Source organism: Lactuca serriola, chromosome 4 (assembly GCF_051521515.1).
Source record: "Lactuca serriola cultivar US96UC23 chromosome 4, Lser_US96UC23_V15, whole genome shotgun sequence".
Taxonomy (NCBI): domain Eukaryota; kingdom Viridiplantae; phylum Streptophyta; class Magnoliopsida; order Asterales; family Asteraceae; genus Lactuca; species Lactuca serriola.
Window position 1 is genome coordinate 65,277,812 of NC_136411.1, and position 67,700 is coordinate 65,345,511.

Genomic DNA, 67,700 nt, shown 5'->3' on the forward strand with positions numbered 1-67,700 from the left:
AATCCCAGCACATCCGATAATTATCATAAACTCATCCGATAATCATAAACTCATCATCTTCGTAGAACACCATTTGTCTCGCTTCTTTTTTTCTAAGAAGGGATGATTTTCTAACTGATTGGTAACGTCATATGCCAGCCTCCTACGGCCTGCATGACCGCTAGCTCATAGTTGAGATGCCAATCTTCAGTATACACACCTAATTCTTCCACTCTCTTCTTCTCATCTAAATAACATGGCATATCTTCTTCTGACAATGGAATTGCGATTCCATTCCGACACAACACAGCACTAGATTGACGGAGACAAAACGAAATCCAGCCGACCATGCTTAAGAAGACTCTCAGTCATGGTTTTCCGATAAGCGTATGATTCTCCTTGTAGAATATCACGATTAATTCATGCTTGTCTTACAAAAACAGTATTTCATGTTTTCTTTGTTGTTCTCACAAGAGATTCTCAAGAGAACATCACTAATGATCTATGCTTTTCTAATTAAAGGAATATGTGTTTCCACTTTCTTATTGAGCAAAGAGTGAACGATACTCCTATCTCTTGGAAAGAGGTGCTAAAAGGCCCTTTCTATTTACTCTAAAGCTTTTGAAAGTTGTCTTCTAAGGGTTTAAAATCTCGAAATCCAGCATTAACGATTTACAATGGATGTACGAAAACTAAAACAATTAATGTGGTTGTCCCATAGTAATTGATGATGCTACTTTAGTTAGTGAGGGTTTGGTAAGCTAGCAGAAAGGCTTTGCAATGGGAAGGGTTTACATCCTTTAAAAATGATTAAATTATGTATAATGGTTGTGGGAGCTCAAAATATTGAAAGAATAATTTCAATGCGTGATTTTTTAAGTATGATCTTGTTACCGAGCCGCAATAACCGTCAAAAATGTCATAGAAGGAAAATGGAACTTACAGTGGTCATTTAGACATATGAAGGGATGATTTTCTAACCGATTGGTAACTCCATATGCCAGCCTCCTAGGGCCGGTATGACTGCCTGCGCTCACAGTTGAGACCACAATCTTCAGTATACACACCTAATTGTTCCATTCTCTTCTTTTCATCTAAATAACATGGCATATCTTCTTGCGACAATGGAATTGCGATTCAATCCCGACACAAGACTGCACTAGATTTATGGAGACAAAAACGAAAGCTAGTCGACCATGCTTAAGAAGTCTCTCAGTCATGATTTTCCGGTAAGCGTGTGATTCACGTCGTGGAATATCACGATTGATTATTGCTTGTTTTACAAAAATAGTATTTCATGATTTCTTTGTTGTTCTCACAGGAGATTCTCGGGAGAGCATCACTAATGATCGATGCTTTTTCTAGTTAACGCAATATGTGTTTAAACTTCCTTATTGAGCAAAGAATGAGTGATACTCCTATCTCTTGGAAAGAGGTGCTAAAGGGGCCTTTCTCTTTACTCTAAAGCTTGAGAAAGTTATATTCAAAGGGTTTAAAATCTCAAAACTGACATTAACGATTAAAGTTGATGTACAAGGATGAAAACAGTTAATATGATTGTCCTATAGTAATTGATAATGTTGCTTTAGTTAGTGAGGGTTTGGTCGGCTAGTAGAAAGGCTTTGCAATGGGAAGGTTTTACATCCTTTAAAAATGGTTAAATTATGCATAATGATTATAATCTTAAAAGAATAATTTCATGGCATGATTTTTCAAGTATGATGCTGTTACGGAGCCGCAATGGCCGTCAAAAAGGACATAGAAGGAAAATGGAACTTTGAGTGGTCATTTTGACATATGATGCGTTCATCTTCGTTCGCTTTTCATGAGGGTTCCCATGTCTTTGTGAGACTTCTTGATCTCTTGTTTGGGTTGAATCATTCTCCGTGGGGGGAGTATGGTTTTAAGACGGTGTATACAGCCTACAATGTATAAAAGAGTGAATATGTATGCATTCGTCTACGAGATACATGCAAATCACGCAAGACTGACTTTATATATCATGTCTAGTAGGCTAAACAAGATAGTAGGTATGCAACTGAAACAACCAAACTAACATGTGTAAACTCATTTCAAAGATATCAATTGTGTTTGTAAAAATAACTAACCAAGGGAGATCCCATTATTTCTAAGGTTTCACAGTGTTGAGGCTCAATTAAACAAAATTATCTAACATTCAACTGGAATGTATCAAATGCTCTCCACAACAAGCCTTCCATCATGAAACCATAAAGATTAAAATACATCTTTTAACAATTATACATATGATCTCTATAACCTAACTTAATTGTTCTATCGTCTAATTATATAAACATTCAATCCAATTTAAAATAGAAAACTTGTTTGCCTATTTTTAATGAATTACCCTTAAGTTCATTTTGTTTTATAGAAAATAACACAGAAGTGTTCTTCACCCTCAAACAGCAGCCTACAACTTAAATCCAGTAAAAACTACTACTAAAATACTCATACAAAGAGAGAAGAGCCACGACCATATTCAGTCAAATATAGTTTATTCTTATGAATTAATCAAAAATAAAAACGGAACTTGACGTATTGTAGGGTATTAACAAAATTCACACATGGATAGTTGGGAATTGATAATGAAATTTAAACATAATCAGTTTAACGAAATTTGAATAAATCGAGAATCACACCGGAACATAAACTCCTGAAAAGTATTCCTAAATTTCAGACAAGATAGTTGGAATATTAATTTTGAAATTTGAAAAAAAAAAACATGGCTTTCATGTCAGAATTTTATGATTCAATTTAGGGGTCTGTATCATATTAAACAAAATTTAAATAAGTTAGAATTTATTGTAGGAGTGTAGATCAGCGAAAGTATGTCTATATAAGTTAACGCTTTCGAGTGTACCATGCGTATATAGTTAATGGTCTCATTGTGTATTAAATAACCATGCCAAATAAACATGTATTCAAATTTTAGTAGATTATATTAATTGGTTTGGTCAAAATTTCTATTTTTGTAATCTATTCATATCTATTATGTTTTTTATCCTTTGCACCTGGACTATCTTTTTGATATTCTATTATACCACTATACGTTCCTACCCGACATTAAAATAGTATATTGTCCTTAACAGATTATTTTGTATTTTTCTAATTCTTATTATCTTTTATTTTATTATGAGATTCACTACCAACCCTACTCCCACTATGGCACCCACAACAATTCGTTGGCGACAATTTTGTTCTTCACCCCGACACAATTCTTCCATATATCCAATGTCGTTCTAAAACAAATTAAAATAATTTATTTGTGTCTCACTCATCACCAACTTATCTTTATTTTTCGAATATAATTATTTTATTTAGCAATTGTCATTTTAAAAGATTAACATAATTTGAATTAATAATGTGGTTGGTTGTATTTTTGTTATAAAATATTTTATTAAGCTTATATAACCAAAAATTGTAAATAGATATATTGAAAGCTAATAACTCATAGGATATTTTTGACAATCCATATAAATCTAAAAAAGGGAACTTACTATGGGATACATTTTTAGTTCAAAAAATGGTGTACCGTAAGGTGAAATAGTATTAGGATAATTATATACACTGTTTTTATGTATTAAGTTAGTGTCGGCCCGTGATATTTAAAGACACTCAGATCTATAAATTTGCTAGAACAAACGTAGATGATAGAGATAGAAAATATAATTACAAGATAACTAACAAGTTGGAATCAAATTTTCAAATATTGAAAACTGAATAGTAAACCGCACCATCTCAACGGCAAGTGTCAACCCGCATCAAAGTCTACGTGCGTGGAACATTAACTGTGGAATACTAGCCAAAGGACTCTTAATGTCAGTATTTCTATATTTGTACCAAATGTATATGTACAGCTTGATATATAGTACATTTTCTTTGATGCAAGAACCAAAGGCCAGGTTAAAACGTAATATGATAAGGTCATGGTTAATTATGTGGAATGATGAGTAATGTTACGTACTAATTAAGCAATATGGAGTATCATATATACTAACATGATTTTACCTGCATGTTTAATATAAAAGACAAATATGCGGCTAGATTGGTAAAATTTTGAAACTATTATTTTTACAGAATCAATGGAAAATATTTTCCCCAAATAAAATAATAGTCGCTGTAATTTTAGATATACTTTATAAATCAACAATGAGACAAAATTACACACAACATGCAGCTAGCATAATGGACAATATTGTAGTATGTCCGTGCACTAAAAATAACTTGGTTTTCTTAAATGGGAAAGTGAATATCCAAAGGATGTTTTATTGGCGTAGAACAACATTCAGTTGAAAAAAAAAATACAACAGAGTTGACTATTATCTTGGCTCTTTGTTAAGCAAAAGGCTATATTAGCACAACCCATTTGCCTTGCTACTCATCCAACAGCATTGTAAACAGTAACTAGCAACATCTAAAAGGCAATGAAGAATTTGGGTTTTTTTCTGTTCTTGGTTCTCCTGGCAACAACTTCATTGGAGATCAATGCTCAGACATGCAAACCAAGTGGTGGTATCCGGGGAAGAAAACCGCCTCCAGGAGAATGCAACCGTGAGAACAACTCGGATTGTTGTGTCCAAGGTAAGTTTTACACCACGTATACATGCTCGCCTCCAGTGACAGGCGATACTAAAGCAACACTGACAATAAACAGTTTCCAAAAGGGAGGTGATGGTGGTGGTCCGTCGGAGTGTGACAACCAATACCACTCTGATGACACACCAGTTGTGGCGCTGTCAACTGGATGGTACAAGGGAGGGGATAGGTGCCACAAGTATATTACCATCAATGGAAATGGGAGGAGTGTAAAGGCAATGGTTGTGGATGAGTGTGACTCTACTATGGGGTGCGATGATGATCATGACTATCAACCCCCTTGCCCTAATAATATTGTTGATGCTTCCAAAGCAGTGTGGAAGGCCTTAGGGGTATCCGAGGATAACTGGGGAGATTTGGATATTACCTGGACAGAGTGATGTTAATCTAGCTCTCCTTTTAAAACATCAAATACTATTTCTGTTTCTGTGTTTTGTGGATATTTTAATCTGTAAAATTATTGATGTAACTATATATACTAATGACTAGAGGTTCACACCAAACTTATCAACACCACTATCCATTCAAACCCATATACAGATATATTACGTTATACACATATTAACATACCTTTAGATGTATATGGATTCAAACAACAACTGATATGACACACAAAGACACACAAAACCCATTCAGTATGATAGAATCAATTCCACTACTAAATTTTAGACTACTTTTTCCTACTCATATGAAGCAGCCCTACAAATAGACTTCACCACAAACACAATAAAAAAAAAATTATGTATTTACACATTCTAATTCCCTTTATGCAATCAGACAATACCCTGCACCGTAATCACAGGCAAACCGAACCTTTAACAGACTCTACCTGATTATTATCAAAACAAAACCACAATAGCAGTAAAATTATCACCCATATGAATTCGCAACACCGACAGCTTCTTGATTTGATACCACATCCCAAATCCCAGCACATCTGATAATCATAAACTCATCATCGTCGCTCAACACCATTTTCCGGAAAGAGGTGCTAAACGCCATTTCTCTTTAATCAAAAGCTTGTGAAAGTTGTATTCTAAGGGTTTTAAATCTCGAAAACCGGCATTAACGATTTAAAATTTATGTACGAAAACAGTTAATGCGGTTGTCCCATAGTAATTGATGACGCTACTTTAGTTAGTGAGGGTTTGGTCAGCTAATAGAAAGGCTTTGTAATGGGAATGTTTTACATCCTTTAAAAATGATAACCTTTTGTACGATGATTGTGGGAGCTCATAATCTTGAAAGAATAATTTCATGGCGTGATTTTTCAAGTATGATGTTGTTACGGAACCGTAATGGCCATCAAAAATGGCATGGAAGAAAAATGGAACTGGGAGTGGTCATTTTGACATACGATGCGTTCATCTTAGTTTGCTTTGCGTGAGAATTCCGATGTCTATGTGAAACTTCTCTGTCTCATGTTTCGGTTGAATTTTGTCGTGCGCGCGGGGTGGGGGTTGGGGGTGGTAAGGTTTTCAGACTATCTAGACAAATTACAATGTACTAAAAGCTGAATATGTATGCATTACTTTATATATCACGAGATAGATTCAAATTAAGCAAGATTTACTTTATATATCACGTCTAGTAAGATAAACAAGATAGTAGGTCTGCAACTGAAACAACCAAACTAGCATGAGAAAACTCATTTCAAAGATATTAATCTGTAAAGGTATTGATGTAACTATATATACTAATGACTAGAGGTTCACACCAAACTTATCAGCACCAATCCATTAAAACCCATATATACATATGCTATGTTATACAGATATTAACATGCCAATAGATGTATATGTATTCAAACAACAATGGATAGGACACACAGAGAGACAAAAAAAACATTTAAGTGCTATAATCTTTCATGGTAGAATCGATTCCACTACAAAATTATATGCTACTTTTTCCAACTCATATTAAGCAGCCTTACAAATAGACTTTACCACGAACACAATAATAATAAAAATATATATATATGTAATTTCACATTCTAATTCCCTTTATGCAATCAGACAACACCCCGCACCATAATCACGGGCAACATAACCCGTAAAAGACTCGGCGTGATTATTAGCAGTAAAATTATCACCCATAGGTAATCGCAACACCGACAACTTCATGATTTGATGCCACATGCCAAATCCCAGCACATCCGATAATTATCATAAACTCATCCGATAATCATAAACTCATCATCTTCGTAGAACACCATTTGTCTCGCTTCTTTTTTTCTAAGAAGGGATGATTTTCTAACTGATTGGTAACTTCATATGCCAGCCTCCTACGGCCTGCATGACCGCTAGCTCATAGTTGAGATGCCCATCTTCAGTATACACACCTAATTCTTCCACTCTCTTCTTCTCATCTAAATAACATGGCATATCTTCTTCTGACAATGGAATTGCGATTCCATTCCGACACAACACAGCACTAGATTGACGGAGACAAAACGAAATCCAGCCGACCATGCTTAAGAAGACTCTCAGTCATGGTTTTCCGATAAGCGTATGATTCTCCTTGTAGAATATCACGATTAATTCATGCTTGTCTTACAAAAACAGTATTTCATGTTTTCTTTGTTGTTCTCACAAGAGATTCTCAAGAGAACATCACTAATGATCTATGCTTTTCTAATTAAAGGAATATGTGTTTCCACTTTCTTATTGAGCAAAGAGTGAACGATACTCCTATCTCTTGGAAAGAGGTGCTAAAAGGCCCTTTCTATTTACTCTAAAGCTTTTGAAAGTTGTCTTCTAAGGGTTTAAAATCTCGAAATCCAGCATTAACGATTTACAATGGATGTACGAAAATTAAAACAATTAATGTGGTTGTCCCATAGTAATTGATGATGCTACTTTAGTTAGTGAGGGTTTGGTAGGCTAGCAGAAAGGCTTTGCAATGGGAAGGGTTTACATCCTTTAAAAATGATTAAATTATGTATAATGGTTGTGGGAGCTCAAAATATTGAAAGAATAATTTCAATGCGTGATTTTTTAAGTATGATCTTGTTACCGAGCCGCAATGACCGTCAAAAATGGGATAGAAGGAAAATGGAACTTACAGTGGTCATTTTGACATATGAAGGGATGATTTTCTAACCGATTGGTAACTCCATATGCCAGCCTCCTAGGGCCGGTATGACTGCATGCGCTCACAGTTGAGACCACAATCTTCAGTATACACACCTAATTGTTCCACTCTCTTCTTTTCATCTTAATAACATGGCATATCTTCTTGTGACAATGGAATTGCGATTCAATCCCGACACAAGACTGCACTAGATTTATGTAGACAAAAACGAAAGCTAGTCGACCATGCTTAAGAAGTCTCTCAGTCATGATTTTCCGGTAAGAGTGTGATTCACGTCGTGGAATATCACGATTGATTATTGCTTGTGTTACAAAAATAGTATTTCATGATTTCTTTGTTGTTCTCACAGGAGATTCTCGGGAGAGCATCACTAATGATCGATGCTTTTTCTAGTTAACGCAATATGTGTTTAAACTTCCTTATTGAGCAAAGAATGAGTGATACTCCTATCTCTTGGAAAGAGGTGCTAAAGGGGCCTTTCTCTTTACTCTAAAGCTTGAGAAAGTTATATTCAAAGGGTTTAAAATCTCAAAACTGACATTAACGATTTACAGTTGATGTACAAGGATGAAAACAGTTAATATGATTGTCCTATAGTAATTGATAATGTTGCTTTAGTTAGTGAGGGTTTGGTCGGCTAGTAGAAAGGCTTTGCAATGGGAAGGTTTTACATCCTTTAAAAATGGTTAAATTATGCATAATGATTATAATCTTAAAAGAATAATTTCATGGCATGATTTTTCAAGTATGATGCTGTTACGGAGCCGCAATGGCCGTCAAAAAGGACATAGAAGGAAAATGGAACTTTGAGTGGTCATTTTGACATATGATGCGTTCATCTTCGTTCGCTTTTCATGAGGGTTCCCATGTCTTTGTGAGACTTCTTGATCTCTTGTTTGGGTTGAATCATTCTCCGTGGGGGGAGTATGGTTTTAAGACGGTGTATACAGCCTACAATGTATAAAAGAGTGAATATGTATGCATTCGTCTACGAGATACATGCAAATCACGCAAGACTGACTTTATATATCATGTCTAGTAGGCTAAACAAGATAGTAGGTATGCAACTGAAACAACCAAACTAACATGTGTAAACTCATTTCAAAGATATCAATTGTGTTTGTAAAAATAACTAACCAAGGGAGATCCCATTATTTCTAAGGTTTCACAGTGTTGAGGCTCAATTAAACAAAATTATCTAACATTCAACTGGAATGTATCAAATGCTCTCCACAACAAGCCTTCCATCATGAAACCATAAAGATTAAAATACATCTTTTAACAATTATACATATGATCTCTATAACCTAACTTAATTGTTCTATCGTCTAATTATATAAACATTCAATCCAATTTAAAATAGAAAACTTGTTTGCCTATTTTTAATGAATTACCCTTAAGTTCATTTTGTTTTATAGAAAATAACACAGAAGTGTTCTTCACCCTCAAACAGCAGCCTACAACTTAAATCCAGTAAAAACTACTACTAAAATACTCATACAAAGAGAGAAGAGCCACGACCATATTCAGTCAAATATAGTTTATTCTTATGAATTAATCAAAAATAAAAACGGAACTTGACGTATTGTAGGGTATTAACAAAATTCACACATGGATAGTTGGGAATTGATAATGAAATTTAAACATAATCAGTTTAACGAAATTTGAATAAATCGAGAATCACACCGGAACATAAACTCCTGAAAAGTATTCCTAAATTTCAGACAAGATAGTTGGAATATTAATTTTGAAATTTGAAAAAAAAAACATGGCTTTCATGTCAGAATTTTATGATTCAATTTAGGGGTCTGTATCATATTAAACAAAATTTAAATAAGTTAGAATTTATTGTAGGAGTGTAGATCAGCGAAAGTATGTCTATATAAGTTAACGCTTTCGAGTGTACCATGCGTATATAGTTAATGGTCTCATGTGTGTATTAAATAACCATGCCAAATAAACATGTATTCAAATTTTAGTAGATTATATTAATTGGTTTGGTCAAAATTTCTATTTTTGTAATCTATTCATATCTATTATGTTTTTTATCCTTTGCACCTGGACTATCTTTTTGATATTCTATTATACCACTATACGTTCCCACCCGACATTAAAATAGTATATTGTCCTTAACAGATTATTTTGTATTTTTCTAATTCTTATTATCTTTTATTTTATTATGAGATTCACTACCAACACTACTCCTACCATGGCACCCACAACAATTCGTTGGCGACAATTTTGTTCTTCACCCCGACACAATTCTTCCATATATCCAATGTCGTTCTAAAACAAATTAATATAATTTATTTGTGTCTCACTCATCACCAACTTATCTTTATTTTTCGAATATAATTATTTTATTTAGCAATTGTCATTTTAAAAGATTAACATAATTTGAATTAATAATGTGGTTGGTTATATTTTTGTTATAAAATATTTTATTAAGCTTATATAACCAAAAATTGTAAATAGATATATTGAAAGCTAATAACTCATAGGATATTTTTGACAATCCATATAAATCTAAAAAAGGGAACTTACTATGGGATACATTTTTAGTTCAAAAAATGGTGTACCGTAAGGTGAAATAGTATTAGGATAATTATATACACTGTTTTTATGTATTAAGTTAGTGTCGGCCCGTGATATTTAAAGACACTCAGATCTATAAATTTGCTAGAACAAACGTAGATGATAGAGATAGAAAATATAATTACAAGATAACTAACAAGTTGGAATCAAATTTTCAAATATTGAAAACTGAATAGTAAACCGCACCATCTCAACGGCAAGTGTCAACCCGCATCAAAGCCTACGTGCGTGGAACATTAACTGTGGAATACTAGCCAAAGGACTCTTAATGTCAGTATTTCTATATTTGTACCAAATGTATATGTACAGCTTGATATATAGTACATTTTCTTTGATGCAAGAACCAAAGGCCAGGTTAAAACGTAATATGATAAGGTCATGGTTAATTATGTGGAATGATGAGTAATGTTACGTACTAATTAAGCAATATGGAGTATCATATATACTAACATGATTTTACCTGCATGTTTAATATAAAAGACAAATATGCGGCTAGATTGGTAAAATTTTGAAACTATTATTTTTACAGAATCAATGGAAAATATTTTCCGCAAATAAAATAATAGTCGCTGTAATTTTAGATATACTTTATAAATCAACAATGAGACAAAATTACACACAACATGCAGCTAGCATAATGGACAATATTGTAGTATGTCCGTGCACTAAAAATAACTTGGTTTTCTTAAATGGGAAAGTGAATATCCAAAGGATGTTTTATTGGCGTAGAACAACATTCAGTTGAAAAAAAAAATACAACAGAGTTGACTATTATCTTGGCTCTTTGTTAAGCAAAAGGCTATATTAGCACAACCCATTTGCCTTGCTACTCATCCAACAGCATTGTAAACAGTAACTAGCAACATTTAAAAGGCAATGAAGAATTTGGGTTTTTTTCTGTTCTTGGTTCTCCTGGCAACAACTTCATTGGAGATCAATGCTCAGACATGCAAACCAAGTGGTGGTATCCGGGGAAGAAAACCGCCTCCAGGAGAATGCAACCGTGAGAACAACTCGGATTGTTGTGTCCAAGGTAAGTTTTACACCACGTATACATGCTCGCCTCCAGTGACAGGCGATACTAAAGCAACACTGACAATAAACAGTTTCCAAAAGGGAGGTGATGGTGGTGGTCCGTCGGAGTGTGACAACCAATACCACTCTGATGACACACCAGTTGTGGCGCTGTCAACTGGATGGTACAAGGGAGGGGATAGGTGCCACAAGTATATTACCATCAATGGAAATGGGAGGAGTGTAAAGGCAATGGTTGTGGATGAGTGTGACTCTACTATGGGGTGCGATGATGATCATGACTATCAACCCCCTTGCCCTAATAATATTGTTGATGCTTCCAAAGCAGTGTGGAAGGCCTTAGGGGTATCCGAGGATAACTGGGGAGATTTGGATATTACCTGGACAGAGTGATGTTAATCTAGCTCTCCTTTTAAAACATCAAATACTATTTCTGTTTCTGTGTTTTGTGGATATTTTAATCTGTAAAATTATTGATGTAACTATATATACTAATGACTAGAGGTTCACACCAAACTTATCAACACCACTATCCATTCAAACCCATATACAGATATATTACGTTATACACATATTAACATACCTTTAGATGTATATGGATTCAAACAACAACTGATATGACACACAAAGACACACAAAACCCATTCAGTGGTATAATCTTTCATGATAGAATCAATTCCACTACTAAATTTTAGACTACTTTTTCCTACTCATATGAAGCAGCCCTACAAATAGACTTCACCACAAACACAATAAAAAAAAAATTATGTATTTTCACATTCTAATTCCCTTTATGCAATCAGACAATACCCTGCACCGTAATCACAGGCAAACCGAACCTTTAACAGACTCTACCTGATTATTATCAAAACAAAACCACAATAGCAGTAAAATTATCACCCATATGAATTCGCAACACCGACAGCTTCTTGATTTCATACCACATCCCAAATCCCAGCACATCTGATAATCATAAACTCATCATCGTCGCTCAACACCATTTTCCGGAAAGAGGTGCTAAACGCCATTTCTCTTTAATCAAAAGCTTGTGAAAGTTGTATTCTAAGGGTTTTAAATCTCGAAAACCGGCATTAACGATTTAAAATTTATGTACGAAAACAGTTAATGCGGTTGTCCCATAGTAATTGATGACGCTACTTTAGTTAGTGAGGGTTTGGTCAGCTAATAGAAAGGCTTTGTAATGGGAATGTTTTACATCCTTTAAAAATGATAACCTTTTGTACGATGATTGTGGGAGCTCATAATCTTGAAAGAATAATTTCATGGCGTGATTTTTCAAGTATGATGTTGTTACGGAACCGTAATGGCCATCAAAAATGGCATGGAAGAAAAATGGAACTGGGAGTGGTCATTTTGACATACGATGCGTTCATCTTAGTTTGCTTTGCGTGAGAATTCCGATGTCTATGTCAAACTTCTCTGTCTCATGTTTCGGTTGAATTTTGTCGTGCGCGCGGGGTGGGGGTTGGGGGTGGTAAGGTTTTCAGACTATCTAGACAAATTACAATGTACTAAAAGCTGAATATGTATGCATTACTTTATATATCACGAGATAGATTCAAATTAAGCAAGATTTACTTTATATATCACGTCTAGTAAGATAAACAAGATAGTAGGTCTGCAACTGAAACAACCAAACTAGCATGAGAAAACTCATTTCAAAGATATTAATCTGTAAAGGTATTGATGTAACTATATATACTAATGACTAGAGGTTCACACCAAACTTATCAGCACCAATCCATTAAAACCCATATATACATATGCTATGTTATACAGATATTAACATGCCAATAGATGTATATGTATTCAAACAACAATGGATAGGACACACAGAGAGACAAAAAAAAACATTTAGGTGCTATAATCTTTCATGGTAGAATCGATTCCACTACAAAATTATACGCTACTTTTTCCAACTCATATGAAGCAGCCTTACAAATAGACTTTACCACGAACACAATAATAATAAAAAAATATATATATGTAATTTCACATTCTAATTCCCTTTATGCAATCAGACAACACCCTTTATGCAATCAGACAACACCCCACACCATAATCACGGGCAACATAACCCGTAAAAGACTCGGCGTGATTATTAGCAGTAAAATTATCACCCATAGGTAATCGCAACACCGACAACTTCTTGATTTGATGCCACATGCCAAATCCCAGCACATCCGATAATTATCATAAACTCATCCGATAATCATAAACTCATCATCTTCGTAGAACACCATTTGTCTCGCTTCTTTTTTTCTAAGAAGGGATGATTTTCTAACTGATTGGTAACTTCATATGCCAGCCTCCTACGGCCTGCATGACCGCTAGCTCATAGTTGAGATGCCCATCTTCAGTATACACACCTAATTCTTCCACTCTCTTCTTCTCATCTAAATAACATGGCATATCTTCTTCTGACAATGGAATTGCGATTCCATTCCGACACAACACAGCACTAGATTGACGGAGACAAAACGAAATCCAGCCGACCATGCTTAAGAAGACTCTCAGTCATGGTTTTCCGATAAGCGTATGATTCTCCTTGTAGAATATCACGATTAATTCATGCTTGTCTGACAAAAACAATATTTCATGTTTTCTTTGTTGTTCTCACAAGAGATTCTCAAGAGAACATCACTAATGATCTATGCTTTTCTAATTAAAGGAATATGTGTTTCCACTTTCTTATTGAGCAAAGAGTGAACGATACTCCTATCTCTTGGAAAGAGGTGCTAAAAGGCCCTTTCTATTTACTCTAAAGCTTTTGAAACTTGTCTTCTAAGGATTTAAAATCTCGAAATCCAGCATTAACGATTTACAATGGATGTACGAAAATTAAAACAATTAATGTGGTTGTCCCATAGTAATTGATGATGCTACTTTAGTTAGTGAGGGTTTGGTAAGCTAGCAGAAAGGCTTTGCAATGGGAAGGGTTTACATCCTTTAAAAATGATTAAATTATGTATAATGGTTGTGGGAGCTCAAAATATTGAAAGAATAATTTCAATGCGTGATTTTTTAAGTATGATCTTGTTACCGAGCCGCAATGACCGTCAAAAATGGCATAGAAGGAAAATGGAACTTACAGTGGTCATTTTGACATATGAAGGGATGATTTTCTAACCGATTGGTAACTCCATATGCCAGCCTCCTAGGGCCGGTATGACTGCATGCGCTCACAGTTGAGACCACAATCTTCAGTATACACACCTAATTGTTCCACTCTCTTCTTTTCATCTAAATAACATGGCATATCTTCTTGTGACAATGGAATTGCGATTCAATCCCGGCACAAGACTGCACTAGATTTATGGAGACAAAAACGAAAGCTAGTCGACCATGCTTAAGAAGTCTCTCAGTCATGATTTTCCGGTAAGAGTGTGATTCACGTCGTGGAATATCACGATTGATTATTGCTTGTTTTACAAAAATAGTATTTCATGATTTCTTTGTTGCTCTCATAGGAGATTCTCGGGAGAGCATCACTAATGATCGATGCTTTTCTAATTAAAGCAATATGTGTTTAAACTTCCTTATTGAGCAAAGAATGAGTGATACTCCTATCTCTTGGAAAGAGGTGCTAAAGGGGCCTTTCTCCTATCTCATGTTTGCAGCGGGGGATTAGTCGGTGCGCGTAAGCTGGCCCGGAAACCCTCGTTAGGGAAGTTCCCTTTCCAAAAAAAAAAACTTGAGAAAGTTATATTCAAAGGGTTTAAAATCTCAAAACTGACATTAACGATTTACAGTTGATGTACAAGGATGAAAACAGTTAATATGATTGTCCTATAGTAATTGATAATGTTGCTTTAGTTAGTGAGGGTTTGGTCGGCCATTAGAAAGGCTTTGCAATGGGAAGGTTTTACATCCTTTAAAAATGGTTAAATTATGCATAATGATTATAATCTTGAAAGAATAATTTCATGGCATGATTTTTCAAGTATGATGCTGTTACGGAGCCGCAATGGCCGTCAAAAAGGACATAGAAGGAAAATGGAACTTTGAGTGGTCATTTTGACATATGATGCGTTCATCTTAGTTCGCTTTTCATGAGGGTTCCCATGTCTTTGTGAGACTTCTTGATCTCTTGTTTGGGTTGAATCATTCTCCGTGGGGGGAGTATGGTTTTGAGATGGTGTATACAGCCTACAATGTATAAAAGAGTGAATATGTATGCATTCGTCTACGAGATACATGCAAATCACGCAAGACTGACTCTATATATCATGTCTAGTAGGCTAAACAAGATAGTAGGTATGCAACTGAAACAACCAAACTAACATGTGTAAACTCATTTCAAAGATATCAATTGTGTTTGTAAAAATAACCAACCAAGGGAGATCCCATTATTTCTAATGGTTTCACAGTGTTGAGGCTCAATTAAACAAAATTATCTAACATTCAACTGGAATGTATCAAATGCTCTCCATAACATGCCTTCCATCATGAAACCATAAAGATTAAAATACACCCATATGAATTCACAACACCAACAGCTTCTTGATTTGATACCACATCTGATAATCATAAACTCATCATCGTCGCTAACCACCATTTTCCGGAAAGAGGTGCTAAACGCCATTTCCCTTTAATCAAAAGCTTGTGAAAGTTGTATTCTAAGGGTTTTAAATCTCGAAAACCGGCATTAACGATTTAAAATTTATGTACGAAAACAGTTAATGCGGTTGTCCCATAGTAATTGATGACGCTACTTTAGTTAGTGAGGGTTTGGTCAGCTAGTAGAAAGGCTTTGTAATGGGAATGTTTTACATCCATTAAAAATGATAACCTTTTGTACGATGATTGTGGGAGCTCATACTCTTGAAAGAATAATTTCATGGCGTGATTTTTCAAGTATGATGTTGTTATGGAACTGTAATGGCCATCAAAAATGGCGTAGAAGAAAAATGGAACTTGGAGTGGTCATTTTGACAAACGATGCGTTCATCTTAGTTTGCTTTGCGTGAGAATTCCGATGTCTATGTGAAACTTCTCTGTCTCATGTTTGGGTTGAATTTGCTCGTGCGCACGGGGTGGGGGTTGGGGGTGGTAAGGTTTTGAGACTATCTAGACAAATTACAATGTACTAAAAGCATTACTTTATATATCACGAGATAGATTCAAATTAAGCAAGATTTACTTTATATATCACGGTTAGTAAGATAAACAAGATGGTAGGTATGCAACTGAAACAACCAAACTAGCATAAGAAAACTCATTTCAAAGATATTAATCTGTAAAGGTATTGATGTAACTATATATACTAATAACTAGAGGTTCACACCAAACTTATCAGCACCAATCCATTAAAACCCATATATACATATGCTGTGTTATACAGATATTAACATACCAATAGATGTATATGTATTCAAACAACAATGGATAGGACACACAGAGAGACAAAAAAAAAACATTTCAGTGCTATAATCTTTCATGGTAGAATCGATTCCACTACAAAATTATACGCTACTTTTTCCAACTCATATGAAGCAGCCTTACAAATAGGCTTTACCACGAACACAATAATATATATATATATATATATATATATATATATATATATATATATATATATATATATATATATATATATATATATATATATATATGTAATTTCACATTCTAATTCCCTTTATGCAATCAGACAACACCCCGCACCATAATCACGGGCGACACGAACCCGCAAAAGACTCGGCGTGATTATTAGCAGTAAAATTATCACCCATAGGTAATCGCAACACCGACAACTTCTTGATTTGATGCCACATGCCAAATCCCAGCACATCCGATAATTATCATAAACTCATCCGATAATCATAAACTCATCATCTTCGTAGAACACCATTTGTCTCGCTTCTTTCTTTCTAACAAAGGATGATTTTCTAACTGATTGGTAACTTCATATGCCAGCCTCCTACGGCCCGCATGACCGCTAGCTCATAGTTGAGATGCCCATCTTCAGTATAAACACCTAATTCTTCCACTCTCTTCTTCTCATCTAAATAACATGGCATATCTTCTTCTGACAATGGAATTGCGATTCCATTCCGACACAAGACAACACTAGATTGATGGAGACAAAACGAAATCCAGCCGACCATGCTTAAGAAGACTCTCAGTCATGGTTTTCCGGTAAGCGTATGATTCTCCTCGTAGAATATCACGATTAATTCATGCTTGTTTTACAAAAACAGTATTTCATGTTTTCTTTGTTGTTCTCACAAGAGATTCTCAAGAGAACATCACTAATGATCTATGCTTTTCTAATTAAAGGAATATGTGTTTCCACTTTCTTATTGAGCAAAGAGTGAACGATACTCCTATCTCTTGGAAAGAGGTGCTAAAAGGCCCTTTCTATTTACTCTAAAGCTTTTGAAAGTTGTCTTCTAAGGGTTTAAAATCTCGAAATCCAGCATTAACGATTTACAATGGATGTACGAAAATTAAAACAATTAATGTGGTTGTCCCATAGTAATTGATGATGCTACTTTAGTTAGTGAGGGTTTGGTAAGCTAGCAGAAAGGCTTTGCAATGGGAAGGGTTTACATCCTTTAAAAATGATTAAATTATGTATAATGGTTGTGGGAGCTCCAAATATTGAAAGAATAATTTCAATGCGTGATTTTTTAAGTATGATCTTGTTACCGAGCCGCAATAACCGTCAAAAATGGCATAGAAGGAAAATGGAACTTACAGTGGTCATTTAGACATATGAAGGGATGATTTTCTAACCGATTGGTAACTCCATATGCCAGCCTCCTAGGGCCGGTATGACTGCCTGCGCTCACAGTTGAGACCACAATCTTCAGTATACACACCTAATTGTTCCATTCTCTTCTTTTCATCTAAATAACATGGCATATCTTCTTGCGACAATGGAATTGCGATTCAATCCCGACACAAGACTGCACTAGATTTATGGAGACAAAAACGAAAGCTAGTCGACCATGCTTAAGAAGTCTCTCAGTCATGATTTTCCGGTAAGCGTGTGATTCACGTCGTGGAATATCACGATTGATTATTGCTTGTTTTACAAAAATAGTATTTCATGATTTCTTTGTTGTTCTCACAGGAGATTCTCGGGAGAGCATCACTAATGATCGATGCTTTTTCTAGTTAACGCAATATGTGTTTAAACTTCCTTATTGAGCAAAGAATGAGTGATACTCCTATCTCTTGGAAAGAGGTGCTAAAGGGGCCTTTCTCTTTACTCTAAAGCTTGAGAAAGTTATATTCAAAGGGTTTAAAATCTCAAAACTGACATTAACGATTTACAGTTGATGTACAAGGATGAAAACAGTTAATATGATTGTCCTATAGTAATTGATAATGTTGCTTTAGTTAGTGAGGGTTTGGACGGCTAGTAGAAAGGCTTTGCAATGGGAAGGTTTTACATCCTTTAAAAATGGTTAAATTATGCATAATGATTATAATCTTAAAAGAATAATTTCATGGCATGATTTTTCAAGTATGATGCTGTTACGGAGCCGCAATGGCCGTCAAAAAGGACATAGAAGGAAAATGGAACTTTGAGTGGTCATTTTGACATATGATGCGTTCATCTTCGTTCGCTTTTCATGAGGGTTCTCATGTCTTTGTGAGACTTCTTGATCTCTTGTTTGGGTTGAATCATTCTCCGTGGGGGGAGTATGGTTTTAAGACGGTGTATACAGCCTACAATGTATAAAAGAGTGAATATGTATGCATTCGTCTACGAGATACATGCAAATCACGCAAGACTGACTTTATATATCATGTCTAGTAGGCTAAACAAGATAGTAGGTATGCAACTGAAACAACCAAACTAACATGTGTAAACTCATTTCAAAGATATCAATTGTGTTTGTAAAAATAACTAACCAAGGGAGATCCCATTATTTCTAAGGTTTCACAGTGTTGAGGCTCAATTAAACAAAATTATCTAACATTCAACTGGAATGTATCAAATGCTCTCCACAACAAGCCTTCCATCATGAAACCATAAAGATTAAAATACATCTTTTAACAATTATACATATGATCTCTATAACCTAACTTAATTGTTCTATCGTCTAATTATATAAACATTCAATCCAATTTAAAATAGAAAACTTGTTTGCCTATTTTTAATGAATTACCCTTAAGTTCATTTTGTTTTATAGAAAATAACACAGAAGTGTTCTTCACCCTCAAACAGCAGCCTACAACTTAAATCCAGTAAAAACTACTACTAAAATACTCATACAAAGAGAGAAGAGCCACGACCATATTCAGTCAAATATAGTTTATTCTTATGAATTAATCAAAAATAAAAACAGAACTTGACGTATTGTAGGGTATTAACAAAATTCACACATGGATAGTTGGGAATTGATAATGAAATTTAAACATAATCAGTTTAACGAAATTTGAATAAATCGAGAATCACACCGGAACATAAACTCCTGAAAAGTATTCCTAAATTTCAGACAAGATAGTTGGAATATTAATTTTGAAATTTGAAAAAAAAAACATGGCTTTCATGTCAGAATTTTATGATTCAATTTAGGGGTCTCTATCATATTAAACAAAATTTAAATAAGTTAGAATTTATTGTAGGAGTGTAGATCAGCGAAAGTATGTCTATATAAGTTAACGCATTCGAGTGTACCATGCGTATATAGTTAATGGTCTCATGTGTGTATTAAATAACCATGCCAAATAAACATGTATTCAAATTTTAGTAGATTATATTAATTGGTTTGGTCAAAATTTCTATTTTTGTAATCTATTCATATCTATTATGTTTTTTATCCTTTGCACCTGGACTATCTTTTTGATATTCTATTATACCACTGTACGTTCCTACCCGACATTAAAATAGTATATTGTCCTTAACAGATTATTTTGTATTTTTCTAATTCTTATTATCTTTTATTATATTATGAGATTCACTACCAACCCTACTCCCACTATGGCACCCACAACAATTCGTTGGCGACAATTTTGTTCTTCACCCCGACACAATTCTTCCATATATCCAATGTCGTTCTAAAACAAATTAATATAATTTATTTGTGTCTCACTCATCACCAACTTATCTTTATTTTTCGAATATAATTATTTTATTTAGCAATTGTCATTTTAAAAGATTAACATAATTTGAATTAATAATGTGGTTGGTTATATTTTTGTTATAAAATATTTTATTAAGCTTATATAACCAAAAATTGTAAATAGATATATTGAAAGCTAATAACTCATAGGATATTTTTGACAATCCATATAAATCTAAAAAAGGGAACTTACTATGGGATACATTTTTAGTTCAAAAAATGGTGTACCGTAAGGTGAAATAGTATTAGGATAATTATATACATTGTTTTTATGTATTAAGTTAGTGTCGGCCCGTGATATTTAAAGACACTCAGATCTATAAATTTGCTAGAACAAACGTAGATGATAGAGATAGAAAATATAATTACAAGATAACTAACAAGTTGGAATCAAATTTTCAAATATTGAAAACTGAATAGTAAACCGCACCATCTCAACGGCAAGTGTCAACCCGCATCAAAGCCTACGTGCGTGGAACATTAACTGAAATGGGAGGAGTGTAAAGGCAATGGTTGTGGATGAGTGTGACTCTACTATGGGGTGCGATGATGATCATGACTATCAACCCCCTTGCCCTAATAATATTGTTGATGCTTCCAAAGCAGTGTGGAAGGCCTTAGGGGTATCCGAGGATAACTGGGGAGATTTGGATATTACCTGGACAGAGTGATGTTAATCTAGCTCTCCTTTTAAAACATCAAATACTATTTCTGTTTCTGTGTTTTGTGGATATTTTAATCTGTAAAATTATTGATGTAACTATATATACTAATGACTAGAGGTTCACACCAAACTTATCAACACCACTATCCATTCAAACCCATATACAGATATATTACGTTATACACATATTAACATACCTTTAGATGTATATGGATTCAAACAACAACTGATATGACACACAAAGACACACAAAACCCATTCAGTGGTATAATCTTTCATGCTAGAATCAATTCCACTACTAAATTTTAGACTACTTTTTCCTACTCATATGAAGCAGCCCTACAAATAGACTTCACCACAAACACAATAAAAAAAAATTATGTATTTTCACATTCTAATTCCCTTTATGCAATCAGACAATACCCTGCACCGTAATCACAGGCAAACCGAACCTTTAACAGACTCTACCTGATTATTATCAAAACAAAACCACAATAGCAGTAAAATTATCACCCATATGAATTCGCAACACCGACAGCTTCTTGATTTGATACCACATCCCAAATCCCAGCACATCTGATAATCATAAACTCATCATCGTCGCTCAACACCATTTTCCGGAAAGAGGTGCTAAACGCCATTTCTCTTTAATCAAAAGCTTGTGAAAGTTGTATTCTAAGGGTTTTAAATCTCGAAAACCGGCATTAACGATTTAAAATTTATGTACGCAAACAGTTAATGCGGTTGTCCCATAGTAATTGATGACGCTACTTTAGTTAGTGAGGGTTTGGTCACCTAGTAGAAAGGCTTTGTAATGGGAATGTTTTACATCCTTTAAAAATGATAACCGTTTGTACGATGATTGTGGGAGCTCATAATCTTGAAAGAATAATTTCATGGCGTGATTTTTCAAGTATGATGTTGTTACGGAACCGTAATGGCCATCAAAAATGGCATAGAAGAAAAATGGAACTGGGAGTGGTCATTTTGACATACGATGCGTTCATCTTAGTTTGCTTTGCGTGAGAATTCCGATGTCTATGTGAAACTTCTCTGTCTCATGTTTCGGTTGAATTTTGTCGTGCGCGCGGGGTGGGGGTTGGGGGTGGTAAGGTTTTCAGACTATCTAGACAAATTACAATGTACTAAAAGCTGAATATGTATGCATTACTTTATATATCACGAGATAGATTCAAATTAAGCAAGATTTACTTTACATATCACGTCTAGTAAGATAAACAAGATAGTAGGTCTGCAACTGAAACAACCAAACTAGCATGAGAAAACTCATTTCAAAGATATTAATCTGTAAAGGTATTGATGTAACTATATATACTAATGACTAGAGGTTCACACCAAACTTATCAGCACCAATCCATTAAAACCCATATATACATATGCTATGTTATACAGATATTAACATGCCAATAGATGTATATGTATTCAAACAACAATGGATAGGACACACAGAGAGACAAAAAAAAACATTTAAGTGCTATAATCTTTCATGGTAGAATCGATTCCACTACAAAATTATACGCTACTTTTTCCAACTCATATGAAGCAGCCTTACAAATAGACTTTACCACGAACACAATAATAATAAAAATATATATATATATGTAATTTCACATTCTAATTCCCTTTATGCAATCAGACAACACCCTTTATGCAATCAGACAACACCCCGCGCCATAATCACGGGCGACACGAACCCGTAAAAGACTCGGCGTGATTATTAGCTGTAAAATTATCACCCATAAGTAATCGCAACACCGACAACTTCTTGATTTGATGCCACATGCCAAATCCCAGCACATCCGATAATTATCATAAACTCATCCGATAATCATAAACTCCTCATCTTCGTAGAACACCATTTGTCTCACTTCTTTTTTTCTAAGAAGGGATGATTTTCTAACTGATTGGTAACTTCATATGCCGGCCTCCTACGGCCCGCATGACCGCTAGCTCATAGTTGAGATGCCCATCTTCAGTATACACACCTAATTCTTCCAATCTCTTCTTCTCATCTAAATAACATGGTATATCTTCTTCTGACAATGGAATTGCGATTCCATTCCGACACAAGAGAGCACTAGATTGATGGAGACAAAACGAAATCCAGCCGACCATGCTTAAGAAGACTCTCAGTCATGGTTTTCCGGTAAGCGTATGATTCTCCTCGTAGAATATCACGATTAATTCATGCTTGTTTTACAAAAACAGTATTTCATGTTTTCTTTGTTGTTCTCACAAGAGATTCTCAAGAGAACATCACTAATGATCTATGCTTTTCTAATTAAAGGAATATGTGTTTCCACTATCTTATTGAGCAAAGAGTGAACGATACTCCTATCTCTTGGAAAGAGGTGCTAAAAGGCCCTTTCTATTTACTCTAAAGCTTTTGAAAGTTGTCTTCTAAGGGTTTAAAATCTCGAAATCCAGCATTAACGATTTACAATGGATGTACGAAAATTAAAACAATTAATGTGGTTGTCCCATAGTAATTGATGATGCTACTTTAGTTAGTGAGGGTTTGGTAAGCTAGCAGAAAGGCTTTGCAATGGGAAGGGTTTACATCCTTTAAAAATGATTAAATTATGTATAATGGTTGTGGGAGCTCAAAATATTGAAAGAATAATTTCAATGCGTGATTTTTTAAGTATGATCTTGTTACCGAGCCGCAATAACCGTCAAAAATGGCATAGAAGGAAAATGGAACTTACAGTGGTCATTTAGACATATGAAGGGATGATTTTCTAACCGATTGGTAACTCCATATGCCAGCCTCCTAGGGCCGGTATGACTGCCTGCGCTCACAGTTGAGACCACAATCTTCAGTATACACACCTAATTGTTCCACTCTCTTCTTTTCATCTAAATAACATGGCATATCTTCTTGCAACAATGGAATTGGGATTCAATCCCGACACAAGACTGCACTAGATTTATGGAGACAAAAACGAAAGCTAGTCGACCATGCTTAAGAAGTCTCTCAGTCATGATTTTCCGGTAAGCGTGTGATTCACGTCGTGGAATATCACGATTGATTATTGCTTGTTTTACAAAAATAGTATTTCATGATTTCTTTGTTGTTCTCACAAGAGATTCTCGGGAGAGCATCACTAATGATCGATGCTTTTTCTAGTTAACGCAATATGTGTTTAAACTTCCTTATTGACCAAAGAATGAGTGATACTCCTATCTCTTGGAAAGAGGTGCTAAAGGGGCCTTTCTCTTTACTCTAAAGCTTGAGAAAGTTATATTCAAAGGGTTTAAAATCTCAAAACTGACATTAACGATTTACAGTTGATGTACAAGGATGAAAACAGTTAATATGATTGTCCTATAGTAATTGATAATGTTGCTTTAGTTAGTGAGGGTTTGGTCGGCTAGTAGAAAGGCTTTGCAATGGGAAGGTTTTACATCCTTTAAAAATGGTTAAATTATGCATAATGATTATAATCTTGAAAGAATAATTTCATGGCATGATTTTTCAAGTATGATGTTGGAACGGAGCCGCAATGGCCGTCAAAAAGGACATAGAAGGAAAATGGAACTTTGAGTGGTCATTTTGACATATGATGCGTTCATCTTAGTTCGCTTTTCATGAGGGTTCCCATGTCTTTGTGAGACTTATTGATCTTTTGTTTGGGTTGAATCATTCTCCGTGGGGGGAGTATGGTTTTGAGACGGTGTATACAGCCTACAATGTATAAAAGAGTGAATATGTATGCATTCGTCTACGAGATACATGCAAATCACGCAAGACTGACTCTATATATCATATCTAGTAGGCTAAACAAGATAGTAGGTATGCAACTGAAACAACCAAACTAACATGTGTAAACTCATTTCAAAGATATCAATTGTGTTCGTAAAAATAACTAACCAAGGGAGATCCCATTATTTCTAATGGTTTCACAGTGTTGAGGCTCAATTAAACAAAATTATCTAACATTCAACTGGAATGCATCAAATGCTCTCCACAACAAGCCTTCCATCATGAAACCATAAAGATTAAAATACATCTTTTAACAATTATACATATGATCTCTATAACCTAACTTAATTGTTCTATCGTCTAATTATATAAACTTTCAATCCAATTTAAAATAGAAAACTTGTTTGCCTATTTTTAATGAATTACCCTTAAGTTCATTTTGTTTTATAGAAAATAACACGAAAGTGTTCTTCACCCTCAAACAGCAGCCTACAACTTAAATCCAGTAAAAACTACTACTAAAATACTCATACAAAGAGAGAAGAGCCACGACCATATTCAGTCAAATATAGTTTATTCTTATGAATTAATCAAAAATAAAAACGGAACTTGACGTATTGTAGGGTATTAAAAAAATTCACACATGGATAGTTGGGAATTGATAATGAAATTTAGACATAATCAGTTTAACGAAATTTGAATAAATCGAGAATCACACCGGAACATAAACTCCTGAAAAGTATTCCTAAATTTCAGACAAGATAGTTGGGATATTAATTTTGAAATTTGAAAAAAAAACATGGCTTTCAAGTCAGAATTTTATGATTCAATTTAGGGGTCTGTATCATATTAAACAAAATTTAAATAAGTTAGAATTTATTGTAGGAGTGTAGATCAGCGAAAGTATGTATATATAAGTTAACGCTTTCGAGTGTACCATGCGTATATAGTTAACGGTCTCATGTGTGTATTAAATAACCATGCCTAATAAACATGTATTCAAATTTTAGTAGATTATATTAATTGGTTTGGTCAAAATTTCTATTTTTGTAATCGGTTCATATTTATTATGTTTTTTATCCTTTGCACCTGGACTATCTTTTTGATATTCTATTATACCACTATACGTTCCTACCCGACATTAAAATAGTATATTGTCCTTAACAGATGTATTTTTCTAATTCTTATTATCTTTTATTTTATTATGAGATTCACTACCAACCCTACTCCCACTATGGCACCCACAACAATTCGTTGGCGACAATTTTGTTCTTCACCCCGACACAATTCTTCCATATATCCAATGTCGTTATAAAACAAATTAATATAATTTATTTGTGTCTCACTCATCACCAACTTATCTTTATGTTTCGAATATAATTATTTTATTTAGCAATTGTCATTTTAAAAGATTAACATAATTTGAATTAATAATGTGGTTGGTTATATTTTTGTTATAAAATATTTTATTAAGCTTATATAACCAAAAATTGTAAATAGATAAATTGAAAGCTAATAACTCATACGATATTTTTGACAATCCATATAAATATATAAAAGGGAACTTACTATGGGATACATTTTTAGTTCAAAAAATGGTGTACCGTAAGGTGAAATAGTATTAGGATAATTATTTACACTATTTTTATGTAATAAGTTAGTGTCGGCCCGTGATATTTAAAGACACTCAAATCTATAAATTTGCTAGAACAAACGTAGATGATAGAGATAGAAATATAATTACAAGATAACTAACAAGTTGGAATCAAATTTTCAAATATTGGAAACTGAATAGTAAACCGCACCATCTCAACGGCACGTGTCAACCCGCATCAAAGCCAACGTGTGTGGAACATTAACTGCGGAATACTAGCCAAAGGACTCTTAATGTCAGTATTTCTATATTTGTACCAAATGTATATGTACAGCTTGATATATAGTACATTTACTTTGACGCAAGAACCAAAGGCCAGGTTAAAACGTAATATGATAAGGTCATGGTTAATTATGTGGAATGATGAGTAATGTTACGTACTAATTAAGCAATATGGAGTATCATATATATTAACATGATTTTACCTGCATGATTAATATAAAAGACAAATATGCGGCTAGATTGGTAAAATTTTGAAACTATTATTTTTACAGAATCAATGGAAAATATTTTCCCCAAATAAAATAATAGTCGCTGTAATTTTAGATATACTTTATAAATCAACAAGGAGACAAAATTACACACAACATGCAGCTAGCATAATGGACAATATTGTAGTATGTCCGTGCACTAAAAATTACTTGGTTTTCTTAAATGGGAAAGTGAATATCCAAAGGATGTTTTATTGGCGTAGAACAACATTCAGTTGAAAAAAAAATACAACAGAGTTGACTATTATCTTGGCTCTTTGTTAAGCAAAAGGCTATATTAGCACAACCCATTTGCCTTGCTACTCATCCAACAGCATTGTAAACAGTAACTAGCAACATCTAAAAGGCAATGAAGAATTTGGGTTTTTTTCTGTTCTTGGTTCTCCTGGCAACAACTTCATTGGAGATCAATGCTCAGACATGCAAACCAAGTGGTGGTATCCGGGGAAGAAAACCGCCTCCAGGAGAATGCAACCGTGAGAACAACTCGGATTGTTGTGTCCAAGGTAAGTTTTACACCACGTATACATGCTCGCCTCCAGTGACAGGCGATACTAAAGCAACACTGACAATAAACAGTTTCCAAAAGGGAGGTGATGGTGGTGGTCCGTCGGAGTGTGACAACCAATACCACTCTGATGACACACCAGTTGTGGCGCTGTCAACTGGATGGTACAAGGGAGGGGATAGGTGCCACAAGTATATTACCATCAATGGAAATGGGAGGAGTGTAAAGGCAATGGTTGTGGATGAGTGTGACTCTACTATGGGGTGCGATGATGATCATGACTATCAACCCCCTTGCCCTAATAATATTGTTGATGCTTCCAAAGCAGTGTGGAAGGCCTTAGGGGTATCCGAGGATAACTGGGGAGATTTGGATATTACCTGGACAGAGTGATGTTAATCTAGCTCTCCTTTTAAAACATCAAATACTATTTCTGTTTCTGTGTTTTGTGGATATTTTAATCTGTAAAATTATTGATGTAACTATATATACTAATGACTAGAGGTTCACACCAAACTTATCAACACCACTATCCATTCAAACCCATATACAGATATATTACGTTATACACATATTAACATACCTTTAGATGTATATGGATTCAAACAACAACTGATATGACACACAAAGACACACAAAACCCATTCAGTGGTATAATCTTTCATGCTAGAATCAATTCCACTACTAAATTTTAGACTACTTTTTCCTACTCATATGAAGCAGCCCTACAAATAGACTTCACCACAAACACAATAAAAAAAAATTATGTATTTTCACATTCTAATTCCCTTTATGCAATCAGACAATACCCTGCACCGTAATCACAGGCAAACCGAACCTTTAACAGACTCTACCTGATTATTATCAAAACAAAACCACAATAGCAGTAAAATTATCACCCATATGAATTCGCAACACCGACAGCTTCTTGATTTGATACCACATCCCAAATCCCAGCACATCTGATAATCATAAACTCATCATCGTCGCTCAACACCATTTTCCGGAAAGAGGTGCTAAACGCCATTTCTCTTTAATCAAAAGCTTGTGAAAGTTGTATTCTAAGGGTTTTAAATCTCGAAAACCGGCATTAACGATTTAAAATTTATGTACGAAAACAGTTAATGCGGTTGTCCCATAGTAATTGATGACGCTACTTTAGTTAGTGAGGGTTTGGTCAGCTAGTAGAAAGGCTTTGTAATGGGAATGTTTTACATCCTTTAAAAATGATAACCTTTTGTACGATGATTGTGGGAGCTCATAATCTTGAAAGAATAATTTCATGGCGTGATTTTTCAAGTATGATGTTGTTACGGAACCGTAATGGCCATCAAAAATGGCATAGAAGAAAAATGGAACTGGGAGTGGTCATTTTGACATACGATGCGTTCATCTTAGTTTGCTTTGCGTGAGAATTCCGATGTCTATGTGAAACTTCTCTGTCTCATGTTTCGGTTGAATTTTGTCGTGCGCGCGGGGTGGGGGTTGGGGGTGGTAAGGTTTTCAGACTATCTAGACAAATTACAATGTACTAAAAGCTGAATATGTATGCATTACTTTATATATCACGAGATAGATTCAAATTAAGCAAGATTTACTTTACATATCACGTCTAGTAAGATAAACAAGATAGTAGGTCTGCAACTGAAACAACCAAACTAGCATGAGAAAACTCATTTCAAAGATATTAATCTGTAAAGGTATTGATGTAACTATATATACTAATGACTAGAGGTTCACACCAAACTTATCAGCACCAATCCATTAAAACCCATATATACATATGCTATGTTATACAGATATTAACATGCCAATAGATGTATATGTATTCAAACAACAATGGATAGGACACACAGAGAGACAAAAAAAAACATTTAAGTGCTATAATCTTTCATGGTAGAATCGATTCCACTACAAAATTATACGCTACTTTTTCCAACTCATATGAAGCAGCCTTACAAATAGACTTTACCACGAACACAATAATAATAAAAAAATATATATATATATGTAATTTCACATTCTAATTCCCTTTATGCAATCAGACAACACCCTTTATGCAATCAGACAACACCCCGCACCATAATCACGGGCGACACGAACCCGTAAAAGACTCGGCGTGATTATTAGCTGTAAAATTATCACCCATAGGTAATCGCAACACCGACAACTTCTTGATTTGATGCCACATGCCAAATCCCAGCACATCCGATAATTATCATAAACTCATCCGATAATCATAAACTCCTCATCTTCGTAGAACACCATTTGTCTCACTTCTTTTTTTCTAAGAAGGGATGATTTTCTAACTGATTGGTAACTTCATATGCCGGCCTCCTACGGCCCGCATGACCGCTAGCTCATAGTTGAGATGCCCATCTTCAGTATACACACCTAATTCTTCCAATCTCTTCTTCTCATCTAAATAACATGGTATATCTTCTTCTGACAATGGAATTGCGATTCCATTCCGACACAAGAGAGCACTAGATTGATGGAGACAAAACGAAATCCAGCCGACCATGCTTAAGAAGACTCTCAGTCATGGTTTTCCGGTAAGCGTATGATTCTCCTCGTAGAATATCACGATTAATTCATGCTTGTTTTACAAAAACAGTATTTCATGTTTTCTTTGTTGTTCTCACAAGAGATTCTCAAGAGAACATCACTAATGATCTATGCTTTTCTAATTAAAGGAATATGTGTTTCCACTATCTTATTGAGCAAAGAGTGAACGATACTCCTATCTCTTGGAAAGAGGTGCTAAAAGGCCCTTTCTATTTACTCTAAAGCTTTTGAAAGTTGTCTTCTAAGGGTTTAAAATCTCGAAATCCAGCATTAACGATTTACAATGGATGTACGAAAATTAAAACAATTAATGTGGTTGTCCCATAGTAATTGATGATGCTACTTTAGTTAGTGAGGGTTTGGTAAGCTAGCAGAAAGGCTTTGCAATGGGAAGGGTTTACATCCTTTAAAAATGATTAAATTATGTATAATGGTTGTGGGAGCTCAAAATATTGAAAGAATAATTTCAATGCGTGATTTTTTAAGTATGATCTTGTTACCGAGCCGCAATAACCGTCAAAAATGGCATAGAAGGAAAATGGAACTTACAGTGGTCATTTAGACATATGAAGGGATGATTTTCTAACCGATTGGTAACTCCATATGCCAGCCTCCTAGGGCCGGTATGACTGCCTGCGCTCACAGTTGAGACCACAATCTTCAGTATACACACCTAATTGTTCCACTCTCTTCTTTTCATCTAAATAACATGGCATATCTTCTTGCAACAATGGAATTGGGATTCAATCCCGACACAAGACTGCACTAGATTTATGGAGACAAAAACGAAAGCTAGTCGACCATGCTTAAGAAGTCTCTCAGTCATGATTTTCCGGTAAGCGTGTGATTCACGTCGTGGAATATCACGATTGATTATTGCTTGTTTTACAAAAATAGTATTTCATGATTTCTTTGTTGTTCTCACAAGAGATTCTCGGGAGAGCATCACTAATGATCGATGCTTTTTCTAGTTAACGCAATATGTGTTTAAACTTCCTTATTGACCAAAGAATGAGTGATACTCCTATCTCTTGGAAAGAGGTGCTAAAGGGGCCTTTCTCTTTACTCTAAAGCTTGAGAAAGTTATATTCAAAGGGTTTAAATCTCAAAACTGACATTAACGATTTACAGTTGATGTACAAGGATGAAAACAGTTAATATGATTGTCCTATAGTAATTGATAATGTTGCTTTAGTTAGTGAGGGTTTGGTCGGCTAGTAGAAAGGCTTTGCAATGGGAAGGTTTTACATCCTTTAAAAATGGTTAAATTATGCATAATGATTATAATCTTGAAAGAATAATTTCATGGCATGATTTTTCAAGTATGATGTTGGAACGGAGCCGCAATGGCCGTCAAAAAGGACATAGAAGGAAAATGGAACTTTGAGTGGTCATTTTGACATATGATGCGTTCATCTTAGTTCGCTTTTCATGAGGGTTCCCATGTCTTTGTGAGACTTATTGATCTTTTGTTTGGGTTGAATCATTCTCCGTGGGGGGAGTATGGTTTTGAGACGGTGTATACAGCCTACAATGTATAAAAGAGTGAATATGTATGCATTCGTCTACGAGATACATGCAAATCACGCAAGACTGACTCTATATATCATATCTAGTAGGCTAAACAAGATAGTAGGTATGCAACTGAAACAACCAAACTAACATGTGTAAACTCATTTCAAAGATATCAATTGTGTTCGTAAAAATAACTAACCAAGGGAGATCCCATTATTTCTAATGGTTTCACAGTGTTGAGGCTCAATTAAACAAAATTATCTAACATTCAACTGGAATGCATCAAATGCTCTCCACAACAAGCCTTCCATCATGAAACCATAAAGATTAAAATACATCTTTTAACAATTATACATATGATCTCTATAACCTAACTTAATTGTTCTATCGTCTAATTATATAAACTTTCAATCCAATTTAAAATAGAAAACTTGTTTGCCTATTTTTAATGAATTACCCTTAAGTTCATTTTGTTTTATAGAAAATAACACGAAAGTGTTCTTCACCCTCAAACAGCAGCCTACAACTTAAATCCAGTAAAAACTACTACTAAAATACTCATACAAAGAGAGAAGAGCCACGACCATATTCAGTCAAATATAGTTTATTCTTATGAATTAATCAAAAATAAAAACGGAACTTGACGTATTGTAGGGTATTAAAAAAATTCACACATGGATAGTTGGGAATTGATAATGAAATTTAGACATAATCAGTTTAACGAAATTTGAATAAATCGAGAATCACACCGGAACATAAACTCCTGAAAAGTATTCCTAAATTTCAGACAAGATAGTTGGGATATTAATTTTGAAATTTGAAAAAAAAACATGGCTTTCAAGTCAGAATTTTATGATTCAATTTAGGGGTCTGTATCATATTAAACAAAATTTAAATAAGTTAGAATTTATTGTAGGAGTGTAGATCAGCGAAAGTATGTATATATAAGTTAACGCTTTCGAGTGTACCATGCGTATATAGTTAACGGTCTCATGTGTGTATTAAATAACCATGCCTAATAAACATGTATTCAAATTTTAGTAGATTATATTAATTGGTTTGGTCAAAATTTCTATTTTTGTAATCTGTTCATATTTATTATGTTTTTTATCCTTTGCACCTGGACTATCTTTTTGATATTCTATTATACCACTATACGTTCCTACCCGACATTAAAATAGTATATTGTCCTTAACAGATGTATTTTTCTAATTCTTATTATCTTTTATTTTATTATGAGATTCACTACCAACCCTACTCCCACTATGGCACCCACAACAATTCGTTGGCGACAATTTTGTTCTTCACCCCGACACAATTCTTCCATATATCCAATGTCGTTATAAAACAAATTAATATAATTTATTTGTGTCTCACTCATCACCAACTTATCTTTATGTTTCGAATATAATTATTTTATTTAGCAATTGTCATTTTAAAAGATTAACATAATTTGAATTAATAATGTGGTTGGTTATATTTTTGTTATAAAATATTTTATTAAGCTTATATAACCAAAAATTGTAAATAGATAAATTGAAAGCTAATAACTCATACGATATTTTTGACAATCCATATAAATATATAAAAGGGAACTTACTATGGGATACATTTTTAGTTCAAAAAATGGTGTACCGTAAGGTGAAATAGTATTAGGATAATTATTTACACTATTTTTATGTAATAAGTTAGTGTCGGCCCGTGATATTTAAAGACACTCAAATCTATAAATTTGCTAGAACAAACGTAGATGATAGAGATAGAAATATAATTACAAGATAACTAACAAGTTGGAATCAAATTTTCAAATATTGGAAACTGAATAGTAAACCGCACCATCTCAACGGCACGTGTCAACCCGCATCAAAGCCAACGTGTGTGGAACATTAACTGCGGAATACTAGCCAAAGGACTCTTAATGTCAGTATTTCTATATTTGTACCAAATGTATATGTACAGCTTGATATATAGTACATTTACTTTGACGCAAGAACCAAAGGCCAGGTTAAAACGTAATATGATAAGGTCATGGTTAATTATGTGGAATGATGAGTAATGTTACGTACTAATTAAGCAATATGGAGTATCATATATATTAACATGATTTTACCTGCATGATTAATATAAAAGACAAATATGCGGCTAGATTGGTAAAATTTTGAAACTATTATTTTTACAGAATCAATGGAAAATATTTTCCCCAAATAAAATAATAGTCGCTGTAATTTTAGATATACTTTATAAATCAACAAGGAGACAAAATTACACACAACATGCAGCTAGCATAATGGACAATATTGTAGTATGTCCGTGCACTAAAAATTACTTGGTTTTCTTAAATGGGAAAGTGAATATCCAAAGGATGTTTTATTGGCGTAGAACAACATTCAGTTGAAAAAAAAATACAACAGAGTTGACTATTATCTTGGCTCTTTGTTAAGCAAAAGGCTATATTAGCACAACCCATTTGCCTTGCTACTCATCCAACAGCATTGTAAACAGTAACTAGCAACATCTAAAAGGCAATGAAGAATTTGGGTTTTTTTCTGTTCTTGGTTCTCCTGGCAACAACTTCATTGGAGATCAATGCTCAGACATGCAAACCAAGTGGTGGTATCCGGGGAAGAAAACCGCCTCCAGGAGAATGCAACCGTGAGAACAACTCGGATTGTTGTGTCCAAGGTAAGTTTTACACCACGTATACATGCTCGCCTCCAGTGACAGGCGATACTAAAGCAACACTGACAATAAACAGTTTCCAAAAGGGAGGTGATGGTGGTGGTCCGTCGGAGTGTGACAACCAATACCACTCTGATGACACACCAGTTGTGGCGCTGTCAACTGGATGGTACAAGGGAGGGGATAGGTGCCACAAGTATATTACCATCAATGGAAATGGGAGGAGTGTAAAGGCAATGGTTGTGGATGAGTGTGACTCTACTATGGGGTGCGATGATGATCATGACTATCAACCCCCTTGCCCTAATAATATTGTTGATGCTTCCAAAGCAGTGTGGAAGGCCTTAGGGGTATCCGAGGATAACTGGGGAGATTTGGATATTACCTGGACAGAGTGATGTTAATCTAGCTCTCCTTTTAAAACATCAAATACTATTTCTGTTTCTGTGTTTTGTGGATATTTTAATCTGTAAAATTATTGATGTAACTATATATACTAATGATTAGAGGTTCACACCAAACTTATCAACACCACTATCCATTCAAACCCATATACAGATATATTACGTTATACACATATTAACATACCTTTAGATGTATATGGATTCAAACAACAACTGATATGACACACAAAGACACACAAAACCCATTCAGTGGTATAATCTTTCATGATAGAATCAATTCCACTACTAAATTTTAGACTACTTTTTCCTACTCATATGAAGCAGCCCTACAAATAGACTTCACCACAAACACAATAAAAAAAAATTATGTATTTTCACATTCTAATTCCCTTTATGCAATCAGACAATACCCTGCACCGTAATCACAGGCAAACCGAACCTTTAACAGACTCTACCTGATTATTATCAAAACAAAACCACAATAGCAGTAAAATTATCACCCATATGAATTCGCAACACCGACAGCTTCTTGATTTGATACCACATCCCAAATCCCAGCACATCTGATAATCATAAACTCATCATCGTCGCTCAACACCATTTTCCGGAAAGAGGTGCTAAACGCCATTTCTCTTTAATCAAAAGCTTGTGAAAGTTGTATTCTAAGGGTTTTAAATCTCGAAAACCGGCATTAACGATTTAAAATTTATGTACGAAAACAGTTAATGCGGTTGTCCCATAGTAATTGATGACGCTACTTTAGTTAGTGAGGGTTTGGTCAGCTAGTAGAAAGGCTTTGTAATGGGAATGTTTTACATCCTTTAAAAATGATAACCTTTTGTACGATGATTGTGGGAGCTCATAATCTTGAAAGAATAATTTCATGGCGTGATTTTTCAAGTATGATGTTGTTACGGAACCGTAATGGCCATCAAAAATGGCATAGAAGAAAAATGGAACTGGGAGTGGTCATTTTGTCATACGATGCGTTCATCTTAGTTTGCTTTGCGTGAGAATTCCGATGTCTATGTGAAACTTCTCTGTCTCATGTTTCGGTTGAATTTTGTCGTGCGCGCGGGGTGGGGGTTGGGGGTGGTAAGGTTTTCAGACTATCTAGACAAATTACAATGTACTAAAAGCTGAATATGTATGCATTACTTTATATATCACGAGATAGATTCAAATTAAGCAAGATTTACTTTACATATCACGTCTAGTAAGATAAACAAGATAGTAGGTCTGCAACTGAAACAACCAAACTAGCATGAGAAAACTCATTTCAAAGATATTAATCTGTAAAGGTATTGATGTAACTATATATACTAATGACTAGAGGTTCACACCAAACTTATCAGCACCAATCCATTAAAACCCATATATACATATGCTATGTTATACAGATATTAACATACCAATAGATGTATATGTATTCAAACAACAATGGATAGGACACACAGAGAGACAAAAAAAAACATTTAAGTGCTATAATCTTTCATGGTAGAATCGATTCCACTACAAAATTATACGCTACTTTTTCCAACTCATATGAAGCAGCCTTACAAATAGACTTTACCACGAACACAATAATAATAAAAAAATATATATATGTAATTTCACATTCTAATTCCCTTTATGCAATCAGACAACACCCTTTATGCAATCAGACAACACCCCGCACCATAATCACGGGCGACACGAACCCGTAAAAGACTCGGCGTGATTATTAGCTGTAAAATTATCACCCATAGGTAATCGCAACACCGACAACTTCTTGATTTGATGCCACATGCCAAATCCCAGCACATCCGATAATTATCATAAACTCATCCGATAATCATAAACTCCTCATCTTCGTAGAACACCATTTGTCTCACTTCTTTTTTTCTAAGAAGGGATGATTTTCTAACTGATTGGTAACTTCATATGCCGGCCTCCTACGGCCCGCATGACCGCTAGCTCATAGTTGAGATGCCCATCTTCAGTATACACACCTAATTCTTCCACTCTCTTCTTCTCATCTAAATAACATGGTATATCTTCTTCTGACAATGGAATTGCGATTCCATTCCGACACAAGAGAGCACTAGATTGATGGAGACAAAACGAAATCCAGCCGACCATGCTTAAGAAGACTCTCAGTCATGGTTTTCCGGTAAGCGTATGATTCTCCTCGTAGAATATCACGATTAATTCATGCTTGTTTTACAAAAACAGTATTTCATGTTTTCTTTGTTGTTCTCACAAGAGATTCTCAAGAGAACATCACTAATGATCTATGCTTTTCTAATTAAAGGAATATGTGTTTCCACTTTCTTATTGAGCAAAGAGTGAACGATACTCCTATCTCTTGGAAAGAGGTGCTAAAAGGCCCTTTCTATTTACTCTAAAGCTTTTGAAAGTTGTCTTCTAAGGGTTTAAAATCTCGAAATCCAGCATTAACGATTTACAATGGATGTACGAAAATTAAAACAATTAATGTGGTTGTCCCATAGTAATTGATGATGCTACTTTAGTTAGTGAGGGTTTGGTAAGCTAGCAGAAAGGCTTTGCAATGGGAAGGGTTTACATCCTTTAAAAATGATTAAATTGTGTATAATGGTTGTGGGAGCTCAAAATATTGAAAGAATAATTTCAATGCGTGATTTTTTAAGTATGATCTTGTTACCGAGCCGCAATAACCGTCAAAAATGGCATAGAAGGAAAATGGAACTTACAGTGGTCATTTAGACATATGAAGGGATGATTTTCTAACCGATTGGTAACTCCATATGCCAGCCTCCTAGGGCCGGTATGACTGCCTGCGCTCACAGTTGAGACCACAATCTTCAGTATACACACCTAATTGTTCCACTCTCTTCTTTTCATCTAAATAACATGGCATATCTTCTTGCGACAATGGAATTGGGATTCAATCCCGACACAAGACTGCACTAGATTTATGGAGACAAAAACGAAAGCTAGTCGACCATGCTTAAGAAGTCTCTCAGTCATGATTTTCCGGTAAGCGTGTGATTCACGTCGTGGAATATCACGATTGATTATTGCTTGTTTTACAAAAATAGTATTTCATGATTTCTTCGTTGTTCTCACAAGAGATTCTCGGGAGAGCATCACTAATGATCGATGCTTTTTCTAGTTAACGCAATATGTGTTTAAACTTCCTTATTGAGCAAAGAATGAGTGATACTCCTATCTCTTGGAAAGAGGTGCTAAAGGGGCCTTTCTCTTTACTCTAAAGCTTGAGAAAGTTATATTCAAAGGGTTTAAAATCTCAAAACTGACATTAACGATTTACAGTTGATGTACAAGGATGAAAACAGTTAATATGATTGTCCTATAGTAATTGATAATGTTGCTTTAGTTAGTGAGGGTTTGGTCGGCTAGTAGAAAGGCTTTGCAATGGGAAGGTTTTACATCCTTTAAAAATGGTTAAATTATGCATAATGATTATAATCTTGAAAGAATAATTTCATGGCATGATTTTTCAAGTATGATGTTGGAAGGAGCCGCAATGGCCGTCAAAAAGGACATAGAAGGAAAATGGAACTTTGAGTGGTCATTTTGACATATGATGCGTTCATCTTAGTTCGCTTTTCATGAGGGTTCCCATGTCTTTGTGAGACTTATTGATCTTTTGTTTGGGTTGAATCATTCTCCGTGGGGGGAGTATGGTTTTGAGACGGTGTATACAGCCTACAATGTATAAAAGAGTGAATATGTATGCATTCGTCTACGAGATACATGCAAATCACGCAAGACTGACTCTATATATCATGTCTAGTAGGCTAAACAAGATAGTAGGTATGCAACTGAAACAACCAAACTAACATGTGTAAACTCATTTCAAAGATATCAATTGTGTTCGTAAAAATAACTAACCAAGGGAGATCCCATTATTTCTAATGGTTTCACAGTGTTGAGGCTCAATTAAACAAAATTATCTAACATTCAACTGGAATGTATCAAATGCTCTCCACAACAAGCCTTCCATCATGAAACCATAAAGATTAAAATACATCTTTTAACAATTATACATATGATCTCTATAACCTAACTTAATTGTTCTATCGTCTAATTATATAAACTTTCAACCCAATTTAAAATAGAAAACTTGTTTGCCTATTTTTAATGAATTACCCTTAAGTTCATTTTGTTTTATAGAAAATAACACGAAAGTGTTCTTCACCCTCAAACAGCAGCCTACAACTTAAATCCAGTAAAAACTACTACTAAAATACTCATACAAAGAGAGAAGAGCCACGACCATATTCAGTCAAATATAGTTTATTCTTATGAATTAATCAAAAATAAAAACGGAACTTGACGTATTGTAGGGTATTAAAAAAATTCACACATGGATAGTTGGGAATTGATAATGAAATTTAGACATAATCAGTTTAACGAAATTTGAATAAATCGAGAATCACACTGGAACATAAACTCCTGAAAAGTATTCCTAAATTTCAGACAAGATAGTTGGGATATTAATTTTGAAATTTGAAAAAAAAAAACATGGCTTTCAAGTCAGAATTTTATGATTCAATTTAGGGGTCTGTATCATATTAAACAAAATTTAAATAAGTTAGAATTTATTGTAGGAGTGTAGATCAGCGAAAGTATGTATATATAAGTTAACGCTTTCGAGTATACCATGCGTATATAGTTAACGGTCTCATGTGTGTATTAAATAACCATGCCAAATAAACATGTATTCAAATTTTAGTAGATTATATTAATTGGTTTGGTCAAAATTTCTATTTTTGTAATCTGTTCATATGTATTATGTTTTTTATCCTTTGCACCTGGACTATCTTTTTGATATTCTATTATACCACTATACGTTCCTACCCGACATTAAAATAGTATATTGTCCTTAACAGATTATTTTGTATTTTTCTAATTCTTATTATCTTTTATTTTATTATGAGATTCACTACCAACCCTACTCCCACTATGGCACCCACAACAATTCGTTGGCGACAATTTTGTTCTTCACCCCGACACAATTCTTCCATATATCCAATGTCGTTCTAAAACAAATTAATATAATTTATTTGTGTCTCACTCATCACCAACTTATCTTTATGTTTCGAATATAATTATTTTATTTAGCAATTGTCATTTTAAAAGATTAACATAATTTGAATTAATAATGTGGTTGGTTATATTTTTGTTATAAAATATTTTATTAAGCTTATATAACCAAAAATTGTAAATAGATATATTGAAAGCTAATAACTCATAGGATATTTTTGACAATCCATATAAATCTAAAAAAGGGAACTTACTATGGGATACATTTTTAGTTCAAAAAATGGTGTACCGTAAGGTGAAATAGTATTAGGATAATTATATACACTGTTTTTATGTATTAAGTTAGTGTCGGCCCGTGATATTTAAAGACACTCAGATCTATAAATTTGCTAGAACAAACGTAGATGATAGAGATAGAAAATATAATTACAAGATAACTAACAAGTTGGAATCAAATTTTCAAATATTGGAAACTGAATAGTAAACCGCACCATCTCAACGGCACGTGTCAACCCGCATCAAAGCCAACGTGTGTGGAACATTAACTGCGGAATACTAGCCAAAGGACTCTTAATGTCAGTATTTCTATATTTGTACCAAATGTATATGTACAGCTTGATATATAGTACATTTACTTTGACGCAAGAACCAAAGGCCAGGTTAAAACGTAATATGATAAGGTCATGGTTAATTATGTGGAATGATGAGTAATGTTACGTACTAATTAAGCAATATGGAGTATCATATATATTAACATGATTTTACCTGCATGATTAATATAAAAGACAAATATGCGGCTAGATTGGTAAAATTTTGAAACTATTATTTTTACAGAATCAATGGAAAATATTTTCCCCAAATAAAATAATAGTCGCTGTAATTTTAGATATACTTTATAAATCAACAAGGAGACAAAATTACACACAACATGCAGCTAGCATAATGGACAATATTGTAGTATGTCCGTGCACTAAAAATTACTTGGTTTTCTTAAATGGGAAAGTGAATATCCAAAGGATGTTTTATTGGCGTAGAACAACATTCAGTTGAAAAAAAAATACAACAGAGTTGACTATTATCTTGGCTCTTTGTTAAGCAAAAGGCTATATTAGCACAACCCATTTGCCTTGCTACTCATCCAACAGCATTGTAAACAGTAACTAGCAACATCTAAAAGGCAATGAAGAATTTGGGTTTTTTTCTGTTCTTGGTTCTCCTGGCAACAACTTCATTGGAGATCAATGCTCAGACATGCAAACCAAGTGGTGGTATCCGGGGAAGAAAACCGCCTCCAGGAGAATGCAACCGTGAGAACAACTCGGATTGTTGTGTCCAAGGTAAGTTTTACACCACGTATACATGCTCGCCTCCAGTGACAGGCGATACTAAAGCAACACTGACAATAAACAGTTTCCAAAAGGGAGGTGATGGTGGTGGTCCGTCGGAGTGTGACAACCAATACCACTCTGATGACACACCAGTTGTGGCGCTGTCAACTGGATGGTACAAGGGAGGGGATAGGTGCCACAAGTATATTACCATCAATGGAAATGGGAGGAGTGTAAAGGCAATGGTTGTGGATGAGTGTGACTCTACTATGGGGTGCGATGATGATCATGACTATCAACCCCCTTGCCCTAATAATATTGTTGATGCTTCCAAAGCAGTGTGGAAGGCCTTAGGGGTATCCGAGGATAACTGGGGAGATTTGGATATTACCTGGACAGAGTGATGTTAATCTAGCTCTCCTTTTAAAACATCAAATACTATTTCTGTTTCTGTGTTTTGTGGATATTTTAATCTGTAAAATTATTGATGTAACTATATATACTAATGACTAGAGGTTCACACCAAACTTATCAACACCACTATCCATTCAAACCCATATACAGATATATTACGTTATACACATATTAACATACCTTTAGATGTATATGGATTCAAACAACAACTGATATGACACACAAAGACACACAAAACCCATTCAGTGGTATAATCTTTCATGATAGAATCAATTCCACTACTAAATTTTAGACTACTTTTTCCTACTCATATGAAGCAGCCCTACAAATAGACTTCACCACAAACACAATAAAAAAAAAATTATGTATTTTCACATTCTAATTCCCTTTATGCAATCAGACAATACCCTGCACCGTAATCACAGGCAAACCGAACCTTTAACAGACTCTACCTGATTATTATCAAAACAAAACCACAATAGCAGTAAAATTATCACCCATATGAATTCGCAACACCGACAGCTTCTTGATTTCATACCACATCCCAAATCCCAGCACATCTGATAATCATAAACTCATCATCGTCGCTCAACACCATTTTCCGGAAAGAGGTGCTAAACGCCATTTCTCTTTAATCAAAAGCTTGTGAAAGTTGTATTCTAAGGGTTTTAAATCTCGAAAACCGGCATTAACGATTTAAAATTTATGTACGAAAACAGTTAATGCGGTTGTCCCATAGTAATTGATGACGCTACTTTAGTTAGTGAGGGTTTGGTCAGCTAATAGAAAGGCTTTGTAATGGGAATGTTTTACATCCTTTAAAAATGATAACCTTTTGTACGATGATTGTGGGAGCTCATAATCTTGAAAGAATAATTTCATGGCGTGATTTTTCAAGTATGATGTTGTTACGGAACCGTAATGGCCATCAAAAATGGCATGGAAGAAAAATGGAACTGGGAGTGGTCATTTTGACATACGATGCGTTCATCTTAGTTTGCTTTGCGTGAGAATTCCGATGTCTATGTGAAACTTCTCTGTCTCATGTTTCGGTTGAATTTTGTCGTGCGCGCGGGGTGGGGGTTGGGGGTGGTAAGGTTTTCAGACTATCTAGACAAATTACAATGTACTAAAAGCTGAATATGTATGCATTACTTTATATATCACGAGATAGATTCAAATTAAGCAAGATTTACTTTATATATCACGTCTAGTAAGATAAACAAGATAGTAGGTCTGCAACTGAAACAACCAAACTAGCATGAGAAAACTCATTTCAAAGATATTAATCTGTAAAGGTATTGATGTAACTATATATACTAATGACTAGAGGTTCACACCAAACTTATCAGCACCAATCCATTAAAACCCATATATACATATGCTATGTTATACAGATATTAACATGCCAATAGATGTATATGTATTCAAACAACAATGGATAGGACACACAGAGAGACAAAAAAAACATTTAAGTGCTATAATCTTTCATGGTAGAATCGATTCCACTACAAAATTATATGCTACTTTTTCCAACTCATATTAAGCAGCCTTACAAATAGACTTTACCACGAACACAATAATAATAAAAAAAAATATATATATATATATATATATATATATATATATGTAATTTCACATTCTAATTCCCTTTATGCAATCAGACAACACCCTTTATGCAATCAGACAACACCCTTTATGCAATCAGACAACACCCCGCACCATAATCACGGGCAACATAACCCGTAAAAGACTCGGCGTGATTATTAGCAGTAAAATTATCACCCATAGGTAATCGCAACACCGACAACTTCTTGATTTGATGCCACATGCCAAATCCCAGCACATCCGATAATTATCATAAACTCATCCGATAATCATAAACTCATCATCTTCGTAGAACACCATTTGTCTCGCTTCTTTTTTTCTAAGAAGGGATGATTTTCTAACTGATTGGTAACTTCATATGCCAGCCTCCTACGGCCTGCATGACCGCTAGCTCATAGTTGAGATGCCTATCTTCAGTATACACACCTAATTCTTCCACTCTCTTCTTCTCATCTAAATAACATGGCATATCTTCTTCTGACAATGGAATTGCGATTCCATTCCGACACAACACAGCACTAGATTGACGGAGACAAAACGAAATCCAGCCGACCATGCTTAAGAAGACTCTCAGTCATGGTTTTCCGATAAGCGTATGATTCTCCTTGTAGAATATCACGATTAATTCATGCTTGTCTTACAAAAACAGTATTTCATGTTTTCTTTGTTGTTCTCACAAGAGATTCTCAAGAGAACATCACTAATGATCTATGCTTTTCTAATTAAAGGAATATGTGTTTCCACTTTCTTATTGAGCAAAGAGTGAACGATACTCCTATCTCTTGGAAAGAGGTGCTAAAAGGCCCTTTCTATTTACTCTAAAGCTTTTGAAACTTGTCTTCTAAGGGTTTAAAATCTCGAAATCCAGCATTAACGATTTACAATGGATGTACGAAAATTAAAACAATTAATGTGGTTGTCCCATAGTAATTGATGATGCTACTTTAGTTAGTGAGGGTTTGGTAAGCTAGCAGAAAGGCTTTGCAATGGGAAGGGTTTACATCCTTTAAAAATGATTAAATTATGTATAATGGTTGTGGGAGCTCAAAATATTGAAAGAATAATTTCAATGCGTGATTTTTTAAGTATGATCTTGTTACCGAGTCGCAATGACCGTCAAAAATGGCATAGAAGGAAAATGGAACTTACAGTGGTCATTTTGACATATGAAGGGATGATTTTCTAACCGATTGGTAACTCCATATGCCAGCCTCCTAGGGCCGGTATGACTGCATGCGCTCACAGTTGAGACCACAATCTTCAGTATACACACCTAATTGTTCCACTCTCTTCTTTTCATCTAAATAACATGGCATATCTTCTTGTGACAATGGAATTGCGATTCAATCCCGGCACAAGACTGCACTAGATTTATGGAGACAAAAACGAAAGCTAGTCGACCATGCTTAAGAAGTCTCTCAGTCATGATTTTCCGGTAAGAGTGTGATTCACGTCGTGGAATATCACGATTGATTATTGCTTGTTTTACAAAAATAGTATTTCATGATTTCTTTGTTGCTCTCATAGGAGATTCTCGGGAGAGCATCACTAATGATCGATGCTTTTCTAATTAAAGCAATATGTGTTTAAACTTCCTTATTGACCAAAGAATGAGTGATACTCCTATCTCTTGGAAAGAGGTGCTAAAGGGGCCTTTCTCCTATCTCATGTTTGCAGCGGGGGATTAGCCGGTGCGCGTAAGCTGGCCCGGAAACCCTCGTTAGGGAAGTTCCCTTTCCAAAAAAAAACTTGAGAAAGTTATATTCAAAGGGTTTAAAATCTCAAAACTGACATTAACGATTTACAGTTGATGTACAAGGATGAAAACAGTTAATATGATTGTCCTATAGTAATTGATAATGTTGCTTTAGTTAGTGAGGGTTTGGTCGGCCATTAGAAAGGCTTTGCAATGGGAAGGTTTTACATCCTTTAAAAATGGTTAAATTATGCATAATGATTATAATCTTGAAAGAATAATTTCATGGCATGATTTTTCAAGTATGATGCTGTTACGGAGCCGCAATGGCCGTCAAAAAGGACATAGAAGGAAAATGGAACTTTGAGTGGTCATTTTGACATATGATGCGTTCATCTTAATTCGCTTTTCATGAGGGTTCCCATGTCTTTGTGAGACTTGTTGATCTCTTGTTTGGGTTGAATCATTCTCCGTGGGGGGAGTATGGTTTTGAGATGGTGTATACAGCCTACAATGTATAAAAGAGTGAATATGTATGCATTCGTCTACGAGATACATGCAAATCGCGCAAGACTGACTCTATATATCATGTCTAGTAGGCTAAACAAGATAGTAGGTATGCAACTGAAACAACCAAACTAACATGTGTAAACTCATTTCAAAGATATCAATTGTGTTTGTAAAAATAACCAACCAAGGGAGATCCCATTATTTCTAATGGTTTCACAGTGTTGAGGCTCAATTAAACAAAATTATCTAACATTCAACTGGAATGTATCAAATGCTCTCCATAACATGCCTTCCATCATGAAACCATAAAGATTAAAATACACCCATATGAATTCACAACACCAACAGCTTCTTGATTTGATACCACATCTGATAATCATAAACTCATCATCGTCGCTCAACACCATTTTCCGGAAAGAGGTGCTAAACGCCATTTCTCTTTAATCAAAAGCTTGTGAAAGTTGTATTCTAAGGGTTTTAAATCTCGAAAACCGGCATTAACGATTTAAAATTTATGTACGAAAACAGTTAATGCGGTTGTCCCATAGTAATTGATGACGCTACTTTAGTTAGTGAGGGTTTGGTCAGCTAGTAGAAAGGCTTTGTAATGGGAATGTTTTACATCCATTAAAAATGATAACCTTTTGTACGATGATTGTGGGAGCTCATACTCTTGAAAGAATAATTTCATGGCGTGATTTTTCAAGTATGATGTTGTTATGGAACTGTAATGGCCATCAAAAATGGCGTAGAAGAAAAATGGAACTTGGAGTGGTCATTTTGACAAACGATGCGTTCATCTTAGTTTGCTTTGCGTGAGAATTCCGATGTCTATGTGAAACTTCTCTGTCTCATGTTTGGGTTGAATTTGCTCGTGCGCACGGGGTGGGGGTTGGGGGTGGTAAGGTTTTCAGACTATCTAGACAAATTACAATGTACTAAAAGCATTACTTTATATATCACGAGATAGATTCAAATTAAGCAAGATTTACTTTATATATCACGTCTAGTAAGATAAACAAGATGGTAGGTATGCAACTGAAACAACCAAACTAGCATAAGAAAACTCATTTCAAAGATATTAATCTGTAAAGGTATTGATGTAACTATATATACTAATAACTAGAGGTTCACACCAAACTTATCAGCACCAATCCATTAAAACCCATATATACATATGCTGTGTTATACAGATATTAACATACCAATAGATGTATATGTATTCAAACAACAATGGATAGGACACACAGAGAGACAAAAAAAAACATTTCAGTGCTATAATCTTTCATGGTAGAATCGATTCCACTACAAAATTATACGCTACTTTTTCCAACTCATATGAAGCAGCCTTACAAATAGGCTTTACCACGAACACAATAATATATATATATATATATATATATATATATATATATATATATATATATATATATGTAATTTCACATTCTAATTCCCTTTATGCAATCAGACAACACCCTTTATGCAATCAGACAACACCCCGCACCATAATCACGGGCGACACGAACCCGCAAAAGACTCGGCGTGATTATTAGCAGTAAAATTATCACCCATAGGTAATCGCAACACCGACAACTTCTTGATTTGATGCCACATGCCAAATCCCAGCACATCCGATAATTATCATAAACTCATCCGATAATCATAAACTCATCATCTTCGTAGAACACCATTTGTCTCGCTTCTTTCTTTCTAAGAAGGGATGATTTTCTAACTGATTGGTAACTTCATATGCCAGCCTCCTACGGCCCGCATGACCGCTAGCTCATAGTTGAGATGCCCATCTTCAGTATACACACCTAATTCTTCCACTCTCTTCTTCTCATCTAAATAACATGGTATATCTTCTTCTGACAATGGAATTGCGATTCCATTCCGACACAAGACAGCACTAGATTGATGGAGACAAAACGAAATCCAGCCGACCATGCTTAAGAAGACTCTCAGTCATGGTTTTCCGGTAAGCGTATGATTCTCCTCGTAGAATATCACGATTAATTCATGCTTGTTTTACAAAAACAGTATTTCATGTTTTCTTTGTTGTTCTCACAAGAGATTCTCAAGAGAACATCACTAATGATCTATGCTTTTCTAATTAAAGGAATATGTGTTTCCACTTTCTTATTGAGCAAAGAGTGAACGATACTCCTATCTCTTGGAAAGAGGTGCTAAAAGGCCCTTTCTATTTACTCTAAAGCTTTTGAAACTTGTCTTCTAAGGGTTTAAAATCTCGAAATCCAGCATTAACGATTTACAATGGATGTACGAAAATTAAAACAATTAATGTGGTTGTCCCATAGTAATTGATGATGCTACTTTAGTTAGTGAGGGTTTGGTAAGCTAGCAGAAAGGCTTTGCAATGGGAAGGGTTTACATCCTTTAAAAATGGTTAAATTATGTATAATGGTTGTGGGAGCTCAAAATATTGAAAGAATAATTTCAATGCGTGATTTTTTAAGTATGATCTTGTTACCGAGCCGCAATAACCGTCAAAAATGGCATAGAAGGAAAATGGAACTTACAGTGGTCATTTAGACATATGAAGGGATGATTTTCTAACCGATTGGTAACTCCATATGCCAGCCTCCTAGGGCCGGTATGACTGCCTGCGCTCACAGTTGAGACCACAATCTTCAGTATACACACCTAATTGTTCCACTCTCTTCTTTTCATCTAAATAACATGGAATATCTTCGTGCGACAATGGAATTGCGATTCAATCCCGACACAAGACTGCACTAGATTTATGGAGACAAAAACGAAAGCTAGTCGACCATGCTTAAGAAGTCTCTCAGTCATGATTTTCCGGTAAGCGTGTGATTCACGTCGTGGAATATCACGATTGATTATTGCTTGTTTTACAAAAATAGTATTTCATGATTTCTTTGTTGTTCTCACAAGAGATTCTCGGGAGAGCATCACTAATGATCGATGCTTTTTCTAGTTAACGCAATATGTGTTTAAACTTCCTTATTGACCAAAGAATGAGTGATACTCCTATCTCTTGGAAAGAGGTGCTAAAGGGGCCTTTCTCTTTACTCTAAAGCTTGAGAAAGTTATATTCAAAGGGTTTAAAATCTCAAAACTGACATTAACGATTTACAGTTGATGTACAAGGATGAAAACAGTTAATATGATTGTCCTATAGTAATTGATAATGTTGCTTTAGTTAGTGAGGGTTTGGTCGGCTAGTAGAAAGGCTTTGCAATGGGAAGGTTTTACATCCTTTAAAAATGGTTAAATTATGCATAATGATTATAATCTTGAAAGAATAATTTCATGGCATGATTTTTCAAGTATGATGCTGTTACGGAGCCGCAATGGCCGTCAAAAAGGACATAGAAGGAAAATGGAACTTTGAGTGGTCATTTTGACATATGATGCGTTCATCTTAGTTCGCTTTTCATGAGGGTTCCCATGTCTTTGTGAGACTTCTTGATCTCTTGTTTGGGTTGAATCATTCTCCGTGGGGGGAGTATGGTTTTGAAACGGTGTATACAGCCTACAATGTATAAAAGAGTGAATATGTATGCATTCGTCTACGAGATACATGCAAATCACGCAAGACTGACTCTATATATCATGTCTAGTAGGCTAAACAAGATAGTAGGTATGCAACTGAAACAACCAAACTAACATGTGTAAACTCATTTCAAAGATATCAATTGTGTTCGTAAAAATAACTAACCAAGGGAGATCCCATTATTTCTAATGGTTTCACAGTGTTGAGGCTCAATTAAACAAAATTATCTAACATTCAACTGGAATGTATCAAATGCTCTCCACAACAAGCCTTCCATCATGAAACCATAAAGATTAAAATACATCTTTTAACAATTATACATATGATCTCTATAACCTAACTTAATTGTTCTATCGTCTAATTATATAAACTTTCAATCCAATTTAAAATAGAAAACTTGTTTGCCTATTTTTAATGAATTACCCTTAACTTCATTTTGTTTTATAGAAAATAACACGAAAGTGTTCTTCACCCTCAAACAGCAGCCTACAACTTAAATCCAGTAAAAACTACTACTAAAATACTCATACAAAGAGAGAAGAGCCACGACCATATTCAGTCAAATATAGTTTATTCTTATGAATTAATCAAAAATAAAAACGGAACTTGACGTATTGTAGGGTATTAAAAAAATTCACACATGGATAGTTGGGAATTGATAATGAAATTTAAACATAATCAGTTTAACGAAATTTGAATAAATCGAGAATCACACCGGAACGTAAACTCCTAAAAAGTATTCCTAAATTTCAGACAAGATAGTTGGGATATTAATTTTGAAATTTGAAAAAAAAAACATGGCTTTCAAGTCAGAATTTTATGATTCAATTTAGGGGTCTGTATCATATTAAACAAAATTTAAATAAGTTAGAATTTATTGTAGGAGTGTAGATCAGCGAAAGTATGTATATATAAGTTAACGCTTTCGAGTGTACCATGCGTATATAGTTAACGGTCTCATGTGTGTATTAAATAACCATGCCAAATAAACATGTATTCAAATTTTAGCAGATTATATTAATTGGTTTGGTCAAAATTTCTATTTTTGTAATCTGTTCATATGTATTATGTTTTTTATCCTTTGCACCTGGACTATCTTTTTGATATTCTATTATACCACTATACGTTCCTACCCGACATTAAAATAGTGTATTGTCCTTAACAGATTATTTTGTATTTTTCTAATTCTTATTATCTTTTATTTTATTATGAGATTCACTACCAACCCTACTCCCACTATGGCACCCACAACAATTCGTTGGCGACAATTTTGTTCTTCACCCCGACGCAATTCTTCCATATATCCAATGTCGTTATAAAACAAATTAATATAATTTATTTGTGTCTCACTCATCACCAACTTATCTTTATGTTTCGAATATAATTATTTTATTTAGCAATTGTCATTTTAAAAGATTAACATAATTTGAATTAATAATGTGGTTGGTTATATTTTTGTTATAAAATATTTTATTAAGCTTATATAACCAAAAATTGTAAATAGATATATTGAAAGCTAATAACTCATAGGATACTTTTGACAATCCATATAAATCTAAAAAAGGGAACTTACTATGGGATACATTTTTAGTTCAAAAAATGGTGTACCGTAAAGTGAAATAGTATTAGGATAATTATTTACACTATTTTTATGTAATAATTTAGTGTCGGCCCGTGATATTTAAAGACACTCAAATCTATAAATTTGCTAGAACAAACGTAGATGATAGAGATAGAAATATAATTACAAGATAACTAACAAGTTGGAATCAAATTTTCAAATATTGAAAACTGAATAGTAAACCGCACCATCTCAACGGCACGTGTCAACCCGCATCAAAGCCTACGTGCGTGGAACGTTAACTGCGGAATACTAGCCAAAGGACTCTTAATGTCAGTATTTCTATATTTGTACCAAATGTATATGTACAGCTTGATATATAGTACATTTACTTTGACGCAAGAACCAAAGGCCAGGTTAAAACGTAATATGATAAGGTCATGGTTAATTATGTGGAATGATGAGTAATGTTACGTACTAATTAAGCAATATGGAGTATCATATATATTAACATGATTTTACCTGCATGTTTAATATAATAGACAAATATGCGGCTAGATTGGTAAAATTTTGAAACTATTATTTTTACAGAATCAATGGAAAATATTTTCCCCAAATAAAATAATAGTCGCTGTAATTTTAGATATACTTTATAAATCAACAAGGAGACAAAATTACACACAACATGCAGCTAGCATAATGGACAATATTGTAGTATGTCCGTGCACTAAAAATTACTTGGTTTTCTTAAATGGGAAAGTGAATATCCAAAGGATGTTTTATTGGCGTAGAACAACATTCAGTTGAAAAAAAAAAATACAACAGAGTTGACTATTATCTTGGCTCTTTGTTAAGCAAAAGGCTATATTAGCACAACCCATTTGCCTTGCTACTCATCCAACAGCATTGTAAACAGTAACTAGCAACATCTAAAAGGCAATGAAGAATTTGGGTTTTTTTCTGTTCTTGGTTCTCCTGGCAACAACTTCATTGGAGATCAATGCTCAGACATGCAAACCAAGTGGTGGTATCCGGGGAAGAAAACCGCCTCCAGGAGAATGCAACCGTGAGAACAACTCGGATTGTTGTGTCCAAGGTAAGTTTTACACCACGTATACATGCTCGCCTCCAGTGACAGGCGATACTAAAGCAACACTGACAATAAACAGTTTCCAAAAGGGAGGTGATGGTGGTGGTCCGTCGGAGTGTGACAACCAATACCACTCTGATTACACACCAGTTGTGGCGCTGTCAACTGGATGGTACAAGGGAGGGGATAGGTGCCACAAGTATATTACCATCAATGGAAATGGGAGGAGTGTAAAGGCAATGGTTGTGGATGAGTGTGACTCTACTATGGGGTGCGATGATGATCATGACTATCAACCCCCTTGCCCTAATAATATTGTTGATGCTTCCAAAGCAGTGTGGAAGGCCTTAGGGGTATCCGAGGATAACTGGGGAGATTTGGATATTACCTGGACAGAGTGATGTTAATCTAGCTCTCCTTTTAAAACATCAAATACTATTTCTGTTTCTGTGTTTTGTGGATATTTTAATCTGTAAAATTATTGATGTAACTATATATACTAATGACTAGAGGTTCACACCAAACTTATCAACACCACTATCCATTCAAACCCATATACAGATATATTACGTTATACACATATTAACATACCTTTAGATGTATATGGATTCAAACAACAACTGATATGACACACAAAGACACACAAAACCCATTCAGTGGTATAATCTTTCATGATAGAATCAATTCCACTACTAAATTTTAGACTACTTTTTCCTACTCATATGAAGCAGCCCTACAAATAGACTTCACCACAAACACAATAAAAAAAAAATATGTATTTTCACATTCTAATTCCCTTTATGCAATCAGACAATACCCTGCACCGTAATCACAGGCAAACCGAACCTTTAACAGACTCTACCTGATTATTATCAAAACAAAACCACAATAGCAGTAAAATTATCACCCATATGAATTCGCAACACCGACAGCTTCTTGATTTCATACCACATCCCAAATCCCAGCACATCTGATAATCATAAACTCATCATCGTCGCTCAACACCATTTTCCGGAAAGAGGTGCTAAACGCCATTTCTCTTTAATCAAAAGCTTGTGAAAGTTGTATTCTAAGGGTTTTAAAGCTCGAAAACCGGCATTAACGATTTAAAATTTATGTACGAAAACAGTTAATGCGGTTGTCCCATAGTAATTGATGACGCTACTTTAGTTAGTGAGGGTTTGGTCAGCTAGTAGAAAGGCTTTGTAATGGGAATGTTTTACATCCTTTAAAAATGATAACCTTTTGTACGATGATTGTGGGAGCTCATAATCTTGAAAGAATAATTTCATGGCGTGATTTTTCAAGTATGATGTTGTTACGGAACCGTAATGGCCATCAAAAATGACATAGAAGAAAAATGGAACTGGGATTGGTCATTTTGACATACGATGCGTTCATCTTAGTTTGCTTTGCGTGAGAATTCCGACGTCTATGTGAAACTTCTCTGTCTCATGTTTCGGTTGAATTTTGTCGTGCGCGCGGGGTGGGGGTTGGGGGTGGTAAGGTTTTCAGACTATCTAGACAAATTATAATGTACTAAAAGCTGAATATGTATGCATTACTTTATATATCACGAGATAGATTCAAATTAAGCAAGATTTACTTTACATATCACGTCTAGTAAGATAAACAAGATAGTAGGTCTGCAACTGAAACAACCAAACTAGCATGAGAAAACTCATTTCAAAGATATTAATCTGTAAAGGTATTGATGTAACTATATATACTAATGACTAGAGGTTCACACCAAACTTATCAGCACCAATCCATTAAAACCCATATATACATATGCTATGTTATACAGATATTAACATACCAATAGATGTATATGTATTCAAACAACAATGGATAGGACACACAGAGAGACAAAAAAAAAAACATTTAAGTGCTATAATCTTTCATGGTAGAATCGATTCCACTACAAAATTATACGCTACTTTTTCCAACTCATATGAAGCAGCCTTACAAATAGACTTTACCACGAACACAATAATAATAAAAAAATATATATATATATGTAATTTCACATTCTAATTCCCTTTATGCAATCAGACAACACCCTTTATGCAATCAGACAACACCCCGCACCATAATCACGGGCGACACGAACCCGTAAAAGACTCGGCGTGATTATTAGCTGTAAAATTATCACCCATAGGTAATCGCAACACCGACAACTTCTTGATTTGATGCCACATGCCAAATCCCAGCACATCCGATAATTATCATAAACTCATCCGATAATCATAAACTCCTCATCTTCGTAGAACACCATTTGTCTCACTTCTTTTTTTCTAAGAAGGGATGATTTTCTAACTGATTGGTAACTTCATATGCCAGCCTCCTACGGCCCGCATGACCGCTAGCTCATAGTTGAGATGCCCATCTTCAGTATACACACCTAATTCTTCCACTCTCTTCTTCTCATCTAAATAACATGGTATATCTTCTTCTGACAATGGAATTGCGATTCCATTCCGACAAAAGACAGCACTAGATTGATGGAGACAAAACGAAATCCAGCCGACCATGCTTAAGAAGACTCTCAGTCATGGTTTTCCGGTAAGCGTATGATTCTCCTCGTAGAATATCACGATTAATTCATGCTTGTTTTACAAAAACAGTATTTCATGTTTTCTTTGTTGTTCTCACAAGAGATTCTCAAGAGAACATCACTAATGATCTATGCTTTTCTAATTAAAGGAATATGTGTTTCCACTTTCTTATTGAGCAAAGAGTGAACGATACTCCTATCTCTTGGAAAGAGGTGCTAAAAGGCCCTTTCTATTTACTCTAAAGCTTTTGAAACTTGTCTTCTAAGGGTTTAAAATCTCGAAATCCAGCATTAACGATTTACAATGGATGTACGAAAATTAAAACAATTAATGTGGTTGTCCCATAGTAATTGATGATGCTACTTTAGTTAGTGAGGGTTTGGTAAGCTAGCAGAAAGGCTTTGCAATGGGAAGGGTTTACATCCTTTAAAAATGGTTAAATTATGTATAATGGTTGTGGGAGCTCAAAATATTGAAAGAATAATTTCAATGCGTGATTTTTTAAGTATGATCTTGTTACCGAGCCGCAATAACCGTCAAAAATGGCATAGAAGGAAAATGGAACTTACAGTGGTCATTTAGACATATGAAGGGATGATTTTCTAACCGATTGGTAACTCCATATGCCAGCCTCCTAGGGCCGGTATGACTGCCTGCGCTCACAGTTGAGACCACAATCTTCAGTATACACACCTAATTGTTCCACTCTCTTCTTTTCATCTAAATAACATGGCATATCTTCTTGCGACAATGGAATTGGGATTCAATCCCGACACAAGACTGCACTAGATTTATGGAGACAAAAACGAAAGCTAGTCGACCATGCTTAAGAAGTCTCTCAGTCATGATTTTCCGGTAAGCGTGTGATTCACGTCGTGGAATATCACGATTGATTATTGCTTGTTTTACAAAAATAGTATTTCATGATTTCTTTGTTGTTCTCACAAGAGATTCTCGGGAGAGCATCACTAATGATCGATGCTTTTTCTAGTTAACGCAATATGTGTTTAAACTTCCTTATTGACCAAAGAATGAGTGATACTCCTATCTCTTGGAAAGAGGTGCTAAAGGGGCCTTTCTCTTTACTCTAAAGCTTGAGAAAGTTATATTCAAAGGGTTTAAAATCTCAAAACTGACATTAACGATTTACAGTTGATGTACAAGGATGAAAACAGTTAATATGATTGTCCTATAGTAATTGATAATGTTGCTTTAGTTAGTGAGGGTTTGGTCGGCTAGTAGAAAGGCTTTGCAATGGGAAGGTTTTACATCCTTTAAAAATGGTTAAATTATGCATAATGATTATAATCTTGAAAGAATAATTTCATGGCATGATTTTTCAAGTATGATGTTGGAACGGAGCCGCAATGGCCGTCAAAAAGGACATAGAAGGAAAATGGAACTTTGAGTGGTCATTTTGACATATGATGCGTTCATCTTAGTTCGCTTTTCATGAGGGTTCCCATGTCTTTGTGAGACTTCTTGATCTCTTGTTTGGGTTGAATCATTCTCCGTGGGGGGAGTATGGTTTTGAAACGGTGTATACAGCCTACAATGTATAAAAGAGTGAATATGTATGCATTCGTCTACGAGATACATGCAAATCACGCAAGACTGACTCTATATATCATGTCTAGTAGGCTAAACAAGATAGTAGGTATGCAACTGAAACAACCAAACTAACATGTGTAAACTCATTTCAAAGATATCAATTGTGTTCGTAAAAATAACTAACCAAGGGAGATCCCATTATTTCTAATGGTTTCACAGTGTTGAGGCTCAATTAAACAAAATTATCTAACATTCAACTGGAATGTATCAAATGCTCTCCCCAACAAGCCTTCCATCATGAAACCATAAAGATTAAAATACATCTTTTAACAATTATACATATGATCTCTATAACCTAACTTAATTGTTCTATCGTCTAATTATATAAACTTTCAATCCAATTTAAAATAGAAAACTTGTTTGCCTATTTTTAATGAATTACCCTTAACTTCATTTTGTTTTATAGAAAATAACACGAAAGTGTTCTTCACCCTCAAACAGCAGCCTACAACTTAAATCCAGTAAAAACTACTACTAAAATACTCATACAAAGAGAGAAGAGCCACGACCATATTCAGTCAAATATAGTTTATTCTTATGAATTAATCAAAAATAAAAACGGAACTTGACGTATTGTAGGGTATTAAAAAAATTCACACATGGATAGTTGGGAATTGATAATGAAAAAAAAAAATTATGTATTTTCACATTCTAATTCCCTTTATGCAATCAGACAATACCCTGCACCGTAATCACAGGCAAACCGAACCTTTAACAGACTCTACCTGATTATTATCAAAACAAAACCACAATAGCTGTAAAATTATCAACCATATGAATTCGCAACACCGACAGCTTCTTGATTTGATACCACATCCCAAATCCCAGCACATCTGCTAATCATAAACTCATCATCGTCGCTCAACACCATTTTCCGGAAAGAGGTGCTAAACACCATTTCTCTTTAATCAAAAGCTTGTGAAAGTTGTATTCTAAGGGTTTTAAATCTCGAAAACCGGCATTAACGATTTAAAATTTATGTACGAAAACAATTAATGCGGTTGTCCCATAGTAATTGATGACGCTACTTTAGTTAGTGAGGGTTTGGTCAGCTAGTAGAAAGGCTTTGTAATGGGAATGTTTTACATCCTTTAAAAATGATAACCTTTTGTACGATGATTGTGGGAGCTCATAATCTTGAAAGAATAATTTCATGGCGTGATTTTTCAAGTATGATGTTGTTACGGAACCGTAATTGTAACAGCTCAAATTTTCAAATAAATTTTTCATTTTAAAAATAAAATATTTCCATTCAAAACAAGGCATAAATAATTTAGGTGTCATGTCAAATACAAATTGTCTAAATCCCAAGATCATAAAAACATCCTTCAGTGTGTATCGATCACGCCGGCGCCTTCCCACGGTCCTCGCTAGTACCTGAAACACATACATAACAACTGTAAGCATAAATGCTTAGTGAGTTCCCCAATATACAACTTACGCACATACGCCTTTCCAGGCCCTGACCTTTCGGTCCATGTGTCTCAGGGGACTTCCGTCCCTACTGGGTAAACCTTCCGGTCCTACCCACGCCGACCTTCCGGTCCATCACACAACATATTGCCTTCCGGCCCATAACATATCGCCTTCCGGCCCATAACATATTGCCTTCCGGCCCATGACATACATAGCACATATAACAAATAACTTACCACATATAGCATACATATCACATATCATATCTGACCTTCCGGTCACACAGTCAAACCCTTCCGGGTACAGTATAGTGAGAAGACTCACCTCGTGAATGCTGAAAGCTAGCAACTCCTGAAATCACTCATGCACAATCCGACGAGCTACAACCTCCCTATAACGTCACATATCTCTCATTAACACTTATATCTTCTAAGTGTGACTATCCTTAAGAAGTCAGACTTAGGTCAACTCTGGTCAACGGTCAACTCGACCGGACTCGGCGAGTGCCATGGCGACTCGGCGAGTCTAGACATCCTCCAACTCTCTGAGATTCCCTTTCTACTCGTCGAGTATCCTCCTTGACCCGACAAGTTACTCCTGGAAGAATCGCGGGGCCACCCCGACTCAACTCGCCGAGTCTGAAGAACAACTCGACGAGTCCCAGTTAATCTTCAAGCTACTCGCCGAGTCTGTTCATCGAACTCGGCGAGTCCATGCCATGCAACCGTTCAAACTGCATCCTAAGGTCAGAACTGCTTCGACCATTCCTAGGTCTGGCCTTCCTAGGCTGATCCATCACGTAAAGTCCTCATTTCAGTGCTCATGATACACCACATGATTCATAATTTGCATTTTGGCCTAAGGCATAAGGATTCCAATCCAAAACCTTCATCAATTCCCGAAATGCACAGACATGGGACATTCTGGACCTCCATAGGTCCCAATACAGGGTTACAATTGTTTAGGGGACTAGGGTAACATTCAATCTATTCACAAAAAGGGTTCCATAAACCCTAATTCCATAATCACATCAAAATAGCAGAGTATACTCGAATTCTTACCTGGATGATGTATTCTCTGTGTCCCCAATCCTCAGAATGTGACTCCCTTGCTGTTCCCTTAGCAAATCCCTTCTCTTCCTTGCACAACAATTCTTCTATAATCAACAATGGCTTATAATCCTTGCTCCAGATGCACACAATCGATCTAGGGTTCTTCTCAGAAGGCTAAAATGAACAATGACGGCCAATGAGTCCTTTTTATACGTCCCAAAACTGAACGGTTAGGGTTTTCGCTAAACAGCGTAGACTCGCCGAGTCCATATCTGGACTCGTCGAGTCCAGTCGCGAACCCGCGACCAAGTCTGCGATCCTACTCGGCGAGTCTAGACTCCAACTCGCCGAGTCCCCTCTTAAATCACCTCAAAAACATAATTTAATAATACCTGAGATTCCGGGCTGTTACAACTCTCCCCCACTAGGATTAGACTTCGCCCTCGAAGTCTCATTCTGAAAATAGTTCCGGATGCTGCTCCCGCATCTCACGTTCCGGCTCCCAAGTCATTTCCGATCCCTTACGGTGTTGCCACTGAACCAACACCAGAGGTACCTCCTTGTTCCTCAGAACCTTGATCTTCCGATCCCTGATGGCCACTGGTCTCTCAGCATAATTCAGGCTCGCATCCACCTGAATATCCTCTAATGGAACCACTGCCGACTCATCGGCTATGCACTTCCTCAATTGCGACACATGAAAGGTATCGTGGATCTGTCCCAACTCCGCTGGCAACTCCAACCGATAGGCTACCCGGCCTATTCTTGCAATCACCCGAAATGGCCCAATATACCGGGGCCCCAACTTGCCTCTCTTCCTGAATCGAATCACTCCTTTCCAAGGAGAGACCTTCAGGAGAACAAAGTCGCCGACTTGAAACTCAAGCTCGGATCGGCGCCTATCTGCATAACTCTTCTGTCAGCTCTGGGCGGTCAATAACCTCTGTCTAACTTGCTGAATCTGCTCTGCCGTCTGAAGCACGATCTTTGTGCTGCCCATCACTCTCTGTCCCACCTCTCCCCAGCAAATGGGGGTCCGACATCTCCTACCATACAACAGCTCAAAAGGTGGCATACCAATGCTCGAATGATGGCTGTTGTTGTAGGAAAACTCTGCCAAGGGTAAATACGCATCCCAGCTACCCCCGAAGTCTAACACACACGCTCGAAGCATGTCCTCCAGCGTCTGAATCGTTCGCTCACTCTGGCCGTCTGTCTGGGGATGGTATGCGGTACTAAAATGCAATTTAGTACCCAGCTCCTCATGGAATTTCTTCCAGAACCTGGAAGTGAAGCGCACATCACGGTCTGAAACAATCGAGATCGGCACTCCATGCCGAGATACTACTTCTCTCACATATATCTCCGCCAACTTCTCCGCTGAAGAACTCTCGTTGATGGCAAGGAAGTGTGCACTCTTCGTCAATCTATCCACAATCACCCAAATCGCATCAACTCCCCTGGCAGTTCTCGGCAATTTGGTGATGAAATCCATAGTGATCTGTTCCCACTTCCACTCAGGAATCTCCAATGGTTGTAACTTGCCATGCGTTCTCTGGTGCTCGGCCTTAACTCTACGGCAGGTCAAGCACCTCTCAACGAACCATGCGACGTCCCTCTTCATACAGGGCCACCAATACTCTTTCCTCAAATCCAAATACATCTTCGTAGCACCGGGATGGATCGAGAATTTCGATCTATGAGCCTCTTCCATCAACGTAATACGCGTACCGCCCACGAACGGTACCCAAATCCGACCCTGAAACGTCAGAAGCCCTCGTCCATCCTTAACGAACTCTGAAATTAACCCAACAACCCGCTCTTTCTTCTGCACCTCTGGTCGTACAGCCTCGGCCTGTGCCCCACGAATAGCATCCAATACTGGAGTCATCACAGTCAATCTCAAACATACTTCTCGCAATGGAGTGCTCTCCGCCCTGCGGCTCAATGCATCGGCTACCACATTAGCCTTGCCTGGGTGGTACAGGATCTCACAATCATAATCCTTGACCACATCCAACCACCTCCTCTGACGCATATTTAGGTTGGGCTGATCCATCAAATACTTCAAGCTCTTATGGTCCGTGTATATCGTACATCGAACCCCATACAGATAGTGACGCCAGATCTTGAGAGCGAACACTACTGCCCCCAACTCTAAATCATGCGTGGGATATCTCGCCTCATGAGGCTTCAACTGCCTCGACGCATACGCTATCACATGACCCCTCTGCATCAACACTGCACCCAGTCCCGAAATCGATGCGTCGCAATATACCACAAAATCTTCCATCCCTTCCGGGAGAGCTAATACCAGGGCTTCGCACAACCTCTGGCGAAGTGTCTCAAAGGAAGTCTGCTGCTCGGGTCCCCATGAGAATGCAACACCCTTGCGGGTCAATCTGGTGAGCGGCACTGCGATCTTGGAGAAATCCTTAATAAATCTCCGATAGTACCCTGCCAACCCAAGGAAACTCCTGATCTCAGAGGGTGACTTCGGCACCTCCCAACTCATCACCGCCTCAACCTTGGCCGGATCGACCAATATCCCTTCCTGATTAACAACATGTCCTAGAAATTGGACCTCCCGCAACCAGAAGTCACATTTGGAGAACTTTGCATAAAGCTTCTCCGACCTCAATACCTCAAGGACCTCCCTCAAATGCTCCTCATGCTGCTCTCTAGATCTCGAATACACTAGAATGTCGTCGATAAATACAATCACTGACCGATCCAACATCGGCCTGCATACCCTGTTCATGAGATCCATGAACACAGCCGGGGCATTGGTGAGTCCGAAAGGCATCACCACAAACTCATAATGCCCATATCGCGTCCTAAACGCTGTCTTCTGGACGTCCTCATCCCGCACTCTCACCTGATGGTACCCTGACCTCATATCGATTTTGGAAAACCAAGATGCTCCCTGCAACTGATAGAATAAGTCATCGATCCTCGGTAACGGGTAACGGTTCTTGACCGTCAACTTGTTCAACTCCCGGTAATCAATGCACATCCGGTGTGAACCATCCTTCTTCTTGACGAACAGAATAGGTGCTCCCCACGGCGAGCTGCTCGGCCGAATGAATCCCTTCCCCAGCAACTCCTGGAGCTGCGAGGACAACTCTTGCATCTCTGGAGGTGCAAGACGATAAGGCACCTTAGCAATAGGCGCGGCCCCCGGAACCAGATCGATACCAAACTCTACTTGCCTCACAGGAGGTACTCCCGGCAGCTCCTCGGGGAAAACATCTGGAAACTCACGCACCACAGGGACCTCCTCAACTGACTTTGGTCTCTCGGAAACCTCCCGCGCATCCATCACATACGCCACAAAACCCTTACAGCCCTGTTGTAGACACTGTCTCGCCCTAGCGGCCGAACAAAAAGCTGATCCCGAACGGGTACCCTCGCCGTACACTGAAAGAACTCCCCCACTATGGTCTCGTATAGTCACCAGCTGACGCTCACAGTCGATGACAGCGCCGAATCGGCTCAACCAGTCCATGCCCACGATGACACAGACATCACCCATCGCAATAGGAATCAGGTCAATCGGGAATTCGACCCCGAAAATCTCTAACACGCATCCCCGGAGAACCTCCGTAGCACAAATCACTCTCTCGTCAGCTATAGAAACTCTCAGAGGCCGACTCAACGACTCACGACTAACGCTGATATGCTGACTAAAGGCTAAAGATACAAAGGACCTACTCGCACCCGAGTCAAATAACACTAAGGCAGGCACAGAGTTCACAAGGAAAGTACCTACGCATATAATAACATAAGCATAACATCTCAATTTTAAAATAAATACATGAATTATAGCATACCTGCCACAACATCGGGCGCAGCGCGGACCTCCTCCGCAGTCAGCTGAAAGGCTCTCCCCCGAGCCCTCGGGGCCTCGGCCTTCACCGGCCGAGTCGCAGTAGCTCTCGCAGCAGGTGCAGATCCCTGAAGAAGCTGAGAGCACTCGGCCTTCCTATGGCCTTTCTGGTTGCAATGAAAGCAAACCGTAAACCCCTTGGGGCACTCCCTAGCAATGTGCCCCTCCTTGCCACACTTGTAGCAAGCACCAGATCGACATACCCCATCATGACTCTTGCCGCACTTCCCGCAAGTGCGGCCCTTCGAACCTCCTGTCCTCGAATCGGCGGACTTTATCCGCTTGGCTGCCGGCTGGGACTGAGCCGGTCGCCGGTCCACCCGCTGAGACTCGGCCTCCTCCCTGGCCTGGGTCTCCAACTCGATCTCGCGCTTCCTGGCATTCGCCTGGAGCTCAGCAAAAGTATGGTAGGTGTAGTTTGACACAAACTCCCAGATATCCCTCCTCAACACTCCCAAGTACCGGCTCATCCGAGCCTGATCAGTGGACACCAGCTCGGGGCAGAACATCGCCCTCTCATGAAACTTCCGCGTGATCACCGCAACAGAATCAGTACCCTGCTTGAGGGTTAAGAACTCCTGAACCAATCGTTCCCTCTCCACCGGGGGAACGTACTCATCCCTGAACATGGCAGTAAACCCCTCCCATGTCACTGCTGTAATCTCTGCCAAAGTGAAGTTCGCCGTCACGAACTTCCACCAGTCCTTCGCTCCCAGACGGAGCTGGTTCAAAGCGAACCGTACCCTCAGGTGCTCCGGGCATGAACAAGTGTAGAAGCACCCCTCTATATCCGCGATCCACCTCATCGCAGCAATCGGATCCTGCGTCCCATCGAACTCAGGTGGCTTCGTGTTGCTGAACTCCCGGAACAGCAACGAGTCACCCCCCTGTGGCCTAGCAGCGGCCACAGCTGCGGTAGCTGCAGCGGCTGCAGCTTCAGTCAATGCGGCGTACCGCTCCTCAAACGTCTCCATCAGGGTGGTCTTAATAGACCCAAACATCTCCGGGATCTCAGCCCGGATCGCCGCAGCTACCTCCTCATGAATCATCTGACGAATCTCCTCGTCACTCACACCGCTCGAACTCGCTCCGTGGCGTGGTCTAACCATGGTGTCTCTGAAATACAACATAAAACTATCAGAGACTCCATCGAGTATAATCATACTCGATAACGCAACCCTACTCAGTCTCCGATATCCAGGGATTCTTACTTGGGTCTCCCACTGACCCGGTGTCTTCGGTAGTACGGGCCCAATACTACCAACCACACCGCATCAGCATTCATCCCAAATCTTCCTCCCCAAACCCCGGATAGTGAGTACTCTACTTCTGTTATGCACTATCTACTCGCACACTAGCAAAGCATCTTATATCGGCAAACTTTCCTAGACTAAGGCATCACAAATCAGGCCACTCTAGTCCTATCATGAATACCTAGTCTTCTAGCATGCATAACAATTCATATCATATAATATTGTAAGGTATTTTGGGGATCTTTACCGTTCGGGCGCTGACTGATCGTACACACTGCTTCTTTCTTGCTTACCACAAAACCATTTACAAAAGTTTATGCCTTTATTTAAAAAGTTTCCTCAAATCCTCGGTTTGAGTTCAGTTACCCCCGAAGGTGCACCCGAATCCCTCAAACCAAGGCTCTGATACCAATTGTAACAGCTCAAATTTTCAAATAAATTTTTCATTTTAAAAATAAAGTATTTCCATTCAAAACAAGGCATAAATAATTTAGGTGTCATGTCAAATACAAATTGTCTAAATCCCAAGATCATAAAAACATCCTTCAGTGTGTATCGATCACGCCGGCGCCTTCCCACGGTCCTTGCTAGTACCTGAAACACATACATAACAACTGTAAGCATAAATTCTTAGTGAGTTCCCCAATATACAACTTACGCACATACGCCTTTCCAGGCCCTGACCTTTCGGTCCATGTGTCTCAGGGGACTTCCGTCCCTGCTGGGTAAACCTTCCGGTCCTACCCACGCCGACCTTTCGGTCCATCACATAACATATTGCCTTCCGGCCCATAACATATCGCCTTCCGGCCCATAACATATTGCCTTCCGGCCCATGACATACATAGCACATATAACAAATAACTTACCACATATAGCATACATCTCACATATCATATCTGACCTTCCGGTCACACAGTCAAACCCTTCCGGGTACAGTATAGTGAGAAGACTCACCTCGTGAATGCTGAAAGCTAGCAACTCCTGAAATCACTAGTGCACAATCCGACGAGCTACAACCTCCCTATAACGTCACATATCTCTCATTAACACTTATATCTTCTAAGTGTGACTATCCTTAAGAAGTCAGACTTAGGTCAACTCTAGTCAACGGTCAACTCGACCGGACTCGGCGAGTGCCATGGCGACTCGGCGAGTCTAGACATCCTCCAACTCTCTGAGATTCCCTTTCTACTCGTCGAGTATCCTCCTTGACCCGACAAGTTACTCCTGGAAGAATCGCGGGGCCACCCCGACTCAACTCGCCGAGTCTGAAGAACAACTCGACGAGTCCCAGTTAATCTTCAAGCTACTCGCCGAGCCTGTTCATCGAACTCGGCAAGTCCATGCCATGCAACCGTTCAAACTGCATCCTAAGGTCAGAACTGCTTCGACCATTCCTAGGTCTGGCCTTCCTAGGCTGATCCATCACGTAAAGTCCTTATTTCAGCGCTCATGATACACCACATGATTCATAATTTGCATTTTGGCCTAAGGCATAAGGATTCCAATCCAAAACCTTCATCAATTCCCGAAATGCACAGACATGGGACATTCTGGACCTCCATAGGTCCCAATACAGGGTTACAATCGTTTAGGGGACTAGGGTAACATTCAATCTATTCACAAAAGGGTTCCATAAACCCTAATTCCATAATCACATCAAAATAGCAGAGTATACTCGAATTCTTACCTGGATGATGTATTCTCTGTGTCCCCAATCCTCAGAATGTGACTCCCTTGCTGTTCCCTTAGCCAATCCCTTCTCTTCCTTGCACAACAGTTCTTCTATAATCAACAATGGCCTATAATCCTTGCTCCAGATGCACACAATCGATCTAGGGTTCTTCTCAGAAGGCTAAAATGAACAATGACGGCCAATGAGTCCTTTTTATACGTCCCAAAACTGAACGGTTAGGGTTTTCGCTAAACAGCATAGACTCGCCGAGTCCATATCTGGACTCGTCGAGTCTAGTCGCGAACCCGCGACCAAGTCTGCGATCCTACTCGGCGAGTCTAGACTCCAACTCGCCGAGTCCCCTCTTAAATCACCCCAAAAACATAATTTAATAATACCTGAGATTCCGGGTTGTTACAGTAATGGCCATCAAAAATGGCGTAGAAGAAAAATGGAACTTGGAGTGGTCATTTTGACAAACGATGCGTTCATCTTAGTTTGCTTTGCGTGAGAATTCCGATGTCTATGTGAAACTTCTCTGTCTCATGTTTGGGTTGAATTTTGTCGTGCGCGCGGGGTGGGGGTTGGGGGTGGTAAGGTTTTGAGACTATCTAGACAAATTACAATGTACTAAAAGCATTACTTTATATATCACGAGATAGATTCAAATTAAGCAAGATTTACTTTATATATCACGTCTAGTAAGATAAACAACATGGTAGGTCTGCAACTGAAACAACCAAACTAGCATGAGAAAACTCATTTCAAAGATATTAATCTGTAAAGGTATTGATGTAACTATATATACTAATGACTAGAGGTTCACACCAAACTTATCAGCACCAATCCATTAAAACCCATATATACATATGCTATGTTATACAGATATTAACATACCAATAGATGTATATGTATTCAAACAACAACGGATATGACAAACAGAGAGACAAAAAAAACATTTCAGTGCTATAATCTTGCATGGTAGAATCAATTCCACTACAAAATTATACGCTACCTTTTCCAACTCAGATGAAGCAGCCTTACAAATAGACTTTACCACGAACACAATAATAATAAAAAATATATATGTAATTTCACATTCTAATTCCCTTTATGCAATCAGACAACACCCTTTATGCAATCAGACAGCTCCCCGCACCATAATCACGGGCGACACGAACCCGTAAAAGACTCGGCGTGATTATTATCAAAACAAAACCAGAATAGCAGTAAAATTATCACCCATAGGTATTCGCAACACCGACAACTTCTTGATTTGATGCCACATGCCAAATCCCAGCACATCCGATAATTATCATAAACTCATCCGATAATCATAAACTCATCATCTTCGCTGAACACCATCTGTCTCACTTCTTTTTTTCTAAGAAGGGATGATTTTCTAACTGATTGGTAACTTCATATGCCAGCCTCCTACGGCCCGCATGACCGCTAGCTCATAGTTGAGATGCCCATCTTCAGTATACACACCTAATTCTTCCACTCTCTTCTTCTCATCTAAATAACATGGCATATCTTCTTCTGACAATGGAATTGCGATTCCATTCCGACACAACACAGCACTAGATTGATGGAGACAAAACGAAATCCAGCCGACCATGCTTAAGAAGACTCTCAGTCATGGTTTTCCGGTAAGCGTATGATTCTCCTCGTAGAATATCACGATTAATTCATGCTTGTTTTACAAAAACAGTATTTCATGTTTTCTTTATTGTTCTCACAAGAGATTCTCAAGAGAACATCACTAATGATCTATGCTTTTCTAATTAAAGGAATATGTGTTTCCACTTTCTTATTGAGCAAAGAGTGAACGTTACTCCTATCTCTTGGAAAGAGGTGCTAAAAGGCCCTTTCTATTTACTCTAAAGCTTTTGAAAGTTGTCTTCTAAGGGTTTAAAATCTTGAAATCCAGCATTAACGATTTACAATGGATGTACGAAAATTAAAACAATTAATGTGGTTGTCCCATAGTAATTGATGATGCTACTTTAGTTAGTGAGGGTTTGGTAAGCTAGCAGAAAGGCTTTGCAATGGGAAGGGTTTACATCCTTTAAAAATGATTAAATTATGTATAATGGTTGTGGGAGCTCAAAATATTGAAAGAATAATTTCAATGCGTGATTTTTTAAGTATGATCTTGTTACCGAGCCGCAATAACCGTCAAAAATGGCATAGAAGGAAAATGGAACTTACAGTGGTCATTTGAACATATGAAGGGATGATTTTCTAACCGATTGGTAACTCCATATGCCAGCCTCCTAGGGCCGGTATGACTGCATGCGCTCACAGTTGAGACAACAATCTTCAGTATACACACCTAATTGTTCCACTCTCTTCTTTTCATCTAAATAACATGGCATATCTTCGTGCGACAATGGAATTGCGATTCAATCCCGACACAAGACTGCACTAGATTTATGGAGACAAAAACGAAAGCTAGTCGACCATGCTTAAGAAGTCTCTCAGTCATGATTTTCCGGTAAGCGTGTGATTCACGTCGTGGAATATCACGATTGATTATTGCTTGTTTTACAAAAATAGTATTTCATGATTTCTTTGTTGTTCTCACATGAGATTCTCGGGAGAGCATCACTAATGATCGATGCTTTTTCTAGTTAACGCAATATGTGTTTAAACTTCCTTATTGACCAAAGAATGAGTGATACTCCTATCTCTTGGAAAGAGGTGCTAAAGGGGCCTTTCTCTTTACTCTAAAGCTTGAGAAAGTTATATTCAAAGGGTTTAAAATCTCAAAACTGACATTAACGATTTATAGTTGATGTACAAGGATGAAAACAGTTAATATGATTGTC

At 36.6% G+C, this 67,700-nt stretch overlaps 6 protein-coding genes across 6 annotated transcripts; all 6 read left to right on the plus strand.

Annotated features, from left to right (window-relative positions):
• The first annotated feature begins 4,391 nt into the window (after window positions 1-4,391).
• On the plus strand, window positions 4,392-5,061 carry LOC145100163 (kiwellin-1-like). The gene has a single exon (XM_079037539.1). The coding sequence runs from the start codon at window positions 4,422-4,424 to the stop codon at window positions 4,971-4,973; it is 552 nt and encodes a 183-aa protein (XP_078893665.1). The 5' UTR covers window positions 4,392-4,421; the 3' UTR covers window positions 4,974-5,061.
• A 6,092-nt stretch (window positions 5,062-11,153) lies between these two features.
• Window positions 11,154-11,904, plus strand: LOC145100164 (kiwellin-1-like). The gene has a single exon (XM_079037540.1). It carries the CDS (start codon window positions 11,158-11,160, stop codon window positions 11,707-11,709), a length of 552 nt encoding a protein of 183 aa, XP_078893666.1. The 5' UTR covers window positions 11,154-11,157; the 3' UTR covers window positions 11,710-11,904.
• Window positions 11,905-27,272: 15,368 nt separating this feature from the next.
• Window positions 27,273-27,942, plus strand: LOC145100165 (kiwellin-1-like). The gene has a single exon (XM_079037542.1). It carries the CDS (start codon window positions 27,303-27,305, stop codon window positions 27,852-27,854), a length of 552 nt encoding a protein of 183 aa, XP_078893668.1. The 5' UTR covers window positions 27,273-27,302; the 3' UTR covers window positions 27,855-27,942.
• A 6,097-nt stretch (window positions 27,943-34,039) lies between these two features.
• LOC145100166 (kiwellin-1-like) lies at window positions 34,040-34,688 on the plus strand. Its single transcript, XM_079037543.1, has one exon. The coding sequence runs from the start codon at window positions 34,070-34,072 to the stop codon at window positions 34,619-34,621; it is 552 nt and encodes a 183-aa protein (XP_078893669.1). The 5' UTR covers window positions 34,040-34,069; the 3' UTR covers window positions 34,622-34,688.
• A 6,123-nt stretch (window positions 34,689-40,811) lies between these two features.
• Window positions 40,812-41,588, plus strand: LOC145100167 (kiwellin-1-like). Its single transcript, XM_079037544.1, has one exon. The coding sequence runs from the start codon at window positions 40,842-40,844 to the stop codon at window positions 41,391-41,393; it is 552 nt and encodes a 183-aa protein (XP_078893670.1). The 5' UTR covers window positions 40,812-40,841; the 3' UTR covers window positions 41,394-41,588.
• A 9,640-nt stretch (window positions 41,589-51,228) lies between these two features.
• On the plus strand, window positions 51,229-52,005 carry LOC145100168 (kiwellin-1-like). Its single transcript, XM_079037545.1, has one exon. It carries the CDS (start codon window positions 51,259-51,261, stop codon window positions 51,808-51,810), a length of 552 nt encoding a protein of 183 aa, XP_078893671.1. The 5' UTR covers window positions 51,229-51,258; the 3' UTR covers window positions 51,811-52,005.
• The last annotated feature ends 15,695 nt before the right edge of the window (window positions 52,006-67,700 follow it).

Excerpts from the sequence above, each read along its gene's own strand:
- LOC145100167 (XM_079037544.1), top strand. The coding sequence starts at position 40,842 with ATGAAGAATTTGGGTTTTTTTCTGTTCTTGGTTCTCCTGGCAACAACT.
- LOC145100164 (XM_079037540.1), top strand. The coding sequence starts at position 11,158 with ATGAAGAATTTGGGTTTTTTTCTGTTCTTGGTTCTCCTGGCAACAACT.
- LOC145100166 (XM_079037543.1), top strand. The coding sequence starts at position 34,070 with ATGAAGAATTTGGGTTTTTTTCTGTTCTTGGTTCTCCTGGCAACAACT.
- LOC145100165 (XM_079037542.1), top strand. The coding sequence starts at position 27,303 with ATGAAGAATTTGGGTTTTTTTCTGTTCTTGGTTCTCCTGGCAACAACT.
- LOC145100163 (XM_079037539.1), top strand. The coding sequence starts at position 4,422 with ATGAAGAATTTGGGTTTTTTTCTGTTCTTGGTTCTCCTGGCAACAACT.
- LOC145100168 (XM_079037545.1), top strand. The coding sequence starts at position 51,259 with ATGAAGAATTTGGGTTTTTTTCTGTTCTTGGTTCTCCTGGCAACAACT.